The sequence below is a fragment of the Platalea leucorodia genome (assembly GCF_965183815.1).
Source record: "Platalea leucorodia genome assembly, chromosome: W".
NCBI classification, from domain to species: domain Eukaryota; kingdom Metazoa; phylum Chordata; class Aves; order Pelecaniformes; family Threskiornithidae; genus Platalea; species Platalea leucorodia.
In genome coordinates this window covers 12,410,817-12,482,905 of record NC_138859.1, presented here as the reverse complement: position 1 = coordinate 12,482,905, position 72,089 = coordinate 12,410,817, and the positions used below count along the sequence as shown (strand labels likewise).

General features: G+C 42.1%; 1 protein-coding gene and 2 pseudogenes across 3 annotated transcripts in view; 2 read left to right on the top strand and 1 right to left on the bottom strand.

Moving 5' to 3' along the window:
* Window positions 1–1,545, top strand: part of LOC309601743 (betaine--homocysteine S-methyltransferase 1-like) — a 17,954-nt pseudogene extending 16,409 nt beyond the window's left edge. The window contains exons 7-8 of the transcript in view: window positions 837–1,065; window positions 1,346–1,545. The product of the transcript in view is annotated as a betaine--homocysteine S-methyltransferase 1-like (transcript). The remainder of the gene's footprint in view (window positions 1–836; window positions 1,066–1,345) is intronic.
* Window positions 1,546–12,230: 10,685 nt separating this feature from the next.
* On the bottom strand, window positions 12,231–30,165 carry LOC309601742 (betaine--homocysteine S-methyltransferase 1-like; annotated as a pseudogene). The gene is made up of 8 exons: window positions 30,127–30,165; window positions 25,954–26,086; window positions 21,044–21,162; window positions 18,858–19,049; window positions 18,113–18,259; window positions 16,471–16,653; window positions 12,714–12,942; window positions 12,231–12,433 (listed from the first exon to the last, which is right to left on the bottom strand). The product of its transcript is annotated as a betaine--homocysteine S-methyltransferase 1-like (transcript).
* Window positions 30,166–47,024: 16,859 nt separating this feature from the next.
* Window positions 47,025–72,089, top strand: part of LOC309601589 (junction-mediating and -regulatory protein-like) — a gene marked incomplete at its 5' end in the record, with an annotated part of 90,855 nt that continues 65,790 nt past the window's right edge. The window contains one exon of the mRNA XM_082334692.1: window positions 47,025–47,921. Within this exon, the coding sequence (XP_082190818.1) occupies window positions 47,025–47,921 (897 nt within the window). The remainder of the gene's footprint in view (window positions 47,922–72,089) is intronic.

Here is a 72,089-nt window from a genome sequence, read left to right as displayed (position 1 = left end):
CCAGTCCCTGGTCTTTTCTTTCCAGTTCTGCAACTCCTGTGCCTCCTTCCCTTTCAGGTGTGCTTTTCCTTGTTCTTCTCACTTTCTGTTCCTTTCCTTCCACACGTCTTTCCTCTCAGCTCTGGCGTCCCTCCGCTCTGCTTACCACAACCTGCAACACGAAGAGGGGTTCAAAAGAAAGGTTGCATCTTAGCCATCCTAAGTCATCTACACACAGAACTTTCCACAAGGAAGTGGCTTGAGGCAGCAAACTGCTTATGGATGGGCTTATAACTAAGTAAGGGATGGGCTAAGAAATAGCTACAGATCCCAGCTGTCAGCGAAACAACTGCCTGCCATTAGCTGGTCATGGAAAAAAGTGTAGTAAGCATTCCTGAGGAATAACAAGCAGGCTTATTCCTGTTGCAGGTAGGCTGATGATACCTTCTCCTTTCACAGATTAGAGTACTGTAATCAGATTTCCCAGATATTGATTGTTCATTAAGAACTCTTTGGACTTGTGGGCATAACATTGAAAGTGCTCCAGTACTTCAGCTAAGAACTCTGGCAGAATGGCAAGCATGTGACTTAGGGCTTGATCAGTCTCAGAAGATATTAGGTGCTGTTTTTCAAAGCCAAAGCAGCTTACAACAAGCATAGCTCAGCAAAGCATAACAGAATCTAAAAGCTAGACTCCTGAAAGTTTGCATTATTAATTCTAGCTCAGACAGCTCAAACATCTACATCTACAACCAGTTTTGCAAATAGTGTGCAAGTGTCTCAATAATGTGATTTCTTACAAAAAAATGCGGTGAACTGGAGCATGGTGAAAATTTAAGATATGAATGTCTTTGCAGGTCTGGAGCCAAGAATTGTAACTAGATGGGATGTTCAAAAATATGCAAGAAAGGCCTATGATTTAGGAATTCATTTCATTGGAGGCTGCTGTGGATTTGAGCCATATCACATCCGAGCAATAGCTGAGGAGCTGGCTCCTGAAAGAGGATTTTTGCGAGAAGCTTCTGAGAAACATGGCAGCTGGGGCAATAACCTGAGCATGCATACCAAACCCTGGGTCAGAGCAAGGTATGTATATCTGAACTGGAAAGCACACCAGCACCCTCCTTATAAAGGCTTACATTGGTCCATGCAGCAGACTAGCTTAACCAATATGGAGGTCTAAATATAACCGTAAACATTCTGTGTTAATAATTTTGAAGAATTAAATTTGATCTGGGAGCAGTAAAAGGGGCAAAGGGGCAGTAGGAGAGCTACAAAAATTCTCATCCCTCTTCAAAATGAACATTTGGTCTGAATTAATGTGAAAGTAATGAAAGTTTTGTAATATTTCCTTTTCTTTCTTTAGGGCAAGAAGAGAATACTGGGAGAATCTGAGGCCTGCTTCAGGCAGGCCATATTGTCCTTCAGTCTCAAAGCCAGATGGCTGGGGGGGGGGGGGTAACCAAAGGAACCAGAGAGCTGATGCAACAGAAAGAAGCAACAAGTGAACAACAGCTGAAAGAGCTCTTTCGGAAACAGTTGTTCCAATCCACTGCAGTTGTCTAAATGTTAGAATGATTTATCTACAGACCATCTCATGCTTCACAAGAAAAATCTGTGAAGATGAGTGCCCCGTTGATTTATCAGTTAACATCTAATGAAAGAGACAAAATGCAAAAATAATGTGATTACAGATTAATATGTCAAACTGATAATAAAATCTTTCTCTGGACGAATAGTTTAGAGAAGACACAGTCAGAAGGAGTTTTGGATTCTCATAACAACTGAGCTTCTTGTTAGCTAGGTGCCATCAACTGGGTAGACACAGAAATACGTGGAAAGTAATAATTGACTCAACTCACCTGTGAAAAGAGAAAAAGCCATCTATAAATACAGTATCCATGGACTTCCACTCCTGAGTCTGTTTTCAGTTTGGGATTATGTAGGAATTTCCTCAGGATTTGTTGAAGGCTACTTCAGGGACACACAAGCTGCCAATGCTTCAGACACACAGTTATCTGTAGCCACTTTCTTGACTTCAAGAGAATAAAAGTAAACTAGAAAAATGCATCTTATAAATGGAATCAAAAGATAAGGAAAATGAGAATGAGCTCTTGCAGGAATTTCTTACATGCAGGAGAAAGGTTCAGAGAACTTTTAGGAAAGAAAAATGACAGGTAAATAACTCACTGTTTTTGTCTCAGGGTACCACGTACACAAGATTTACTTCTCTGGAGACTAAAACGGTTAAGAGATTATTCTGAAATTTTGAAAAGTCAAATAAATTAAAAGTAATATGATGGAATAGTATTGTATTATCTTCACACCTTAAATCATGAAGCTCAAACAGAATAACGTATCTCCAGTAAACCACTGTAATTTTCAAATGATCCAGCTGATTTCTGGATATCTCACTTGAAACACTTGGTTATCTCAAAATAGCATTTAAAACTGAAGCTTCCTAAAATATAACTCCCGTATATAAGCGTAGTAAAACATTCCATGATTCTGTTTAAGCTGATTGATTCAGTCTAGAGAAAATTAGCTATAAGAAGAGATGAAAAACCCTGTTAGGAAATAGATTAATCCACCTAAGTTAAGAAAACCCAAGGACATCTGTACGCTGAATTTGTTGAGAAGCGTTTTCTTACAAAGGATATCACTACACTTGGAAACCATAAAGGACACGTTTCCATAGTTAATTTTTGTGAATTACCACACAACTTTCAGATTTCTCTCTAGAATCCCATTCCCACCCATTCTACATTAAAGCCACTACTTTTATGAAAAATATGATTCTTGAAGTTAGAGTGTTGAAAGCTTTTGTTGGGCTACTTTTTATGTATAAGCTTATTTCATTATTTCTATCCGTGTTGATATGCTGCAGTTCAGGAAACTTATAAACATGCAACACTTTAGTGGGAAACTTCAAATATCCTTTTCAGACTGTTATTGGCAGACAGATTTTTAGAGAAAGCCATCTGCCTTCATCATGCTTATAACAAATTGAAATAGTTACTAGCTGGAATTTTTGCCTGAAAGCCAAAAGTAGACAAATCAAGAAAGTGGATATTTTAAAATGTAGATTATTTGGAAAGCATCCATGTAAGTATATATGCACTACATTAAACTTCTTCCTAAACCCTTCCGGAAGTTCTCCCTGCGTAAAGCAGAATAACGCAAAATCTGCAAAACAAAAGGGGCAGATCTTTGATCGCCACCAAAATGCATGCATGCAAAAGACATATGCATAATAAAGAGGCTTAAAATACAAGCTACAATTGCTACATAAGTGTTTTGAACGATCATTACCAGTTTAGAGACTTCCTGTGGCAAAGGATGCAGCTTGACCATCATACTATATGTAAGCAGCTGGACTGATTTTTTTTTTTAAAACAGTCCAAGCATATAAAAATTCCTATTGAAGTGAATGAGTTCACAACAGACTATTTAAGAACTATGGTATTTAAGAAGATGATAAAATATGATTTTAAGCACTTAATTTTAGATACTCAGTTTAAAAAGGGCCAAATTTTAACAGACACTAATCATGATGAGAAACACTGAAAAGGAGTTTTGAAGTCATTCAAACTAAGAGCTGACACAAGGGGGGAGCTATACAAGCCCTATTTGATTCATATCACAGGCTGGGCTTAGAAAGAAATTGACAATGGGATGAAAATAAGTTGACAGGGTGCTTTATTGATCACTACAGAAGCCCCAAACTCTCTGGGGGAAAAAAAAAAACAAAAAACCACAAAGCAACCAAAAAAAGGCAAAGCACGCAAGACTGAGAAGCAAAGTCAACAAAGCTTTATTTCCCATTTCTTTCTGTGTAACATTTTGGAGAAGGGTAAAGGAACTGTTAGATTTGTTAAAGCTTTCTAATGGCTTATTACATGACTTGTGAAGGAAATAAGACACAGGCTGGCAGCGCAATCCTAGGAAATTTGTTTCCTTAACAAAGCTTGCCTGAAAACTTAGATAAGTGGAAGTGAAAGGGTTTTTAGAAGTTCACCTCCTATATTTAGTACCCTAAGGCAGGATCAGCTACTCATAGGAGATATTTGTTTAACCTGTGTGGCTATGCACTAATGATGGAGCTTCTGTGCCAACCTCAGGCACTGTGGTAACGTCACTCTTCTTAACAAAGTTTTCCTAATTTGACTATTCCTTGATGGGATTTAAATCCATTATTTCTTTTCAGCTCATTACAGACACGAAGAATTTATTCCCTTTGTCTTTGCTGAAGTCTTTTATGTATTTGAAGATTTGCATACATTCCTTGTTTCTCTCTCTCAATTGAACAGACCCTGTTCATTCATTCTTTCCCTGTGGCCTCCGAGTCTGTGAATCATCATAAACCCAGAGATCACCTCCATCAGATCTTTTCTCGGGGCTTCCTAGCTCTATGTTTGTGGGGTTTTTTTGTTGGTGGTGTTGGTTTTTTTTGTTTTTTTTTTTTTTTTTTTTTTTTACCTGGAAGCAAAAGTGAAGTGATCTGAACCTTGGAAGTTCAGATCCAGAAGAGAAAATCCGAAGTCTTTGATATCTAAAGAATAAACCTTTACTCACAAGGCTGAATGTAAGGACAAGAGAGTGAGGAGGAAGGAGCGGCAGAGACAATGTGTAATGAACTGACCACAACCTCCATTCCCAGTCCACCTGTGCTGCTTGGGGGTAGGAGGTAGAGAAATCGGGAGTAAAGTTAAGCCCGGGAAGAAGGGAGGGGTTGGGGGAAGGTGGTTTAAGATTTGGTTTTATTTCTCATTATCCTACTCTGAGTTGATTGGCAATAAATTAAATTAATTTCCCCAAGTCGAGTCTGGTTTGCCTGTGATGGTAATTAGTGAGTGTCCTTATCTCGACCCATGAGCCTTTCATCATATTTTTTTTTTTTTTCTCCCCCATCCAGTTGAGGAGGGGGAGTGATAGAGCAGCTTGGTGGGCACCTGGTGTCCAGCCAAGGTCAACCCGTCACACTGTTCTTTTGAGAAGAGAGTTTTCTAGGAGTCCTGCCGAATCTGAAATCTCCATGTACCACAAATTTCTTCCTAAAGCAGTTGGTAGCGCAAGGCTTCTTTTTCAACTCTATACACGAATGCAGTGGTAGGTTCAGCGACAATTTTTAACCTAAACATTACAAGAAGTGGATTCATATAGCTGTCTTGTTCTACGCCATTGACTTTATAAAATATCTAACAAACTAATCTCATTTCATCCTGCAATGTGTTAAATTATTTTAAGTATAGATACCATTGAAATAGGATGGGCAGAATATTATCATAAAGTATATTATTTCAGCATCTTGCTTTACTACAAAAATTCTTCTGTATTACTTTTTCTTTATGTTCCACTTTATTGACAGAGATGTTATCTGACAAGTTTTATATGAGCTATCAACCTCCACTACATACAATTACATGGAATTATGATACTAAATTTGGTCAACAGTGTATACATCTGTATACACACAGCTCCTGAGACACACAGTAATCAATTAAATCCCAAATTTAGGAATCTGAAGATGGAATTTCCATATATTTTAGTCAACTTCACCTCAGAGCTTCTGTGTCCGGTAAAGGTGTAAATCTGAAAAGAAAAGCAAATTTGGGTAACAGGACTTGATGCAATCAGAGTGAAGGACAGTTGCAAAGAAATGGATTTCAAAGCAGATTCAAGAAATGTATGTTTGGAATAGGGAGACGAAGCACGATTCTATCATCTCATGACTAACAAAGCAACAGCAAACGCATCGATCAAAGGATGCTTTACAAGCATTACCAGTTATCGATGGGTGGTTCAAGAGCATGGGCGTTTTGTAGCATTCATTTGCAAACATTTGCATGTCATTATTTCAGTGCCGTTGAAGAAAGAGACCAACTGGCAACTAAAACACGGGAGGGAAATGGTCAAAAGCAAATAAGCCCTGCTATGCGATTTACCTGCTTGCAAATCAAGAGAGTGCTATAAAGAGACTGAACCTGTTCAGCCCAGTAGGCTGGTCTTTGCCTTTTGGCAGAGAGAGTAGCAAGCTTTGTAGCAGGTGCTATGCAAAATCCCTTGATTTTTATTTCTAATCAAACAAAAAAGTAGGGCCGTTCCACCCAAGAAAAAAAAAGAATAAAAAGACCCTACTATTCTTTGGGTCAAGCAGCAGTGTTCTTCTGCCACATTGGGAAGGAAGGGAAGTCTTTTCCTGTAAAGGGAAAGGCTTGTATGCAAGTAAGCTTGCACGTTCTTTTCAATTATGTCAGTTGGCCTGCTGGAAGATCCTCCTGGCTCTTCCTACAAACCTTTCTGTAAAAAGGCATTTCTTAGTAGTATCACAGTACTACAGCGTTAAGAAAAAGCAAAGATGTGTCCTCTTAAGGCAAAAGCTCTACAAAATCTTTAATTTTTTAAAAAAAATCTTGTTTCTCACCATATAATTTCTGCTCAGACTTTCTATAGGAAGAAATGTCATCAAATTGTACTTTAAATACAGAGGCTTGTAGCAATCTGTGCAAATACTGCCTCCTGGCGACTCTTTGTATGGCTACACGATGGAGGAAGGTGGACTCTCAAATGGCTTCTCAAATTTGTATACACAGACAGAAATCAGAAGAGCAATTAATTTCTATTTAATTTCAGAACAGACTTAATTACACCTGTATTTGTTACTTAACAAGGAAGTTTTTTTCTTTATAAGCACTGTCAAAGCTAATTACGTCTCCAGTTGTGCAACATTTCATTCTTATTTTACTGCCGGAATAAAAGGGCTGGACTGAAGTTTTTCTTTGAATATGGCTAGATCAGCTCTTTATTTTAAAAATACCTCTCTCCATGGTGGTCCACTTGCCTGGGTGACATAGAACATCTGCCTTGAAGGGATACCTTTCCTTCATCCTGACAGGAGTCGCCTCCAGAGGCTGAGGGCTTGTGCCCCTTTTCCAATCGCTTTGTCAATGCCCCCTTCCCTAGAAAGGGATCCCAGCTGCTTGGCTTCCCTAGCCTCTAATTCCTAGAGAGGGGGGAGAGAATTGAAAAAAAAGGGAAAAAAAAAAGGAAAATTCGTGGGTTGAGATAAAGACAGTTTAATAGGACAGAAATGGAAGGGAAAATAATAACATTAATGATAAAAGAATATACAAAACAAGTGATGCACAATGCAATTGCTCACCATCTGCTGACTGATGCCCAGCCAGTCCCCGAGCAGCGATCCCTGCCCCCCCGGCCAACTCCCCCCAGCTTATATACTGAGCATCACGTCATATGGTACGGAATAGCCCTTTGGCCAGTCTGGGTCAGCTGTCCTGGCTGTGCCCCTTCCCAGCTTCTTGTGCACCTGGCAGAGCATGGGAAGCTGAAAAGTCCTTGACAAGTATAAACACTACTTAGCAACAACTAAAACATCAGTGTGTTATCATCAACATTATTCTCATCCTAAATCCAAAACACAGCACTATGCCAGCTCATAGGAAAAAAAAAAAATTAACTCTATCCTAGCCGAAACCAGGACACAGAGAAAAAGGTAAACCCAGCTGTGAGGATTGTTCTGTGCCAGGGAAGGAAAACGTCCTATATACATGTCAAGTGTGTGTCACAAATAAAGGCTGGCAAATGTGGGATCCAGCAGAAAAGAACCTACAAGATGTCCCTTCTAAATTTAAAACTGCAGCAGAGAACAAAATAGAAAAAAATTAACAAAGGTATTTTGGACTCTTGAAACTTTAAGCAAAGGGAAGAGTCTGCCAAAGCAGGACTCCCTGTAGCAAACCTCAAGATAATGCACTTCAGTCTCAACACACCATAACCATCCATATATGTCTGGAAACTAATAACACACTGGCAGTCTGGGCCCTAAATTCTATCTTTAGGCACTATCTGCCTGCCCTTCAACAAAAAACTTGAGACTTAAATAATGAAAATATTGATCAAATTCACTAGACACTCAATGGGAAAAGAAAAACTAGAAAAGTCGAGCTGAAATTTTGAAATTAATGACATTTTTTTAGGAAAAATTTCAGCTCGACTTTTCTAGTGCATTAAAATATGTGGCGTTCAGACAATCCAGTGCTCACTGAAGAGCAGTACCAGAAGTAGAACTAAAGCCTTGTGGTTTACTCAGTTTCCTACAATAAAGCCATAAAAATATCATGTAGTTCTCCATCAGCTAAGTTCCCAGTGAATGAGTCTATGATCTGTGGGCAATTGCAGCACTTTGCTGAAGTTGCTGGCATGCTAATTATCTTCCACTCAGCCTATTTGAGGAAACAATTTAGAGGGACCCCTTTGTTTAGCGATGGCGAAAATTGCAGCAAATCAGTCCCACAGAGACTAAGCCACGCTGAGGGTGGGGCAACAGCTGAGCTGTAGGGTCCCATGGGTTCTCCTCGAGTATGGGAAGTAGCACAGATGTATGGGATTGATTTGAATGCAGAACATTATGTGTATGTATAGGCATGCATAAGTATACATGTTTTTAACAAACAGTGCAGTGAAGAGAAACTGTGCAGATGCAGACAAACAAGTCAGCAAAAAAAAAAGCAAGACGTGACCAGAGAAACAGCAGCAGGACCACTACCATGAACAAAACGAAAGCAGCTTTTGAGCTGTCTGTGCTGAAAAAGGCTTGGAACTGAGAACAGAGAAACTTGCTCTTGTTACTTGAGTTCAAATATACTAAAAGAAATACACAGCCTCTCTAAAAGCACTGGATTGCATTAAAAAATACCTAGCTACATCTTCCGTTTCTTCTTTTACTGGAAATAGCCCCTGAGATTCCTCCCAAACGGATTCATTATTCATGCTGAAACGGAGAAACAATATTAAGGTAGAAAATTTGGGAAGCCGTACAGGAATTGGAACTAAAATCTGAAATCAGAAGACTATCTGGAACGTCTCTGCAACCAGTTTAATTTCTGTGTTTTGGGTGTATGCTTTTGAAACTGAAAAAAGGAACGCCTTCAACTATCATTAATTTATCATTAAAAGTAGTAATATCTGACTCCACCTAAGCCAGATAAGCCTACCCTGAGTTCTGTTCAAGTGGCCCCTTAAACACTGTGGTCAAATTACACTGAAGCCAGTCTCTTGGTAATTGTTTAACAAAAGAAATATGTTGCCACCACCTATTGTCCCATTGCAGGTTGCCCTTTTTATACCTGCCTTTTCCCATACTTTTATTACACAATCAGGACCTATGTCTGGGAAGGACCTCAACAGATCAGGCAGGACATCCCATTCTCCCAGAACGTAATCCACTGCAGGTAACCTGTTCCTGCCAGATGTCCCTGCCATCTCTTTTCTGAAATGGCCAATAGGGATTTAATCATCACATTCACTTTTGCTTCCAGGTTAAAAAAAAAAAACAACCAAAAAACCCAAAAAACCAACACCACCAACAAAAAAACCCCACAAACATAGAGCTAGGAAGCGCCGAGAAAAGATCTGATGGAGGTGATCTCTGGGTTTATGATGATTCACAGACTCGGAGGCCACAGGGAAAGAACGAATGAACAGGGTCTGTTCAATTGAGAGAGAGAAACAAGGAATGTATGCAAATCTTCAAATACATAAAAGACTTCAGCAAAGACAAAGGGAATAAATTCTTCGTGTCTGTAATGAGCTGAAAAGAAATAATGGATTTAAATCCCATCAAGGAATAGTCAAATTAGGAAAACTTTGTTAAGAAGAGTGACGTTACCACAGTGCCTGAGGTTGGCACAGAAGCTCCATCATTAGGTGCATAGCCACACAGGTTAAACAAATATCTCCTATGAGTAGCTGATCCTGCCTTAGGGTACTAAATATAGGAGGTGAACTTCTAAAAACCCTTTCACTTCCACTTATCTAAGTTTTCAGGCAAGCTTTGTTAAGGAAACAAATTTCCTAGGATTGCGCTGCCAGCCTGTGTCTTATTTCCTTCACAAGTCATGTAATAAGCCATTAGAAAGCTTTAACAAATCTAACAGTTCCTTTACCCTTCTCCAAAATGTTACACAGAAAGAAATGGGAAATAAAGCTTTGTTGACTTTGCTTCTCAGTCTTGCGTGCTTTGCCTTTTTTTGGTTGCTTTGTGGTTTTTTTGTTTTTTTTTTTTCCCCAGAGAGTTTGGGGCTTCTGTAGTGATCAATAAAGCACCCTGTCAACTTATTTTCATCCCATTGTCAATTTCTTTCTAAGCCCAGCCTGTGATATGAATCAAATAGGGCTTGTATAGCTCCCCCCTTGTGTCAGCTCTTAGTTTGAATGACTTCAAAACTCCTTTTCAGTGTTTCTCATCATGATTAGTGTCTGTTAAAATTTGGCCCTTTTTAAACTGAGTATCTAAAATTAAGTGCTTAAAATCATATTTTATCATCTTCTTAAATACCATAGTTCTTAAATAGTCTGTTGTGAACTCATTCACTTCAATAGGAATTTTTATATGCTTGGACTGTTTTAAAAAAAATCAGTCCAGCTGCTTATATATAGTATGATGGTCAAGCTGCATCCTTTGCCACAGGAAGTCTCTAAACTGGTAATGATCGTTCAAAACACTTATGTAGCAATTGTAGCTTGTATTTTAAGCCTCTTTATCATGCATATGTCTTTTGCATGCATGCATTTTGGTGGCGATCAAAGATCTGCCCCTTTTGTTTTGCAGATTTTGCGTTATTCTGCTTTACGCAGGGAGAACTTCCGGAAGGGTTTAGGAAGAAGTTTAATGTAGTGCATATATACTTACATGGATGCTTTCCAAATAATCTACATTTTAAAATATCCACTTTCTTGATTTGTCTACTTTTGGCTTTCAGGCAAAAATTCCAGCTAGTAACTATTTCAATTTGTTATAAGCATGATGAAGGCAGATGGCTTTCTCTAAAAGTCTGTCTGCCAATAACAGTCTGAAAAGGATATTTGAAGTTTCCCACTAAAGTGTTGCATGTTTATAAGTTTCCTGAACTGCAGCATATCAACACAGATAGAAATAATGAAATAAGCTTATACATAAAAAGTAGCCCAACAAAAGCTTTCAACACTCTAACTTCAAGAATCATATTTTTCATAAAAGTAGTGGCTTTAATGTAGAATGGGTGGGAATGGGATTCTAGAGAGAAATCTGAAAGTTGTGTGGTAATTCACAAAAATTAACTATGGAAACGTGTCCTTTATGGTTTCCAAGTGTAGTGATATCCTTTGTAAGAAAACGCTTCTCAACAAATTCAGCGTACAGATGTCCTTGGGTTTTCTTAACTTAGGTGGATTAATCTATTTCCTAACAGGGTTTTTCATCTCTTCTTATAGCTAATTTTCTCTAGACTGAATCAATCAGCTTAAACAGAATCATGGAATGTTTTACTACGCTTATATACGGGAGTTATATTTTAGGAAGCTTCAGTTTTAAATGCTATTTTGAGATAACCAAGTGTTTCAAGTGAGATATCCAGAAATCAGCTGGATCATTTGAAAATTACAGTGGTTTACTGGAGATACGTTATTCTGTTTGAGCTCTCATGATTTAAGGTGTGAAGATAATACAATACTATTCCATCATATTACTTTTAATTTATTTGACTTTTCAAAATTTCAGAATAATCTCTTAACCGTTTTAGTCTCCAGAGAAGTAAATCTTGTGTACATGGTACCCTGAGACAAAAACAGTGAGTTATTTACCTGTCATTTCTCTTTCCTAAAAGTTCTCTGAACCTTTCTCCTGCATGTAAGAAATTCCTGCAAGAGCTCATTCTCATTTTCCTTATCTTTTGATTCCATTTATAAGATGCATTTTTCTAGTTTACTTTTATTCTCTTGAAGTCAAGAAAGTGGCTACAGATAACTGTGTGTCTGAAGCATTGGCAGCTTGTGTGTCCCTGAAGTAGCCTTCAACAAATCCTGAGGAAATTCCTACATAATCCCAAACTGAAAACAGACTCAGGAGTGGAAGTCCATGGATACTGTATTTATAGATGGCTTTTTCTCTTTTCACAGGTGAGTTGAGTCAATTATTACTTTCCACGTATTTCTGTGTCTACCCAGTTGATGGCACCTAGCTAACAAGAAGCTCAGTTGTTATGAGAATCCAAAACTCCTTCTGACTGTGTCTTCTCTAAACTATTCGTCCAGAGAAAGATTTTATTATCAGTTTGACATATTAATCTGTAATCACATTATTTTTGCATTTTGTCTCTTTCATTAGATGTTAACTGATAAATCAACGGGGCACTCATCTTCACAGATTTTTCTTGTGAAGCATGAGATGGTCTGTAGATAAATCATTCTAACATTTAGACAACTGCAGTGGATTGGAACAACTGTTTCTGAAAGAGCTCTTTCAGCTGTTGTTCACTTGTTGCTTCTTTCTGTTGCATCAGCTCTCTGGTTCCTTTGGTTACCCACCCCCCCCCCCCAGCCATCTGGCTTTGAGACTGAAGGACAATATGGCCTGCCTGAAGCAGGCCTCAGATTCTCCCAGTATTCTCTTCTTGCCCTAAAGAAAGAAAAGGAAATATTACAAAACTTTCATTACTTTCACATTAATTCAGACCAAATGTTCATTTTGAAGAGGGATGAGAATTTTTGTAGCTCTCCTACTGCCCCTTTGCCCCTTTTACTGCTCCCAGATCAAATTTAATTCTTCAAAATTATTAACACAGAATGTTTACGGTTATATTTAGACCTCCATATTGGTTAAGCTAGTCTGCTGCATGGACCAATGTAAGCCTTTATAAGGAGGGTGCTGGTGTGCTTTCCAGTTCAGATATACATACCTTGCTCTGACCCAGGGTTTGGTATGCATGCTCAGGTTATTGCCCCAGCTGCCATGTTTCTCAGAAGCTTCTCGCAAAAATCCTCTTTCAGGAGCCAGCTCCTCAGCTATTGCTCGGATGTGATATGGCTCAAATCCACAGCAGCCTCCAATGAAATGAATTCCTAAATCATAGGCCTTTCTTGCATATTTTTGAACATCCCATCTAGTTACAATTCTTGGCTCCAGACCTGCAAAGACATTCATATCTTAAATTTTCACCATGCTCCAGTTCACCGCATTTTTTTGTAAGAAATCACATTATTGAGACACTTGCACACTATTTGCAAAACTGGTTGTAGATGTAGATGTTTGAGCTGTCTGAGCTAGAATTAATAATGCAAACTTTCAGGAGTCTAGCTTTTAGATTCTGTTATGCTTTGCTGAGCTATGCTTGTTGTAAGCTGCTTTGGCTTTGAAAAACAGCACCTAATATCTTCTGAGACTGATCAAGCCCTAAGTCACATGCTTGCCATTCTGCCAGAGTTCTTAGCTGAAGTACTGGAGCACTTTCAATGTTATGCCCACAAGTCCAAAGAGTTCTTAATGAACAATCAATATCTGGGAAATCTGATTACAGTACTCTAATCTGTGAAAGGAGAAGGTATCATCAGCCTACCTGCAACAGGAATAAGCCTGCTTGTTATTCCTCAGGAATGCTTACTACACTTTTTTCCATGACCAGCTAATGGCAGGCAGTTGTTTCGCTGACAGCTGGGATCTGTAGCTATTTCTTAGCCCATCCCTTACTTAGTTATAAGCCCATCCATAAGCAGTTTGCTGCCTCAAGCCACTTCCTTGTGGAAAGTTCTGTGTGTAGATGACTTAGGATGGCTAAGATGCAACCTTTCTTTTGAACCCCTCTTCGTGTTGCAGGTTGTGGTAAGCAGAGCGGAGGGACGCCAGAGCTGAGAGGAAAGACGTGTGGAAGGAAAGGAACAGAAAGTGAGAAGAACAAGGAAAAGCACACCTGAAAGGGAAGGAGGCACAGGAGTTGCAGAACTGGAAAGAAAAGACCAGGGACTGGAGAAGAAACTTGAAGGAATAAAAATACAGGAATAAAGGAATAAAAATCCTCCCACTTCTTTATGCACATCTGCAGGAGATGAATCAGCTTGGTTATGAGGAGAGTGCAGCATGATGTCTGGGCACTGAACATTCCTCTAGGCAAAGAAGCCGTGGTGAGGTAGTAAGGTTCCAGCACCACAGCAGAAGTAGGATTCTTCTTCCTACATCCTGTCCCAGAAATGCCTAATATGCAAGAAGGTGATGCAAAGCAGATCTGCTCAAAGTCCAGTGAGTAGTTAAAGAGACAGATTCAGAAAATAAAAAACAGAAGGGAAAAAAATGAAATGGTCTTAAACAGAAAATTATTGGTCTCAGAGGGAAAGACTGGACAACGGAAAAATAGATGGTCTAATATCAGAAGGAAAACCAGATTAAGCTATCTTAGAAAGCTGTTTAAATAAAAGTTTGTGTACAGTCCTGCAGATGTGAGAGAAAGCATCAGAAGCATCAATTCATGATTTCCTTGTCTCTCATATATCATTAAAAAGCTAATGCAAAATTGATACAAAACGATCAACAGTAAGAATGCAGCATCTTGCACTCAATTTATACCCGTATAAGCAACTAAACTCCAGGAGAACAGTATAGGGTGTTTCCCTGTCTTCTCCGTCACCCACCCTGTCACAATCAGTCCTTGTGTTTCAGGAGCATAAGGACAGCACCAACCTAACAGCTCTGAAGAAACATGGATAGACTCCGCCATAAGAACTGGCCACACATGGTGAAACATGGTGATTGAAAACAAGCAGTATGCTACGAAAAGAAGTTGCCACATAGATCACGTTTTGTGGGGTTTTCTTCCCCCCTCCCAAAAATGACTAACATTCTATTTTCCGTGCCTGTCAATGTACAGTATTTTTCTTGGCTTTATTCAGAATTAAATATCTCTAGCTTAACAGTTTATGTTATCATTTACAGTAAAAAGATATTGAAATTTTCATCAACTTCTGATGAGAAGATTGTAATGTGCGCCTAGATTTAGCCCCTCTGTACGTCTACTCTTGAGATAACTGGGTATGCTTTGACTGACCAGGACTTTTCTGTCTAAAACATTGTCCTTGCTTAACTGGTGACATTTGAGAGCAATTGCAGTAACACAGAAGGGAAAACACAGAAAACTGGAAAAAGTTCTAAAGATAAATAAATACTGCTGGTATCTAGATGCTGGAGTTTGCCAATACAACATAGCCAATGCTTTTCTAGAAACTGAGATCTTGTTGGCCTGTACAGAGGTTATGTACACTTCAAATACCTAAATGCCTCTTTGTGCATATTGCCTTCCACAAAAAGCAGAGTCAACTGGGTCAGTTTAACAATGATTTACCAAACTACTTCTCTGCCATCAAGTGATCAGTTGCTCCTTCTGGGTAGTGCAAACATTCACAGAACCAGGCTTCTCCAATTGACTCATGAAATTTCTGAAAACTGACATCTCATACAGTTTGCTTATAACATACAAACCAAGAACCATAACAAACCAAAGAGTGAATCCTTCAATTAACTTGATTACTTACTGCATCTGTTCTATCATTTTTGCTTGCAATCAGAGGAGTTATACGAAGGAATGAATAGGATAAATGAGTTCCTGACACTTTTAAACATCCCAGAGTATTTTCAGAACCCAGACATGTTGTTATTATCTAATGAATGCCTCAGGCTCATGCTTTATTCTTTTTCCTTCATTTACGTAGAGAGGACTTTTAAAATAAAATATCTTCCTGAAAATCACATCCATATCTTTTTTTTTTTTCCTAAAAATTCAAGTTTCAGTTGTTTTAATACCTTATTTTATAGGCTGATCTTGAAAAGAAGAATGTATGATATCTGAAAATGAAGGCATTTTTCTAATCAATTTTAAAATGTTTAGGCTGCTTTTTTCCTCTTATCTTAAGAGGATGTGACCTTCTACATCCCAGGTGGGAATAAGCCCTAAATACACAAGCCTTATATACACATAAAGTGGCTGAATCTTTCGGTCTTTTGGGTAGAATTTCTGCTGAGCATAAGAGTGATGAATCCATCTCCAAACTGCTAATCCATTTGTAAGCAACATCAAAGAACATATTCCCTCTTCTGCTTTCTCTCTAATCTCACTTATCTTAGACAGTTACACTTGCAAGACTGAACCATTATGAGTGCAAGAATCATGCACCTATACTAATGATCCAGCTCTGCATATGCATTATACATTAAATCCCTATGCAGGTAAACATTATAGGGCTCATGGGCTAGACGTCACAACCGAGAATGCTGGGGAGCTCCAGTCCAAAGGCATTTAAAGTCTGGGTTGTTTTTAGTGTATTTGCTCTTGTTAATTTCTTTGGACTATTTTACAGCTGTCCTGAACAAGGTTCTATAGCACAAGAAAAAAAAAACAACATTTTTTTTTAATTGATTTAGGTTGTGGCACTTTAACTGTTTTCATCATAATTTCACTTTCAGTCACATGCTGTGATACTGCTGAAATACTCTCATTATCTGGATGATCTTTAACCCAATCCATCTATGCAGAATGCCAGACAGGATAATTGAGACTGATCCTATTGTACAGGAGGATGCCTTGCAGTTTCAGCTTTGCTAAAAGCTAGGGGAAAAAAAGGAACAGACAGTAAATAAATTTAAAAAAAAAAAAAAAGATACCCTTGTCTTACCAAAGGGAAATTCTGGAAGGTCAATAAATCCTTGCTTCCCACAATCAGGTGTATGGAAAGCAAGTGGTTGGGACATCAGGTGAGCTTTCAGTTTAGCAGCGTGCAAGCCCTCTTTCATCAGTCTCACAGTTTCCAGGGAGGTATCTGGGTCAAAATGGCAGTTGACTCCAACAATAGAAGCACCTAGGAGGAGGAAAATAAATAAGTTCAAGTCACATCTCCCTAGGAAGTGGGAGGTGAAAGTTCTTAGCCACAGCACTCCATAAGCAGAGCAGTCCATCTGTACACCAGCACTATGAACACAAGCGTCCTGGTTTCAGCTGGGATAGAGCTAATTTCCTTCCTAGTAGCTGGCATAGTGCTGTGTTTTGGATTTAGGATGAGAATAATGTTGATAACACACTGATGTTTTAGTTGCTGCTAAGTAGGGCTTACACTAGTCAAGGACTTTTCAGCTTCCCATGCTCTGCCAGGTGCACAAGAAGCTGGGAGGGAGCAGAGCCAGGACAGCTGACCCACACTGGCCAAAGGGCTATTCCGTACCATATGACATCATGCTCAGTATATAAGCTGGGGGAGTTGGCCGGGGGGCAGGGATCTCTGCTCGGGGACAGGCTGGGCATTGGTCAGCAGATGGTGAGCAATTGCATTGTGCATCACTTGTTTTGTATATTCTTTTATGATGATGATGATGATTATTTTCTCTTCCTGCTGTCCTATTAAACTGTCTTTATCTCAACCCACAGGTTTTACTTTTTTTTTCAGTTCTCTCCCCCATCCCACCAGGAAGGGGAGGAGGGTGAGCGAGTGACTGTGTGGTGCTTAGTTGCCGACTGAGGTTAAACCACGACAACAAGGTAGTTGGATTAGAGCCAGCCTCAACTCTCCTGAGGCTGATCATTCCATTTACATCTCAGTTGCACTCTTTACCTTCCTGATGAGGAATCACATCTCCCACCCTCATGCAGTTGCTTTTCTCATCAGTGCTCAATCAGTGAAGACTGATTATGTACAGCCACATATACAAATAGCTAACAGGTTCCTAACACAGGTTCTGCCTTTGGATTTCAACTCTTAACTCCAAAGGAAAAGAGTAGTTCAGAACAGATATAATAAAACCCCTGTATGGTCGGTCCATCATGCCCCTGATTAATTCCTTCTGCCCTTCCCTTTGTCCTGCAGAAAACACAGCATTTGATAGGCAATAAGATTAATTTTTTCATTCTCTTATTCTCTCATCCTGGATTTGAACTGTGCTCCACACATTTCTAAAAACATGAGCAGAGAATCAAAGGCGGCTTTGGATTCTGCTTATGTTTCATAATCCTGAGCCCAGAATTTGGGGCTGGGTCTGTAATCAACTTTGAATAGTTTTAGGATTTTGTTCTACTCAGTATCAGCTGCCTGTGGCTATTGCTCCCAATACCATCCTGGTTAATAAGGATTTTATAGCTGCATTTTCATACTTTTTTTTACAGGACTGCTCTAGTAAAGTACACATAGAAACTCTTCCACAGGCTCAAAACTTTCATCAAGTATAATTGGGAAGCTATCTACTTGAGATACACATCCATTTATCTCAATGATTAAGGACTTAACTTTGTTCCATACTTTTAAAGTGCAGATTAAAACAGATTCTTACCAGCCTTTACCAGTCGGACAGCACATTGTCCGGGGGGCACGCCATGCATGTCTCCTTCTGGACAATGCACATTGTAGCTGCAACTGGCTTCCTAGATTCTTTTAGGACTTCAACAGCCCAGACAGCTTCTTCAACATGTTCAAAATACTGAAAGAAATTAAAAGTGGACTACTTTCGTTTCTTGGAGATGAAACATAAACACATTAATCCAGACCCCAAATTCACCAGCAATACAATGACTTGATTCTTTTCTGATTTACACTAACAGAATTCAGTTGAGTTCACTGACCACACAGTTAAAAAAGGATTTTAAAAAGTCAGAAGGAAAACTAAATCCAAAATAAAAAGATACTCATGTTTCAGAATAAGAATGCCCATACAGGGGGTTAATCAGGGATTTATCCCTGAAGAACTATTTTCATCTAGAAAAGTCACCATGGGTTGGTTACTTACGGAGTACAGGAGGAAACAGGAACTAATCAAGATCACATTAATCTATCCTCTTTGTACTGGTACAGAATTTGACTTGACTGAGATGATAGAAATTTAGGGTTCAAGGTCCTATTCTAGGACGCTTGCAGATACTGCTGTGCATTTAGAAAACATCTGATTCTACTGGAATAAAAGTATAACAGAAAATTTTAAAGAAGGAAGCAATATATACTTGTATTCCCTAAAGTAGACTAGACATCTTAAAGTTAACACACTGTGCCAGCTGAAGGCATGTACTTTTTTACAGATTTACCTCTGCAATTAGGAAGTCAACATTCTTCTTCATAAAGCCATCTAGTTGCGTTCGAAAGGCTGCTTTAACCTCTGCTTTATCCTTGCAGCTTAAGTATGATGGTGTTTGACTGAGTCCTCCAGCCACTAAAGCATCACCTTCATTAGCCACTTCTCTTGCAATGTCACAAGCAGCTTCATTCACTTTCTGGCACTATATGAATATAGATTACATCATTTTTACCTGGTCAGAGATATGCATGTAATTTCAGAGCACAAAAAGGACAAAAGAGTTCTTCATATTCATTTATAATTTAAATGTATTTTTCTATAATATTGATTAGGAAGATCAGCATTTTTCAAAAAAATAACAAACATTAAGAAACAGATTTCTTGCAACTTATAAGTTATCATATTATCAAACACTAATACAAAAACATATTACCTTTAATACATCTTACACAAATAGTCTATAAAAAAGCAAATATTTGGTGTGAAGCAGAATTTTTTTTTCCTCTTAGAAAATAAGTTAGTTAGTTACACTTAAGTGTCTGCTTCTATTCTGAGATTTTGTGGATGGAAAAAAAAAGTAGTAATTTCAATTGATTTTTCATTCTATTTCTTAATGTATTATTTTAGTATTTTGATAATTTTCAAAATTTAAGCTATGATATGATATAGAGTCATTTAAGGCACTTTTAAAAGGATGTCATTAATTACCTGATGTTAAAGTTACCAATTTAAGAATAGCAAAGGGAAACTTATCACTATATATGATTAATTAATCACCTAGACTGAAAGACACATTCCCTGTATACCCAAACCAGGATGACTAGAACAGCTTGTGAAAGAGGTTAAGCTGGGAAAAAAAGATTTTTGGAAAAGAATCATTATTTGGGATAGATAACAAGGACTGATTAGAGCAGGTTTCTTTGTGGCCCATGGGCTACTTAGAATCTACATAGGTTTCTCTCAGCTGAAGTTTTCCATGGCTGCCTCAAAACATCCAGATGATTTTTAAGGCTATTGCTGACAGAGTGTCTTCCATTTGCACTTCTGCTCAGGTACGTGTTTGGGAACACCAGGAGCTGGAGCCATAAACCAGTTAGAGCCTGGAGGAAACTGCTTCTAGAACTGGCAGCAAATCAAGCTTGAAAGTTTTGCTGCAATGCATTCCAGTTTCCAGTTGCTTTCCCAACCCCTCTTATCATTTTTCGTTGCAGCATGGCTAGTTCCAGAGGCACTATGTTTCTGGGATATCACTTCAGACATTTCGATGTTGCATCTATTGAATGTAAAGGTACAGCATTTCAGATAAATTTGGTCATATGACATTTTAATGTCTTAACCTCTTAATTAAGCCTCAAGTGTTTCCCTAGTGTCCAGATTGTTCTAGTTTCTGACTTGGGATATCTTCACATAAATATATTCCTTCCTCTCTGCGCCCTGGAGAATCTTCTCTATTTTCCAGAGGCTGAAATAATAGACAATAGGACCAAAGGGGAAAAGATCAGAGAAAACACCCAACGACAAATCTTCTAGTCTCAAAGGAACTATCTAGAAATGTTTGTGCCAGAAGTCCCAGTGGAGATGGGGCCTGCATCTAGTGAAGGCACCCAACATCCTACAACTCCTCTGTGTAGGGGGTAAGAAAACACCAACACAGTACTTCTGTTACTGTACCAGATTACCCTTACACATGAGAAGGGGAATACTGACCACAGTGTATACCTTGGATTTTTTAGTTGATATTTTATTGAAGACATGGTCCTAAAAAAACATTCAGTTCTTATTAGCAAGTCATTATTCTCCAGGATTCTTCACCATTTTTGCAGTTGATTTGTTTCTCTGGATGCTAAAGCATTTCTTTTTTTACAATTGATTTTGCTCTCTGTGCATTTAGTCCTCCCTATACTTTGTATGAAAACTCCAGTAAACTATCTCCTCAGATGGGAAAAATAAGATGTGGGCATCCTTTTTTCTCTCTTCATCTTTGCCCCATTTTGTTATTTTTTTTTTTTCTTTCCCCTTTAACCTTGTCTTTCTTACTATTCCAAATTCTGAAATTGCACCATCTCATTCTTTGGTCCTCAAATATAACCAAAACTGTTATGACAAACTGTGAAAATACTTGATAATTCTTTCTATTAAACCTTTTGAAATGAATACACTTATTTCATATCTCCATCAAAATAGTATTTTACTCACACTTATTTTCTCAGCTACATAATTGCCCCTGTTCTCTAGTTTGTCCTCACTGGCATAAAATGTGAATGCCTGCAGAACATTGGATCCAGCTCTGAGGAATTCCCGGTGAAGCTGACAAACTGCAAAGAATTAAAAGAGACAAAGAAGAGATGTTTGGTACAGTTATTACTATTATTATCCCAAAACTAAATGTTTATTGAATTAATGTTACTGTAAAAGAAGTGATACTGTGTTTACTAGAAGAGCCATTATGAGGGAGTAGAAGCAGTACCCCAGTCTGTGTAGAATTCCTTTCTTCCCACTCTTAGAACTTTCTTCTTAGTTATTCTCTGCTAAGAATGACTGAAGATTTCTATATTTAGTTCATCAGTAGATTCAGATGCTCACGTACCCAAGAGTCGGGCCACTGAAGAACATCAAAACAACCAGCAGGTGGATCGGGCTGCTAAGACTGAAGTGGCTCAGGTGGATCTGGACTGGCAACATGAGGGTGGATTGTTTATAGCTCGGTGGGCCCATGACACCTCAGGCCATCAAGGAAGAGATGCAACAGACAAATGGGCTCGCGATCGAGGGCTGGACCTGACCATGGACGCTATTGCACAGGTTATCCATGAATGCGAAACATGCACTGCAATGTGTACCTCAAGGGGATTTGATTTTGGGCGAAAATAGCCAATGAACTGAATGGTATGATGTTAATTGCTATATAATACTGTATGTCATCACTTCTATGGTGGCTATATGCTATATCAACAGAATCACAGTAAGAATCACCCAGATTAATGAAGAATGAACTTTGATGGAACCGAGCAAAGTGCAGCGGTGATAGAACCATAACTGGCTTCAGCATGCAACAACCCAACACCACACACCATCTCTCCTGCCCTATAGGACTGTTATGAGAGATGAAGCCCAAAGTCATGGACCGAATGAACTCAACGGACATTTTAGAGGGATGGCCCATGGACTAAGGGAATGATATCTGTGTGTACATATCAAAAGACTGGAAAAGTGGTGGTGATTAATTGGAATGTATTGGAAAGGATAGGACCTGGGCATGACATAGATGGTATAGAATAAGGGGTGGATACTGTCCTGGTTTCAGCTGGGATAGAGCTAATTTTCTTCCTAGTAGCTGGCATAGTGCTGTGTTTTGGATTTAGGATGAGAATAATGTTGATAACACACTGATGTTTTAGTTGCTGCTAAGTAGGGCTTACACTAGTCAAGGACTTTTCAGCTTCCCATGCTCTGCCAGGTGCACAAGAAGCTGGGAGGGGGCACAGCCAGGACAGCTGACCCACACTGGCCAAAGGGCTATTCCGTACCATATGACGTCATGCTCAGTATATAAACTGGGGAGAGTTGGCCGGGGGGCAGGGATCGCTGCTCGGGGACTGGCTGGGCATCGGTCAGTGGGTGGTGAGCAGTTGCATCATGCATTACTTGCTTTAATAATAATATTATTATTACTACTATTTTATTTCAGTTATTAAACTGTTCTTATCTCAACCCATGAGTTTTCTCACTTCCACTCTTCCGATTCTCTCCCCCACCCCATCAGGGAGAAGGGAGGGAGCGAGCAGCTGTGTGGTTCTTAGTTGGTGGCTGGGGCTAAACCACAACAACCCACAAAACAATAATTATAATAATTTCTAGAACACTACTTATCATGTAAAACAGAGTTAAAACGCTCAACAGCTTATAGCAAATACAGGAATAATTTATTCCCTAGATATTGTATAGAGACATGAGAACACTGCAGTTTCTATGGCAGATGTTTGGAAAAGCTTTCCTGAAGTCTTGGTTCATCATACCTCATTGTCTACAGACAATCTGTGTCATTAGGGAAACATGTTAATGTGTCACGAGAATAAAATTACTGCCTTCAGCTACAACAAACACAGCATTCTATGCCAGAGAAGCTCAAACGGTAGTCTGAGTTGCTAGAGTCAATCTGCACACACAGAAGCACATCTGCTTTCAGTGAAGGAACAGTGTGGTGTCCCTTGCTTTTCTCTACTAGTACAGTATTTCATTTCTAATTACAGCCTTGGGTAACCACACTGTGATTTAACACAGCAGTCACAAAGAACTATCCAGGAACATAGATTCTAGCAGAGCTACAATTCAAAGAGTCCCTGGAATTTGCCTGAACTATCGGGATCAAATTTCAGTTTTACAGCCTTTACACAGTCAAAACATTCCTAGTGCAGAGAGTATTCTTTTTCCTACATCATTAAAACAGGCTACTGAGCCCAACTAAAAGGACTGTCTCTGTATGTTTCTAGTGTTCTGTAGTTTGTTTTTCTATTCGCCCCCATGAAAAATCATTGATGAACACTAGTCAGGAAATGTGAAAAGGAAAAAATAATCTACAAATATTTTCACAAATGCTTTATGACATTTCCATAATAAACTAGATTTATTTACCCCCATGGTTAGTGCTCTTTAAATATGGTTCCTGCATTCCTAGAAGAATGTTTGGGATTTGTGTGAATAAGGATGGAGACATTGGTAGGCAAATGAAACATAATCTAACACGTATGAATAAGGAACTTTATATCCCAAACTATCAGGTATGTGAACAGCAGACTCTTGAATGGGTCTGCATTTGGAGGGAAAGAATAGCATTATAAGTAAAGTATCAGCCTGAATCTCATTCAATCCCAGGCAAATCATTTTTACCACTAGAATACACTTAGTATTATCAAGCCCACAGTAGTCTGCATGATGCTATCAAAAACCCAAACCACTCTAATTTACTTCTTGTGTGACTTCTAGCATGTTACTGAAGCTATGTTTTCTTCCACTATTTGAGAAATGAGGTAACAGCCACATATGAGGCTAAACAATTATTAAATTTGATGCATTTTAGGAGTCAGACATACAACACTGAGTTTTCATTTCAATCTACCATGAGTTGGACATTTCACAAAAGACACAGACTTAAGCTAACAGCAGATGGGGGCAGTAAGTGCATATGCATATTGCTCAGTACAGAGCAGTAGCTCAGATACCTGATCTGGCTCAGAAGAAATATTTAGATCTCATTTCTAAACTTGTCAGTCTGGCAAAACTTCTCCTCTCTTGTAACGGAGATAATGGCCTTCAACTCACTTTTTTTTTTTTTTTCTTTCTTTTTTTTTTTTTTTCCTCCATCATTCCTTGCTGCAATCTCAGAACCTCCCTCATTCCTTACAAAGACAAGAAGGGCCGGTAGTTGTATGGTTTTTTACACCAGCTGGCTCAGACAGTTGGTCCTTCTGTTCTTTACACCTGCTTTCAAAATAACATGACCCTTGAGCATGCAGGAGCAAAGAGCAATAACAGAGGGGAGGCAGCACACTGCACTGAAAGAAATGAACACATTTCCAGTTAAGGGTGTATTTATAAATAGCCTACAAAGGGCTTATAAAAGTGTTATGTTACAGACATGAGCAATATGTTCTAGCAAATCAGTAGTAATTCTTAGAAGGCTGGGCTAACCTATGACTACTGATCACTTGTTTAAAACAAATCTGTGTGCCAATTTAGCCTATTTAAGCCATCTGCAACTGCCTCTATGTAAGGTAATGTCTTGCATTCCCCATGGACTGAGACCTACACTTCCTGAGAAGGCATGTGGAGAGGGTCAAAGACTTTTGTGGTACAAAAGAAATAAGCAAAGGGGAAACAAAGAGCATGGTATAAGCGCTACGATTTGTAAGATGGAATGCGCAGGGGCAGAAAAAGGTACAGGTGGAGAGAAAGAGAGAGGTGATAGGATGTATTTTTGGGAGATGAGGTTCAACAAATTAGGTCATCACCCTTTAAACCTTTGCTGGAGCACTGCATTATCTAAGGCTGTCCATGACCCTAAGTTAGGCATGCTACACAAAGTAACACTTGAAGGCTGAGAAGGATTAGGGGAAAAAATAGGTAAGGTGTACAAAGCAATGTAATAGAGAGGGCTAAGATCTCTATTTCTCCTTCTCCTCTTCTTCCTTCTTCCCCCTTTATAGAGGAAAAAGACTAATTTGGAAGGACATACACTTAAGACAGAACAAAGAAAATTTTTTTCCCAGGACATTCTGAATTAGCTTGTGGGATTAACTGCACATGATATTACTAGGGCAAATGCTTTATTGTAATGAAGCATACATAAATAGATAATAGCACCTGCTTTTGCACTATTTATGCTAAACACTATAATCTTTATGCTGTAAGGCATAGAATGATTGCTCATTTTGCCCCCCTCCACTGTAGACAGTCACTCCATTAAATGGGATAGGCAGAAGTTGAGTTAACACCCTTGGCACAGCAACTGATGCAATTTTATTGCAATTCTTAGGTTCTTATGAGGTTTATCAATCCTCATTTCACAGTGGAGCCAGATACATTAAATACTCCTCTTCCATTCCATTGTTTATTAAAAGCTGCCGTTTTCCTGAAGGAATTAATAAACAAACTGTATTCATTTATAATGGTCAGAACACAACAAAACAGATAGTTAACTGCAGAATTTTTTGTCACAAGATGTTGTGAAGGATAAACTTGATATCAGCTCAAGGACAGACTGGACATGTCCATGAGAGAGAAATCACTGAATGTTATTAAATACAAAGATACCATATCTGTGTCAAAAAGTCCCTGGGTTACAAATTACTGAAGACTGGGAAAGCATTCTGGAGAGGTATCACTATATGTTTGCACTACTCATATTCTTTCCCAACCAACTGCTTTTGACCAGTGTTAGAGCAAGAATAAGGGGTACGATGATTAGGGGGTCTATAGATTCTTAGACTATTCTTAACAGTGTGTAATTCTACATTGTCAAGCAACCCACTACAGGTTCCTATATATTTATTATTTATCCAACCATGTTTACCTTCACTATAGAATCACCATTTCCCAGTAAAACTGACCTGCTTCTGGGTGTTCTACCGTTGCTTCGGGAGTCCAAGGCCTAGCTTTTACATACCCCCTCTTTTCAAGAGCAAAGACGAATCCTCCATCTCCAATCACAAATTCTCCAGCATCTAAACGCTCTAGAATACCCTGCAGAAAGCAGGAAGAAAGGTTAATAATTACAGTTCTTCAGTTTTTGTGGGCTTCCTTTGTTGACATTTCCTGTATTTGCAAAGCAGATATAATTATTTGTGGGCTACCAGAAACATCTTTGCCATAATAATAAGAAGTAATCCATTTCCTTCTTGAAATTCTCTTTAAAGAATAGTAGGTGATCTGTTTTACAACATAAGGCGTTAATATATGCATATATATTACATAAGACTTTTAATTATTCAGTTTATTGTATTCCAGAGATATAGTCCCCAGAACTAGAAGTCAATGGTCTAATTCCATTCCTATGAAAGTAAAACACAGTCTCAAATTCTCCTGTAAAATATATGTGAAACTTTTTAAAATGAAACACTAGTATCACTGACCTCTTCATTAGCTCATTTGCTCTTTAGCTACAAATGCCATCATGACAGAGCCTCAGCACAAGTAGCTTGTGACACAAGATGGCACAACAAGCATCAAAAAAAGTAAGCATGTAACATTTTCCTAGCAAATAAGACACATCTCAGAATGCTGGCCTCCATTTTCTGACAGACTTTTCACTGGCCTGGGTTTCCTTACCTAGACTTACAAAATGAAAGAAAATCCTGCTTCTTTTGCACAGCCCAGAAATGTTTTAAGATGCCAAATTACAAACCTTACAGCACCCTGTGATTAACCTTGCTTCTGCCTTGAACTCTACACTAACACAAGGAAAGTGGTAATTATTTTTTTTTGTAAAATGAAAAACATGAATACAAAATATATTGATTGCACCTAATACATATTATTTTTTGTATTCCTTTCATTGCTTCATTGGATTGTTCAAATTTTCAAAAAAGTACCTTGCTGTTATACTAAATAGTACTAAATTCTGCCAGTAGATTACAAACATAATTCTATTTGACTTTAAAAAGTGGATTAATGCAGACCCATTACATTAACAAAGGTAGTGGGTACAGAAAAAGATTTTAAAAAATCAAAGGTAAGACTGAAATTGCTGTCCATAGTTATCTTTTCCTGATGGCCTACTAGCGTTTCAGTAGATGAAATTTGAGGGAGTAGGGGAAAAAAAAAGCACCTTGCGGACATAGAGTTGAGTGTGTTTTTTGTGTTGAGAGGAAGGGTTTTTTAACAATTAGCCTCCAACCTTTAGTAGATTATCTTTCTTGATAATTTCTCCTTCATTCATTCAATTATCTCACACCATACATCCAGGAAAGAAAAACACTTATAACATCTCAGCACTGCCCTTTAGGCAGCATGAGAGTATGCCTTTCCAACAAGAAGGTGCACTGTGCCAACTATGCCAGTTCCAGTACCAAGCATAGCAGTGTAAGGCTACTTGGAGGCCACAAAGCCTGGCTGAGAGGGTCGGCGTTTTTGGCCCAGGCACTGACATAGCAGCAAGGTGATGGGGCTTCTCTGCACAGTGTTGCTGTGCAGATATATGAGCTAGGCCAAGTGTTGGCTTGCAGATGTCTGCATCACATTCCATTGCACATTCTGGACTTTCCAAAATATTGACGTAATTAACTTTACAACGTTAAGAAAAAGTGCAAGCTTTTATCTTTATTTCAGCAGGACCAGGGCAAAACTCAATCTACAATACTCAGTCTCCAAAACTCAGTAATTTTCAATAAGTCTACAAGTCGTGCCTGTCTATTAGGGCAATTCTGTTGTAAGTGTAAATGTCAGGAGGCTTTGTAAAGATTGTGTTTGCAATTAACTAATTTGCAGTTGTAACAGAATGCCTCAAATGGGGCCAGAGAAAGGCACCCAAGGGATCACTGGTTGAGTCCCTGCTTCCTCTGCCTGCCAAGGAATCTTTTACAGACAGAGCCTGCTTCAGAAGTTTAATATGCAGAGAACAGGAGTGCAGAGGGGAAAACAAAAAAAAAAAAATCTTAAATGTATAAGCAACCTCAGTTGTTGCTTGTTAACTGAAGATTACATTACAATAGATACATGTTGACACAATATATAGATATATTTAAATGCACTACAATCAACAGGTTTTTTTTTTCAAGTCCCTTCTAGGATTTAACAGCAGTTTCCCTTCACAGTTCTAGCTTTTTTAAACTGCACTTTAAAGTAATCTTCACTTTTGACACACAGAAGCAACATAAGCCATGACTGAATAGATTGTGGTATCTTAATATATAATATATTGTGATATATTAAACCTAGCATCAGGGCATCTAATAGCAGGTGACATAACTATAAAGCACAAAGTGCTTAAACTTACTTTGTCAGTTCAGATTGGCTCAAAATGGAAATAACTTTTTTGCAGACTTTATTATAGGTCTGATATCATCTCTTCACACCATTTTTACTTTATCTATACTGGATAAAATACCATTGGTTCAAACAGCATATAGCTAGCATGAGTTCAGCATCAACATTGTTTTGTTCTGCCCCAGAGAACTACAACTGTGTGCTCATGCCCAATCCAGATCAAAATTGTACTGTCAAGTGATCCAGTAGTACACAGATCTGGTATTAAATAACAAGAAATAGTATCTGTAAAAAGCTAACCAGGGCTTTTTTGAGCCATCTTTTCACTGCTTCACTTTTGCTACCATGAACAAAGTTGCACCACAGTCCATACATCTATCCACGGAAGGAGTGCAAATGACTGTATGAAGATATTCCCCCAACCAACTTTAAGAATGTAACCGAACCATATAAGTGAAAAGCCTGCTTGGTCTACCTATATCCTATCTTTCCATCGGTGGAGAGAAAAAAAGCATCTCAAAATAACTATTCAGATCTTAAGTGAGCCCTCAAGAAAGGCTTATCTCTGTCCATTGCCTGTAGGAGAACCTAGGGCAATTGCCTTCTGCTAGGTGTCTGAAGTTAGGTGGCATGTGCCAAAAAATAAGCAGCAGAACAAATACCTCCTCACCTCCTTCCTTTATAACTGAGCTACCTGAAAGGCATAGAGTTCATAGACTTCTTCCCATATCCTTCTGTTCTCTTACTCTAGACTTATATGCTACATATAAAACCAAATAAAAACAGTTCTGAGTAAGAAGTGTCCAGTGTCCTACTAATAATACTGTCCTTCCAAACAGAAGGTAGAATACATGATTCCACTGACCCTCCCAAGCAGCACTGCAGGGTAGCAGTACTGGTATATGTCAGAGAGTCTGATTTAGATATTGCTCAAATGTTTATCTTGATGGCCAGAATGGCTGATGCCTGAATAACCTTTTATACTGGCTTATTTCTTTAGCTAAATGAGAGTGCGAAGGGCATGCATATATTGGAGACTGCGCTCCTATTACAAACACTGTTGGTATTCAGTCATATAAATAAAGGGAAGAGCAATTTGGGGCTTTTAGAGTTGTCAGGACGCTGGAGACAGGAATCCCATCCAATGAAGGTTTATGCTTACAATATTTACAATTTTAATGTGTTGTGAGCACTGCTTAGTTTGCATATCAAATAATATTAAGCAAAATGGTTTTGAACTTTGGTGGCTTCAATCTATGTGTTGAGAGAAATCAAGATTCTGTGAGCTGTTACAGCATTAAGTTGAATCTAATCTACCTATCTCATAACAGTGTCCAAATGTCTTTAATGGTTTGATGCTGAATAGGTATAGTTATTATTACGTCTTTACTTTAGCTTTTCACAATATGCCCTTACCCGCAGAAATACCGAGTACCTTACTTGGAGGTTAAGTGCGGTTTGCGGGTTGTGCCAGTTTTGCAGCGGCTCCCCAGGAAAGCCTCCGGGCAGGACCCCGAGGGGGCGGGAGAGGCGGCCGGGTACAGCGGAGCCCCAGCCCGACCCAGAGTCGAGCTCTGCCCTGTGCCGCTGGGAAGCTCCCGCCGCTCCCCGCCTGCGCGCCTCGCAGCACCGGCGCGAGGCTGCCTCTGCCCTACCGCGTGGTCCCGCTAGGGCAGCGCCCGCACCGCGGCAGGGGCACCCCTCCCAGCGCCCGCCGCTGCCCCCACGCCGGACAGGGGAACGGGCCCGCCGAGAGCAGGGGACCGGGGCCGAGCAGGGGAGGGAGGTGGGGGAATTATCCTTTTGCCCTGTTTCGTGGTCTTCCTGATCGGCAGCATTTTCCTCGCCAAAGGACGCTGGCTACCTGAGACTACCCAGACGACTCGGCACGAAGCAGAAGATAACCCGAGCGCTCAGCCCGCACTTTTATAACGCGGGGAGGAGGCGGGCCGCGGTGAGCAGCGCTGCGAGCGACACCCCCGGCCGGCCCGGCCCCTGCCTCCGCGGGGCGCCCTGGCACGGCCCGGGACTGACCCGCCCCCTCCCGCCACCGCCCCCGCCTGGCTCGGGGACGAGCACTGGGGGTGGGGATCGGGAGGCGCCCGGTAGCTCCTCCGGGCTGCCCCCTCGGCCAAGGGGCTGGCCAGCGCTCTCCATCCCTGCTGCGGGCGGGCTGCGCGCGGGATGAGCGCGGTGCTGCGGAGAGCCCTGCGACGGCTGCGACCTCCCGCCGCGGCGGCCGGCCCGACCCCCCCCCGCCGCCGCCGCGGCTGCCCTGCGGCCCCTCGGCGGCGGCGCGGGCACGCGCGGGCCGGGCCGGGCTGGGCGCGGGGGCGGTGAGGAGCTCCGGGCGGGATGCGGTGGGGAGGCGCTGGCAGAGGAGCTGTTAACGGTCACGGCTCTCAGCGCGTGGCCTCCGCGCGGGCGGTGCTGCCCCAGGGCGCGGCCCCAGAAGTGTAAAGCTATCTGGCGGGGGGCGGGGGGGGGAAGGTAAGGGGAATACAGCTCCTTCTGCCGGCCTGCAGTGCTCCACCAGGTGCCGGTCAGGGTCACCGGGCCGCGAAGGCCTCTCCTTGTGGGCAGGAGGTGCATTTCCCACCCCCCCCTCCCCCCGTGCCTCGCATTTCTCTGTCAAAGACCAGACTCAGCCCGGGGTAAGTAGCTGACCTGGTATAGAGAGATCCCTCCTGTTGTGTTCTGGGCCATAGCGATGAGCACAAAATGACCTATTTTACCTGGCACGAGCAAACATCTGGGTGAACCGCGTAGTTCACAGGAAAGGTGCTCCCCGGATTCTTACCAGGCTCCTGCGTTTGAAAGAAAACGTTTGAAAAGAGCTGAAAGTCATGTGATCTGATCTGATCTGAATTCTCTCAGTGCCAGGAGGCACACAAGGCGCGAACATCGTTCTTCCACTTCGATCGGTCTGCGGCTGCGTGCTCTGGAGTCCCAAGGGCCACGGCGCAGCCTTCTGTTGGTTTTTTCCTCAAGACACGACCGATCCAGTTCCATCTCCTCCTCCTCACTTCATTACTGATTTTCTCCATCTCCGAGTTGATGCTCGTCGTTTCTGCAGCTTTTTTTTTTTTTTTTTTTTTCTTTCTTCTTCTTCCGGGAGGAGGTAGTTGGCCTCCTGCCCAACCCCCATGACTTGGAGGGCCAGTGGTTTTTCTGTCAGGGTGGCCTTCCCTTAGGCTGCGCTGGTTCGCGGCACCTTCTTCAATTTTATCCGGTGCACCCTCCAGAGAGGGATCCCCTATCCACCACCCAGGGGACGCGCCTTCTAGCCGTGCAGCCCCAGCCGAAGGGAAAGTCATGTGAGGAAGTCTCAAATTCAAAGCATAAAAGAAGCATGAGAAAACCACGCTTGACCTTGATTAACTATCCTCATAAAATTTGATAGAGGAGCTGGGGTAAGTGTCTCGCATCTGGCTAGTAAACAGGTTACTGTTAACTTGCAAAAATGAATATGTAATCTCAAAAAAGAACACGTAGAAGTGTGTATGGGTCAAATACAGAAAACCTGTGGTGTCCAGTGCTCCCATTTATTTTCCTTTTCATTCGTTGCCGCATGGTGCATATTCCTCCTGCATTTGCATTTAACATGTCATATTATTTTAAAAGATCTTCATTCATAATACATGCAACTAATAGCTTTGATTTCTGAATGGAGGATGGGTGGAAGACTAGTTACACGTTAGACAGCCTTTTGCCAGAGGCGTTGCAAAAGCAAATGTACAAGGAGGGGGAGATAAAAATTGAGTATCGATTAAGTGTCCTGAAGGGAAAGATGATACTGTGGTTTCACAGTAGTTTGTACTGCTGCTGTACTAAGAGGTCCTACCTTGTCTTACATCCAAAAACATGGCTTTTTAAAATTTGGATAAATTTCCTGATCTGGCTTGCTGTCTGTGGGAGGGGCAGTAGAGAGGAGGATCAGACAAGACAGTGAGAATGGGGCTGCCTATGGCAGCAGTCCTGGTTTATGCTGGCTTAAAGGGGTTGTGAAACTGTAGCGTAGTGTAGTAGCAGGTGTGAGCCATTGACAAAACCCTGTTTCTATAGTGTTTTGACTCGAGCAAAGTAGAACATGTCAAAATAGACGGGATGTGAAAATATATATTCAGTTTTATTGTTCGTGAACACGTAGACTGATGTAGTCTGCTGACATTTGGCTTTAGAAATATTTTAAGGAGCTTTACTAAGCAGACATTTTTTTAAAGACTTTCTCTTTGTGTCGCATATACTATAGCACTTTTGAAATGCCAGGTTTTGACACTGTCATTTCAGGGGTACAGTTTCTCATTGAGAACTAGGTTCTACGCATAAGGGTATATTGGACAAATAACAAAGATTTAAAGTTGTGAGTGGAAGCAACCTTGCGTTGCTTTTTGTATTACTACTGTTTATGTATATGACCCTTTAAGAACATTTACTTTAAAAGAAGATAAGAATGACCAGGTTAGGTCTTAAGTGAGGTGTGTCACTTAGACTGCCAAGCAGGGACCAAGTTATATTATGATTGGAGCTATAAACAAAAGTGCAACTGTCTTTTTGTAACTGTCTGTAATTTTTTTTCCCGGGAGCGAAACCCCATCTCCTTTCTTGGGGAAAGACAGAGCAGACAGTGATCACTGGAAATGGTTGTGTTGGTGTGAGTCTAGCCTATCACTTGGCTAAGGCTGGCTTGAAGGATGTCATTCTGCTGGAAAAATTGGAGCTCACTGCAGGATCTATTTGGCATGCAGTAAGAAATGTTTTGTTAATCTCTCAGATTAACAGCAGTTTGTATATCTAACCGTGGTAGAAGTTTCATTACCCTTTATATTCCCTGGCTTTCCGGAGATTAACTATCATCATCTTGGTTATTTTATAGATCCAAACTTTAGCACCGAGTTCTGTATAGCTTTGCTGTATGAGTTTTGAAAAGTTGGTTCAGCTATCCATACTACACTTTTCTCATTTGTAAAAACTGGGACAAATACTGTATTTTGAAATTACTGTAAGGTAACTGTTAATATTATACATTTTTGGCAGTTAACTGGATTTAGACTTTAAACTTTAGTTTAACTTGAACTTTTTAAACTTAAGGTTTCATTTCTAAAGTAATATCTAGTTTATACGGTAGACTTTATCATTGGAAGTGGTTGCACTGGCATGCATAAACCAGAAATGTGAATTTTTGCATTATTGTATATGCAATTGTTTCTTTATATATGTGCCATCTTGAAAGAGAGGTGATCAAGAAGCAACGGTGGATGAATTGGCTGGCCAACTCCGACAATACGAAGAAAGTCTCTCTTCCTCCCTACGGGCCTGCATCTCGGCTGTGGAGAAACTGCCCGACGTGCTAGCTGAGCAATTGTCCCGGGAGTTCCAGCGATTCAAAGAGGACATGTCCTACTCCTCACCTGTACAGACCAGTATCTCAGCCAGTAGGAGTAAGCGTCCCTCTCTTCAAGGGAGACGATATAGTGGATATACACCACGGGCCACCCTGTGGTTTTAGCTGCGTGACCACGGCGAGGACATGAGGAAGTGGGATGGAAAAATCTACCTCGACCCGAGAGGCACGAGTATGTGAGTTGCAAGGAAAAACAACAACACAAGAGGGTTCTTCCAGGAAAATTGCTGCTCCAGTTTCCAGTGAGCAGCTCCCCAGACAGAGCAGAAGGGCTGATTTTGCTTCCGATCTTAATAAAGGGACTTTTGATTCGCATTGACAAGAAGTGAGTAACGAGTGCTGTGACCAGGACTAGAGGGGCCCTGCCTCCAGCCAGGTGGAGGAAAGGGACAACCGGGTGTACTGGACCGTGTGGATTCGATGGCCTGGCACATCAGACCCACAGGAGTAGAAGGCTCTAGTGGACACGGGTGCACAGTGTACCCTCATGCCATCAAGCTATGAAGGGGCAGAACCCATCTGTATTTCTGGAGTGACAGGGGGATCCTAACAGCTGACTGTATTGGAGGCTGAAGCGAGCCTAGGCGGGAACGAGTGGCAGAAGCACCCCATTGTGACTGCCCCAGAGGCTCCGTGCATCCTTGGCATAGACTACCTCAGCAGAGGGTATTTCAAAGACCCAAAAGGGTACCGGTGGGCTTTTGGCATAGCTGCCTTGGAGACGGAGGAAATTAAACAGCTGTCTACCCTGCCCGGTCTCTCGAAGGACCCTTCTATTGTGGGGTTGCTGAGGGTCAAAGAACAACAGGTGCCAATCGCTACCACAATGGTGCACCGGCAGCAATATCGCACCAACAGAGACTCCCTGATTCCCATCCATAAGCTGATTCGTCAACTGGAGAGCCAAGGAGTGAGCAGCAAGACTCGCTCACCTTTTCACAGTCCCATATGGCCAGTGCGAAAGTCTAATGGAGAGTGGAGACTAGCAGTAGACTATCGGGGCCTGAAGGAAGTCTCGCTGCCGCTGAGCGCTGCCGTGCCGGACATGCTAGAACTTCAATACGAACTGCAGTCAAAGGCAGCCAAGTGGTATGCCACCATTGACATCGCGAATGCGTTTTTCCCAATCCCTTCGGTGGCAGAGTGCAGGCCACAGTTTGCTTTCACTTGGAGGGGCGTCCAGTACACCTGGAATCGACTGCCCCAGGGGTGGAAACACAGCCCCACCATTTGCCATGGACTGATCCAGACTGCTTTGGAACAGGGTGGGGCTCCGGAACACCTGCAGTACATTGATGACATCATTGTGTGGGGCAACACAGCAGCAGAAGAGGTTTTTGAGAAAGGGAAGCAAATAGTCCAAATCCTTCTGGAGGCCGGCTTTGCCATAAAACCAAGTAAGGTCAAGGGACCTGCACAGGAGATCCAGTTTTTAGGCATAAAATGGCAAGATGGGTGTCATCAGAGCCCAATGGATGCGATCAACAAAATAACAGCCATGTCCCCACCAACCAGCAAAAAGGAAACGCAAGCTTCCTTGGGCGTCGTGGGTTTTTGGAGAATGCGTATTCCAAATTACAGTTTGATCGTAAGCCCTCTCTATCAAGTGACCCGGAAGAACGATTTCAAATGGGGCCCTGAGCAACGAGAAGCCTTTGAACAAATTAAACGGGAGATAGTCCACGCAGTAGCCCTTGGGCCAGTCCGGGCAGGACAAGATGTAAAAAAAATGTGCTCTACACCGCAGCCGGGGAGAACGGCCCTACCTGGAGCCTCTGGCAGAAAGCACCGGGGGAGACTCGAGGTCGACCCCTAGGAGTCGGGGATACAGAGGATCCGAGGCTGGCTATACTCCAACTGAAAAAAACGATATGAGCAGCATATGAAGGGGTTCGAGCCGCTTCGGAAGTGGTCGGCACTGAAGCACAGCTCCTCCTGGTTCCCTCTACACATCATGCAACTGATGCTACGTGGAGTAAGTGGGTCGCACTGATCACACAACGGGCCCGAATAGGAATCCCCAGTCGCCCAGGAATCTTGGAAGTGATCATGGACTGGCCAGAAGGCAAGGATTTCGGAATATCGCCAGAGGTGACGCGTGCTGAGGAGGCCCCACCGTATAATAAACTGCCAGAAAATGAGAAGCACTATGCCCTGTTCACTGATGGGTCCTGTCGTCTTGCGGAGAAGCATCGGAGGTGGAAAGCTGCTGTATGGAGTCCTGTACGACAAGTTGCAGAAACTGCTGAAGGAGAAGGTGAATCGAGTCACTTTGCTGGTCAATGTCCGACTTAAGCCAAATTTGGAAGAAACTAACATATGCAATCGGTATGTAAATTTGACTATGAGTCAATCATCTTATCCCCATAAATAGTGAGCAGCCCAAGAGCCCTTTAAGCTCTCCTGCACGGCAGCGAGCTGCACGCCAGGATCTCCCCTTGAGTAGGGACACCTCTCAAGGTTCCTCCTTGAGGTTGAGAGATTCCTTGCCACGACAGATCCTCGGTAAGTGACTAATAGCATGCTAAACTTTTGAAGTCTTAGCTAAGTGATATAAAGGATTTATTGCGCATATATAATCCTTTAGACATAAACCGTTGACCAAGTCTGGGACTAGGATTGGATCCAGCCGCACCTAGACTTCTCTCTGAGAAGGAGTTTAGAAAGCAAGGGAGTCCTCTCTGAACCTCATGACTCAATGGGAGGGTCTCCCTGACAGTCTTGTCTGACCCTGTCCCCATGCAGTAAATAATCAAGTATATCTTGCCATCAAATCTTGTTAAACCACTGTCGCATAGGAAAATACTCCATGCCTAGTAAACATCATACAAGTCTAAGATTTTTTTTATGTTCCAAAGTCTGTTAATACTGGTGTTATTCTGCCTTGTGTTTTAGCTTCTGCCCCAACTCTGCCTCTATATTAGCGTACTCTGTTGCGATAACCAAAAATGAATGTATATATTTTCTAAGATGTTGCTCTTCAAAGGTTTTAAGTATGTCTACACTGCAGCCAGAGCTGTGACTGAATCCTGCATGAATGTATACAAGGCAGCTTTAACATAAGCAGGTTGGGTATTTAGAATAGTTGTGGTGGTGCAGTCCCCACCCTCCCTTCTTCTTGTGCACCTGGCAGAGCATGGGAAGCAAAGCTGCTTTACAATCTCAGTAACTCCCATCAAAACTTGGCCTTTGTGTAACGAGTTTGGCGGTTAAGCATCCCTTGACCGTATCAGAAACTCTTACATGGCTAAGGTGGGAGCAGCACTGTCTGTCCCAGGGAGACAGCCCTGACAACCTTGGAACATATTTTTCATCTGTACTAGTCGCCACCTGGCAGCCTTGGGGCCTATCTCATCTAGGCTGTAACTCGGGAGGATCTGTACCAGCATCACTGGAATTTTTGAGAACTTTAGTAATTTTCAACACGGGCTGTGAAAGTAGACGGGAAATTTACTGATGCCTAAAGTCAATCACCTCACGATCCTATAAACAGCGGTACCAAGTGAGACCCTTTGAGCTCTCCTGGACCGCAGCGGGCTGCACCAGACTCTCCCTCTGAGTGGGACGTCTCTCAGAGCTGCGAACTCTTAAGTTTGCATGAGCTGATCTCCGGCACTCCTTGCTCCTCGAGGTTCAACTTTCGCCCATTGAGACAGTCATTTAAAGTGAGTATTTCACTAAACCCAGCGGGGAATTTTTATTGGTGCCTTTAACTGCGCATATTTCAATAGGCACCTTTAACTGCGCATATAATGAGTATTTAGGCCTATTGTGTGTGTGTGTGAATCGATTCAAATTATTATAGTAAACCTCATTTAATCACTTTGTAGATGCTAGATTAATTAATGATTAGTTATTGCTAAATTTTTGTGATTCTCTCCTTGCTGCAAACAAACCTTAAACTGCTGCTAAACATATAATCCCTAGACATAAACCGTTGACCAAGTCTGAGACTAGGATTGGATCCAGCCGCACCTAGGCTCCTCTCTGAGAAGGACTTTAGAAAGCAAGGGCGCCCATTCTGAACCTCGTGACTCAATGGGAGGGCTCCCCTTTTCCTCCTCCGTGTATTTTCTTCGGGCTCGATTTCCTCTTTCTTTCTCTTTATATATATATATTCCATTCATTTAATAAGTAATAGAGCGAACCTTGCCATCGAACGCTGTTAAATCACACTTTTATAAATTTCTATTAAAATCACTATTTGCAAATATCTTTGATGGTGATTTTTAAGCGGCCTAACCACTCATCCGTGACAATAGTATAGCTGAAATAGCAGGGAAATTACATACAGGCTGGATATACACTAGTTTCTGTGGCGAGGCTAGCAAGTGACTCAAAATGCACTGGGTATCCTTGAGACTGAGCAAATAATAAAGATAATCAATAAGTATCCATGGGCTTCCGTGATCTGTATGAAAGAAGGGCAGAATGACAAACATCAGAATATTTTGGTGAAAAAAAAAAAAATTTATGACAGTGTTCTTGTGCTTTTTAAAATCACTGTCGTGGATGGAGTGAGAGTGCACTTGTAAGAGCAATATGTTTATTGATAACAAAGTTTGATAGTAAATGCGACAGTGGTTTAACAAGATTTGATGGCAAGATATACTTGATTATTTACTGCATGGGGACAGGGTCAGACAAGACTGTCAGGGAGACCCTCCCATTGAGTCATGAGGTTCAGAGAGGACTCCCTTGCTTTCTAAACTCCTTCTCAGAGAGAAGTCTAGGTGCGGCTGGATCCAATCCTAGTCCCAGACTTGGTCAACGGTTTATGTCTAAAGGATTATATATGCGCAATAAATCCTTTATATCACTTAGCTAAGACTTCAAAAGTTTAGCATGCTATTAGTCACTTACCGAGGATCTGTCGTGGCAAGGAATCTCTCAACCTCAAGGAGGAACCTTGAGAGGTGTCCCTACTCAAGGGGAGATCCTGGCGTGCAGCTCGCTGCCGTGCAGGAGAGCTTAAAGGGCTCTTGGGCTGCTCACTATTTATGGGGATAAGATGATTGACTCATAGTCAAATTTACATACCGATTGCATATGTTAGTTTCTTCCAAATTTGGCTTAAGTCGGACATTGACCAGCACTGTGGTTAGGTGGACACATTGCCATAAATTAGCCCTTGGCTATTGCATTGTTATCTGTCTCCCCCGAATCCACTTTGAGCTGGATGCATCCATCATGACTGCCACTGGTGATTATCGCTTGAGCAGGGTTACGGGAAAAGGTCAAGTGGTGGTGGTGGGGGGGTGTCAGGGGAAGCACACCGCCACAATCACAGATACTTAATTTGATAATTGATCATGCTTAGAATCTTCAGCAATACAGAAAAAGCAATGAGGATTAATTGGACAGCAAAAGACAAATTTCCTGACACTCTCCTAAGGTGTTGTCTTGATTGGAAATCAAATTCCTTGACTGGTAAGACAGCTTTGGAAGTCACAAACAATGCAAACAAATCCTGACGTTTTCTTGGCTCAGTGCAGATTTTTGTCACCTTAATAGATGAAATTTATCAGACTCAAGCTAAGACCTCTTGAGCATTGGCTAGACATGGTATGTTTACCCCTTAATCACATATAACTGAGTAATTTAGGTCCGTTACTCAATCTATTCTTAGCCTTTCAGAGAATGTATTTAGAAATTTTACCATCCAAAGTGTGACCCGAGGACAGCGTTGGCTCTGCTTACAATAGTCTGTTATGCTCATCTCAGCCAGCATATAATACAATGACACAAGCCCTGCAGAATCTTGCAGGTGTCAGATGGCCTGGAAACATACTGGAAATATGAGTGATTCATCCAGCGTTCAAAGTTTTTCTCCCTCAGGCCAAAGGAACAACAGCTTACATGTTTATGGGAAATGCCAGGATTGCACACCAAAAAGCTAAGTGGTCTTCAATCCATTCTTTTCACCCAAAATATATTTCACCCAGATATCCTCAGATAAATCTTTTTCCATACATTCAAATTATTTTAGTATAGGCCTGGTGTGATCTTGCAGACAGACCAGGACTGTCAGCCTATCGATCTCTCCATTGGTATATCAGGGATAGAGAGGATGGAACCTCTAAGGCTACTTAAAAACATCTGAATTGTTTTCTTGTCATACGTTCCACTGATTAATCAGAAGGCAGACTGTATTCACTACCACAGGAACTATAATTTCCATTTTTTAGATTCATGTAGGTATTTTGTCTGTTATAACTGAATGTGTTTGTGGCTTCCCCTGTCTAGTTACAAATGTTCTTGATTGACTGAGCTGAAGTGTGGATGTGGCTAAACATATTGCTTCCTCTTTCCTTGAATAACATCTTCCAATGCTCCACTATAGTCTTGATATTGCTGCACAGCTCAGTACACTGTATTCAGAGCCAAGTAGGCATTTCCTTTATAAATCTATTTTGAGGAATCTCAAAATATTATGACTTGATGTTTTCACTCTTGTCCTCAAAGAAAATATGATTTTTGGGGAACTGCTTAATAAAATTATCTTTGTTTAATTATGAGATATTAAGCATGACAAAAAAAAATATTAAAGTTAGAAATATTGCTTGCATTTTTGCACTTAACGCAAAAATCAAATACTTTTAAAAACCTCTTAATTTCTCACAGCTACAAATTGTTCTTTCTGTCACCAGGATAATTTTCCCTATCCCCATGTACTTGGGTGGAGCACCTTAGAATATGGTTTCTGTAAACAAACAAATTGAAGAATTGCTTTGTAAACAACTAGAGAGCTGCAAGCACCATCATTCCTAACTCATCCAGCCTGCAAGACAGGACTGCTCCAATTGTCTCTCATGTTGCAAACTGTTTTTTATCTCCCACAGAGACTACTGATTACTTTCATAAAATTTTGTAAAATTATTATTACTTAAACTTAGAATTTTCTCACTACAATGTCACATTTAAATTGGAAACTTAGGTTTTGTATCATCTGAGCTTTCAAAGAGGGATTCTTGAGTATTACCAACATAATTTTTCTCCATTAAGTTCATTCTGCCTTTCACGTAATCAGACAAACTAACTTTGTCGGTGTATTTGTTTGCCCAAAAGGGAGAAGATTAACTTTTATGAATGATTCCTTTCAAAGAAAGATTGATTTATATTTAAAATACTGGGTCCCCTCAGCAGTAAGTGAGAGATTACATTACATGTACAGTTTATCACACATTTGTAAAGCTTACCACATAGTAATAACTCCTGGTTTCAGCTGGGATGGAGCTAATTTTCTTCCTAGTAGCTGGCATAGTGCTGTGTTTTGGATTTAGGATGAGAATAATGTTGATAACACACTGATGTTTTAGTTGTTGCTAAGTAGGGCTTACACCGGTCAAGGACTTTTCAGCTTCCCATGCTCTGCCAGGTGCACAAGAAGCTGGGAGGGGGCCCAGCCAGGACAGCTGACCCACACTGGCCAAAGGGCTATTCCGTACCGTATGACGTCATGCTCAGTATATAAACTGGAGGGAGTTGGCTGGGGGACAGTGATCGCTGCTCAGGGATGGGCTGGGCATCAGCCAGCAGGTGGTGAGCAATTGCATTGTGCATCACTTGTTCTGTATATTCTTTTGTCGTCATCATCATCATCATTATTATTTTCCTTCCTCTTCTGCCCCATTAAACTCTCTTTATCTCAACCCGCGGGTTTCACTTTTTTTTTTTCTGATTCTCTCCCCCATCCCACCGATCCTGCTATGTCATTGATGAAGATATTGAACAGCACTGGTCCCAGTACGGAGCCCTGAGGGACACCACTCGTCACTGTTCTCCAGCTGGACATCGAGCCATCGACCGCTACCCTCTGGATGTGACCATCCAGCCAATTCCTTATCCACCGAACAGACCACCCATCAAATCCCTATCCTTCCAATTTAGCGAGAAGGATGTTGTGGGGGACCGTGTCAAAGGCCTTATAGAAGTCCAGATAGATGACATCCATAGCTCTTCCCTCGTCCACTGATGCAGTCACTCCATCATAGAAGGCCACTGGGTTGGTCAGGCAGGACTTGCCCTTGGTGAAGCCATGTTCCCTGTCCTCCATGTGCCTCAGCATAGCTTCTAGGAGGATCTGTGCCATGATCTTCCCAGGCACAGAGGCGAGGCTGACAGGTCGGTAGTTCCCAGGGTCCTCCTTTCTACCCTTTGTAAAAAATGGGTGCAATGTTTCCCTTTTTCCAGTCCCCAGGGACTTCACCTGACTGCCATGGCTTTTCAAATATCATGGAGAGTGGCTTGGCAACTACATCAGTCAGTTCCCTCAGGACTCTGGGATGCATCTCATCAGGACCCATAGACTTATGTGTGTTCAGGTTCCTCAGGTGGCCGTGAACCTGACCTTCTCTTTCAGTGGGAGGACCTCTGCTCCCCGATCCCCGCCAAATGGCCCATTGACTCGGGAGGTGTGAGGAGAGAGAGGTTGCAGTGGAGACTGAGGCAAAGAAGTTGTTGAGTACCTCAGCCTTCTCCTCGTCTGTTGTTACCAGCTCGCCACTTCTGCTCATCAGAGGGGGTACGCTTTCTTTAACCTTCCTTTTCTGGTTAACGTTATCTGTAGAAGCCCTTCTTATTAGTCTTTGCATCCCTCGCCAGGTTCAGCTCCAGCCGAGCCTTGGCCTTCCTGATCCCATCCTTACACAACCGGGCAGTGTCCCTCTGTGCAGTCTCTTCTTGCCCTTTAGTTTGACCAGCAGGTCATGGCTCAGCCATGCCGGCCTCTTCCCTTCCTTGCCCGATTTCCTGCACCTGGGAATCGAGAGCTCTTGTGCCCTATGGAAAGCATCCTTGAAGACCTGCCAGCTCTGTTCCGCTCCCTTGTCCCTGAGGGCCATTTCCCAGGGGGTCCTGTTGATTAACTCCTTGAAGAGCTGGAAGTTTGCTTTCCTAAAATTCAGGGTCCTGACTATACTCTTCACCTGACATGCTCTAAAAAACCCTCTTAAAACTTTTGCCAGAAAAAAGACTCCCACTAACAACAGACAGATGTTGCTATTTGGCTTGCCCACATTAAAAATTGAATCATACTATCAACAGAAACCTATTAAAAATGCTTGTCCAGCATAGCTGTGTTAAGGACAATACTTAGTAGCAATTTCAGGACACCTAAAAATACACCCAATGCTACGGTACTTTGAAGCACCCTATTGAATATCCTCCCCCTTTCATCTTGATTACTGTCAGGAATTGCACAGCTGGTTAACTGAGAATACAATAGCCTTGTATTTGGACAGAAATCATAGCAACAGCAGTTGTTTGGAATTGATCAAACTTTAAATCAGACTTCCCAGATGAGACCCGGTTTTCTGAAAAATGCTTTGTACTAAAGCTAGTTTATCCAAGGCGTTCAAAAATTCAGGTTCAGAAGGGTATAATTCCAGTTCAGCCTGCAGCATGCTCTAGGAGTCACACGCCAGGTGCTGGAATGTTTGTACACTTACAGGAGCATTTCTGTTCTTGTTCAGAACATCAGCATGCAGAAGACAATTTAGGCAGCATTGGGTAAGATCACTTTGCAGTGGTTCAGGTTATTCAATCCACAGAAGACCCAACCTTTTACACCCGGCAATTACAAATCCACCCCACACATGTGCAGTTCCATAGGGTTTTATCGTATCACCAGCCCGGTTCTGCATTGATTATGTATGGATCTGCCTAGGCAGGCTACAATCAATGCACCTGGGAATCTTTCACTATATCTCCTTTTGTGCTGAATTTGGATTCCATAGTTTCCTTGTTTTCCCAACACCAACCTGAACTGAGATCATGTCTGAGAACCAGCAGATACAGGCTCAGGGAAATGATACTGCAAAGCAGAAAAAACACAGAGCAACTCCTGGAAGTTTGCAAACCTATTCTTCACTGGCTTACTAACTCAAGATCTTATTAAATATCACTGCTTGGAGACCACCCAGGGATAGCAATGACTCAGAGTACTCCCTTCCTTAAAAGCTCTGGTGCTTGACCCAATTCTTACAAAAAAAATATGACATCAATTGAATTCCTAACCTTACGTTTCAGCTCACTAGCAACAGAATGCTTGTGGCTCTCAAAAAGCTTTGGCTCTTTAAAATGTAATAATCCAGCTTGCTGGCTGAGTAACTGCTACTTCTAACAGCCCTGGTCATAAGGTTAACTAGGCCTCTCACGTATGCAGTTTCCAGGTTAGCGATGGGATGCACATGCGCTTAAGTGCCACATCCTCGGCAGCAGCGTGGCAGCAGCTCACTTCTCTCCAGGCAGCTTGGGTTCTCTTTGGAGATGCTCCCCAGTAGTTGTTTCAGTTGCCACAAACTTGTCACCTTTTTAAAATGTGGGAATCAACCACAGGTCAGGCTGATTGGGTGCTACCTAACCCACTTCTGCTTAGTGATGAAGAGTACACTCCACCACAAGTCCTGTTCAGAAGGCAATTACTAGCCTTTAAGAATGTAATTTTAATTTTTTGCTGTTTTATTTGGTAGAGATCAGTGACATATTTCCTTTAACCACCTTTAAGAACAAATCACCAACATCTGAAAAGCCTGCCCTTTATATTTTTATGAATGAAAAGTTATGCATGTCCCACAATACAGAAGTTACTATGAAGGCTACTCAGTGCTTCTTGATAATGTGATTTTGAAAAATTGCTATTTCCTTGCAAGTTTTTGTTCCTATAAGTTTTTTGGCAAAATATAATAGCTCTTGAGAGATGACGGCACAGCTTTTCTGCTGCATGAAAAGAGGCCTATCAGAAATTTGATTGTAGCTGAGTGATTTTCAGACTAGTTTTCAGCCAGCTCACAAATGTTACATTTACCTAATATCTGCTTTAAATCATACCAGCTTATCCCTCCGCTATCTGAGAACAGCCAGGCTAATACTGCTTCAAAGACCTTGGCCTCTACAGTAATGTACCTGAAATACTAGGAATCTGATCCTTTGGCTGATGGGAAATTTTGAATCCATGTTTAATTCTCTTAAGCCTGGAGATAGATATATATATACACACACACTGTTGCATCTTCATTGTTTAAATTTTTCTTTCATTCATTACTGAAGACAAAATTGGATTGCTGCTTACATTCATCCACTGAAAATTTGTTTTTGAATACCTAACAGAAAGAGACTATATTTCCTCCACCAACATATTCTTTGCTTGGCTGCTTCTACATGGGGTATATTCCAGATCATTTCACAGGTGCTTTGATCTGATGCCTAAATTTACAGTAGTAGAAAAGAATGTTGTTCTCCGAGATGTACAGCATACATCACCTTTAGAATGCAGATATGGTCATTCCTCTGGCTGCTGAGCCATAATTTCCTTCTTTTTTCTAACAGCTGTGACTTTGGGTATTAATAATAATAGATATAACCGTGATTCTCCTGAATATACAAGGTTGCTTTGTTAATGACCAGAGAATGTTTGGATTGCCAGAGGCTCTCCTCAAATACTTTAGCTTCCAAGGACAGGATGCTAGTCAATATAGTAACTTTAGAAAAAAAGCTATGACTCACTCTGCTTCTCTGATAAACTCAATTGAGAATATTTTATTTCTCCGGTGCTTCCTCTAATTTGGAGCGGGACAACAATATCACAGATAGGCCAATGCATATTGTCTACTGATCTTATTTTTGATGCAAGTATTTCAGGATCATTATAGTAAGAAATATTTTTTTCATTTATACAAGAAGAGAAATGGAATATCCCAAAGAGCACCAAGAAACCGACCATTGGCCTTAGAATCTCAGGTGATTAATCATTCCTTTCAGACATGCTTAGAGTTGTCTATGCTGGCTTACTGTAACCTATGTGCTCTGCAATACACTTGGAAACCTCCAAGAGCACTGCAGGCATTGCAATTCTTAAGTAGAACAGGCCAACATGAGCATAAAATACCACGTTTCAGCACAATCAGTTAACTTCAGTTATAAAATTACAGAATTGCCCCAAACAGCTATTTTAGACCATGCCCTCATCTCCAGGTCTCATCACAGATGCTGCACTCTTTTGCAGCCTAACCACAAGTGCAAACTTCTGCTGTATGGCATGCTGTTATATCTTTGCAATACTTTGATTCCATCTCTAGTCAGAATGAAGTCATACCACTAAAACAAGCTTCTGAAGCACCACATCCTTTTCTGCAACCACGCAGAAAACTGCTTCAGGGAACAGGAAAAGCAGAAACAAATCCCCTGCACATATCATTTCCCTGTGAGAGGATTTGTTGCCTTCACGGACCTCCATACTTAAAAACCCTCTGGCAGCTTGGGGGCAGAGGCCCTGGAAAGAAGCACTAGCTGCAGGATAGTGGAGAGTGGTCAGGTGAGCTGCTGTGCAAGACTGCAGAGGCCAATGGGCCCCACCGGGGTGACGGGCTGACAGGGAGTTAACAACAAGGCCAGAGCCGCGGCAGGCAAAGCCAGCGCTGCCTCAGAAACTGCCCGAAGCAGAGACTGCTACCCCCCAGCCTGCCCCCAGGAGCCACGGTGCAAGTACGACAGGGATGATAGATTTCACCCTGAACGGCCTGCTTCCACCAGGCGGCAGCCGCCGCTCAGCTGACCCCAGGGGAAAGCAGATAGACAGCAACCCCACTTCCTTCCACTCCTGCGGAGCTGCCCGGCCCCACCCCTTAACGGCCGCGGCCCGGCACGTGCCCTTCCCAGCATGCAGCGCGCGGCGGCCGAACAGCCGCGTTGTACGTCCGAGGAAAGGGGCGGGGCATCGCCCTTCCCCCCGCCTACCACGGGAGAGCGAGAAGGGAGGGCGGGAGATCGCGAGCGTGGCCGGCGGAGAAGGGGCGGGGCGGGGCTCAAGGCTCCCTCCGCCGGGGGAAACCAGGACGACAGCCAATGGGGAAGGCGCCCAACGGGGTGGGAAGGCGGGGCTTCGGGAGGCCGCGGGGCGGGGCCGGCGCTGAGTTGCCGCAGCGCCACCGCTGCTTGTAAACAGATCCTATCCCGCGTGACGCGCGTGAAGTACCTGTGTGGGGGCACCGGGCATTATCCGCCGCGGCGGCAGGTTGATGATCAGAGGCGGCAGCGGCGGGCACTGAGCAGAGAGGAAGTGATTCCTCTCTGTCCTTCCTCCCCACCCCCGCCGCTTCGGTCGGGATCCAGCGCATCCTCCCCCCTCAGCGCCTTCTCCGTTCCCCCGTCGCTAAGATGGCTGATGGTGGGCAGTGAGGCGGGGCTGCGGGGAGCTGTTGCCGGCCGGCGCGCGGCGAGGCAGGCGGGGGTGGCTGACGGGACAGGAGCGGGGGGGGGGGGTGTGTGTGTGCGCGTGGGAAGCCGCGCAGCGCCATGTCTGCCTTCGCCCTGGAGGAAACGCTGGAGGCCGACTGGGTGGCCGTGAGGCCTCACGCCTTCCAGGAGCGGGAGAAGCACAAATTCGTCTTCATCGTGGCCTGGAACGAGATCGAGGGCAAGTTTGCCATCACCTGCCACAACCGCACGGCGCAGCGCCAGCGCACCGGCTACCGCGAGCTCTACCGCGGCGGCCCTGCCGGCCCCGAGGCCAGAGCCGCTCCCAAGGCCGGCATCCCCACGGTGAGCAGGGGCCCGGCCTGGGGCACGGATTCCGGCCTGGCGCGCGGCTCCTCGCAACTCCGCTCCGAGGCGGGGCTGCGGGGCTCCGAGCGGGGCGCGGCGGCCGAGGCGCTGCCGAAGAGCCTGCTGCGCGCCAAGAGCAGCCCGGCCCGGAGGCCGCTGCGGGGCCTGGAGGCGGCAGGTGCCGCCGAAGAGATAGAAGAACTGTTGCTGGGGAAGGAGGAGGCCGCCTCGCTGCCACCCTCGCCGCTGCAGGCAGCCGAGTCGGCCGCTTCCGACGCGGAGTCCGTGGGGGAGGAGTGCAGCTGGGCCGGCCTCTTCTCCTTCCAAGACTTGCGGGCTGTGCACCAGCAGCTGTGCTCGGTGAACTCGGAGCTGGAACCCTACCTGCCTGCCTTCCCCGAGGAGCCCTCGGGCGTGTGGACGGTGCTGTTCGGAGCCCCGGAGCTATCCGAGCAGGAGATGGACGCGCTCTGCTACAAACTGCAAGTTTACTTGCTCCATAGCTTGGATACCTGCGGCTGGAAGATTCTTTCGCAGGTACTCTTCACTGAGACTGACGACCCCGAAGAGTATTACGAGAGCCTGAGTGAGCTGCGACGAAAGGGGTACGAGGAGGTGCTGCAGCGGGCCCGCAGGCGAATCCAGGAGGTGAGGCTACCGCATGGTCCAGATATCTCCACCTTAGTGTTACCTTTTCCTTATTCTGTGACATCTTCTTTATTTGTTCTCTCCAGCTGCTCCCCTCTACCTTTGCAGAATTGATTGATCCACGGGACAAAAAAAGTACAGGAAAACTGTCTAGTTTAAAAAAAAAAAAAGCAAGCTTTGAGAATCAAAGTAAGAAAATGAGGCTTAACCTTTCCAAGGTCTCTAGGGCCAGGATTTAAGAAGGTGCAGATTTCCTTATTCATATTCCGTGGAATTCAACGTAGATGTTTGTGAACAAGAATCTGATGGATTTGGCAAGGTCTTGCTCCCAGATTTTTGTTGTTGCGTTGTTTTGCACCAGAATGCGTTGGAGTCTGAATTTTTATGTTTAATGGGAGCAGCAACATGTGGTGTTTATTTTGACAGTACAATTTAGGTACTTGAGGCCAAAAAGTTCTAGGTTCCTACAGACTGGGTGCTGAATCTGCTATTTCAAGTGAGATGATGTTTTCCAGTGGAATTGGAGTAACTACAAATTTTGTTCAGCTGGTAAATTCTTAGAGTTGGGATTTTAAAAAGCAAGCTATCTGGTCCTAGCGAGTATTTACTGCGTTGCCATTGCTAGTGTCTGACAAGCATGTTTCAGAACATGCCATCTCTTTTTCTCATACCATATACTGTTTAGACAGAAGTAGTTGAGGAGGTTCTGCTAGCTTCTAGCATCAGTGTATGAGAATATTTTCACATATTTGTGGACTAAGGTATATGAGGACCCAGATTTTCCCAGTGAAAAAGGAGAATTTTACACTTTTTTTTATGTTTCAGTGCCCTTGGTCCAGAATGTACCTGGATCTATCTAGGTGCGACTGTGTATGAATCATGTTATGGAATTTTTTATTTTTGCAAGCACCATCTAAATTCTATTGTATGGATATAGATCAAGTTTGGCTGCTTCAGTTGCCCACATATATCGTACCAATATTGTGTGTTCAAAAATGTGTGGTGGTGAACGTTTTGGTTTTTTTTCCTCGATGGAGTATGAGCATATGTGCTTGCTGTTTTTGATGGCATAGTTTTGAGCCTTTGTAGGATTTGGGCTCAGCTTTTCCTTAGTGACTGGAGTTACAGAGTATGAGAAAACTGTTGTTTTATCAGTGATGAAATTATGATAAGGGCATCTCAATGTAGCGTTGTCAGGTACAAGTTTATTTCCACACTGTTGTGTTTGGATATATCATTGTGATTTTTCTTTTTTTTCATGGCTGTTTAAAGGGCTGAATTCATCCTCATTAATTTTGGTATACAGCCGTAATTAGTCTAATAGTCTTCTGCAGTAGTTTTAGTCCAGAGAATATGAAAGCATATTGTCATCCACTTTTTTCTTTGACTTCATGAATGCTCGGGAGTGTGTGCTTAGATTCACTTGGCCTTCAGCTCAGCAGTTTTTATAAGGAGCTGAGCAGGACAAGAGAAGTTCCTGTGAAACGTGTGGAGTTTGGGAACCGGGTACCTAACTCAAAGCGTGTGGTGTTTCTGAGGAAATGCTAAATCGGAATTACTGTGTAAGAACTATTTGTTTCTTGCAGAATCTCAACTTCTATTTTGCTAGCACCAGTACTATCAGCAAAAAATAAATCAGTTATCAAGAGGCAATGCAAGCTTTATCCATCAGGATCTCTAAACTACAGCATCTTATTCTCTGTTAATGTTCAGAACTTGGTGCAGACAAAATAGCAGAGCATATTTGTGTATTTGACTACAGTACAACCTTCCTTTCCCATGATAACCAATCCAGTAGTGTATCTAAAGTCAGTACAGCTGTACTACTGTCAGTTGTGTAAATCCATCCTTCTTTAATTAAAGGTAGTTCATGTTTAAGAAAAGAAACCAATAGAATGACCTGCTCTTTCCCTTTTGGCTCTCAGGTTTCTCTTTTCCTTATCTGTTAGTGGTTTACTTAGTCCACAGGAAACATCTGTCTTTTAAGCAAATACTGATATTTTTTGTCATTTGCAATTCTAAGCAAATGAAGCAAAGGATGATGAGTATTGCTAGGTATTTCTGAAGTAAAGTTTTTTCATACTTTCAAGAAAACCTACTGAATCAATGTTTCACCTCTCACTTTAATTTATTTTTCCGCCTGTACTTGAGGTCTGCCTGTTAGATGTTGGGAATGTTGGATTCCTGCAATTTTAAATTATTTTACCTCTTATTAGAACTTTTTGGGAAAAGGGGAAGGGATTGAGCAGCATTGGCAACCAAAATAGTATGAAGGAGCATAATGAATATGGAGGGTTTTCATTAATATAAAATTGTGCAAAAAACAAGTTTAGAACTCCAAGACTTTGGCTTAACATTTCAAAATATGCTTCTGTGGTTTATAATTATTTCATATATCTATTTTTCCAGGACAAATTCCTCTGTGCAGTTAGAATATTACTTGAGAAACGCTTGCAGTTTCTGTTGATTATGTTCTTTGGGGTGGAGAAGCAAAGCGAGCGTTAAAGCAGCAGCAGCTGCCTGAGCATTCACACACCATTCAGGGAGTCACACACACACCACCCGAGACTTTAACTGCTAGGACCGGAGTCCCTTCACAGTGGGCAGCTCCACTGAGCTGAAGGGTGCCCCTTTTCGACTCCTCGCTCACACACACACTCACCCTCGGGCGCTTTCTGTCCCCTCAGGCTCGACCCTAGGTTTTCCCCGAAGCAGAGTCTCCGACATGACTTACACCAGGCGAATTTATTTTGAGTGGTACAGTGGTGAAGAGCAGCTCGAGCTGGGTGCCTCTGGAGAGGGACCCTGAACAAAGAAATCCTTGGGCAATTATACCCTTACAGTCTAAGTTCCCCTCCCCTCATGTGATGGTTCGGTCCAATAGTAATATTTGGGTCTGGGGTCTTCTTGTTCCTCATTGGATCCTTTCCCTGTCTCCAGGCAGGACATTCCTTTTCTTGTCTCGTAGAGTTGCAACTTCTGCCGATGGTTTCAGCTACCTTATCTTTCTGGTTTGCACCGGTTTCAGGGCCTTCCTTCATGTAGCTAGGTAAGAGTTCAGCATATGGTCAGCGTATCTAGGTGAAAGTTCACAGCTTGCAGTCTAAGGCTTCAATAGGCCTTGCTCCTAACACTATGAATTGGATTCCATTTGAGCTAGAAAGTGACTTCTACAACAGTGAGAAACAAAACCTCTTGTGTTCATTGTTTCAGCATCCCCTACTTGGCCATCTGTTGCTTTCCATAAGTTACACACAAACCAGTTTATATTCACAGCAGTTAATAATTTCTGCTCTTTGTAATAGGCATTTTTATCTCTGTCTCAATTATAAACCTTTAATAAGCCAGAAGAATGTTGCAAGTAGAAACAGATCCAAGATGAGGAAGAAAAATAGTTGTAGAGGAACTGTATGACCTGGAATTAATTTCTACTGCATAATTTTCAGTTTTGAAATAGCACATATTTTTATTTTTTTTAAATAAAACTATTAATTCTGCAATAACTTAAGAACAGTTAAGTTATGTTAAAGTAAAAACTTGTATCTAAAGGAGTAAATATCATTCTACCTCATTTTTGAAAACTAATAAACACTTGTTTGGAGCACTTGTTCATTAAGTTTATGCCTGTTTAAAAAAAATTACTCGGGTGCTCAGCTAGAGGGCTGAGCTCCCAAATGGAGACATGATACGGAATCAGTTAATGACCAGATAAAAAGATGTTATTATTTCAATAGAGAGGATGCCACGGAATCCTTATTTGGGATTCCAGCTTCTTGGCCAGTACTTCTAAAATCTTAAACTTTGCATCTAGAAGGCAGAAAAAGTTATTTTCTGTACTCTTGTTGAAAGGGTTAAAGCCAAGATAGACAAAGCCACTGCATCAAAATGCCTCCCCGAAAGAATTAAAGCCTAGGGGCAAGGAGGATATTTTAAATATCTTAGCCACTTAACTAAACAAAAGAAAGGCCTTTCAATTATATATTAATATTCAATTAAAGAGAAAGAAAATAATGCTGGAAAAAATGAGAAAAAATATGCAAGAAGACAAAGTTAAACACGAAGAAAAGATAACCCAACATCATCTCTAAAAGCTAAGAAATGAAGTGGGCTGTGAATCCCAAGGAGCACAATGGATTAAAGAGTGTTTATTACATATTACATATACATTATTTTCTTTCTCTTTAATTGAATATCCTGCCTTCAAGTAAGTGCCTTTTAATACTGCTTTCTAAATCCAGTAACTATATACAAAAATTCACGGATGCTTCTCCTCACAGTCCAAATCTCCCCAAGGGAGAAACGGAGTATTCAGAGAGTCCCTGAAATGAAACTCAATAGCAACGAAGTTACTATTAAGCAGGTATCCTTTACTGCAGCGCTGGGCAGCACTGGGGATTCTCCACCATAAGTGCTCTACCGATTTGGTAGACTTTCAGAGATTATATACTATAAAACCCTACATATTCACAGGATTTCCGTGAAATCATTTACATAAACATGAGATTTCCTGGAACTTATTAACATATGCAGATGTCCGATCCGCATGGGCAGTCGTCTCCCGTGGTGGTCTTCAAGTGGTCTTTGGGGGTCTTCAGATGAAGGCTCGTAGTCTTCTTCACTGTGTTCGCCGATTGACCTTTGCTTCTGCGCAAACTCAGTCCTAGGATCACGTAAACGGTGTCCCTCAAGGCTGCTGTTGTCATTCTTTTGTGACTTCCTATCTTCCATGCATTTGTTCTCCCAAGGCCCAGTTGTCTGAGATGGGATTATCCCGGAGCCCCCTTATCTTACAACCATTCTAACTACTCTCTAAATCACAAAGGCCTTTCTTTTGTTTAGTTAAGTGACTAAGATATTTAAAATATCCTCCTTGCCCCTAGGCTTTAATTCTTTCGGGGAGGCATTTTGATGCAGTGGCTTTGTCTATCTTGGCTTTAACCCTTTCACCTTCCATTTCTGGCTGAGATAGTATTACACAGGCAGGTTTAGAATTTGAAAGCAGATTCTTTCTAATCATTGCTTCTTTTTACATTTCTTTCTATAATATGACAAGATGCTGCTTACAGATGATCAGTGAGGTTTATGTTGTTCTGTATATATGTAAATATTGCTACCACAGAGCTGAAGAAGCTATTGAAAAGCAGAGGTTTTCAGAAATGGCTGCACCTACCATTTTTCCTATTTGGGGAGATGCTTTTAGAATCCCTTTTTAATATTAGTAGAAACATACCATTGCAGTGCACCAGGAAATTGCTGTTATTGGTGAGAACTTGAGTCAAAATGGGGACTTGGTCCAACTAAAGATACATCTGTCAAACTTGTTTATTTTTTCAGGAGATGAAAATTTAGCTATAAGGAATATGGTAGACAAAGAAGAAATATAGGATAGGAGGAGAAGGAGGGAGAATGATGATATTCTTAAGATACATATTGACTAACTCAGTGATGTTATGTATATATATATGAGCTGTTGCTTAGAATATGTGGTGGGTTGACCCTGGCTGGATGCCAGGTGCCCAACAAAGCCGCTCTATCACTCCTCCTCCTCAGCTGGACAGGGGAGAGAAAATACAATGAAAGGCTCACGGGTCAAGATAAGGACAGGGAGATCACTCACCAATTACCATCACGGGCAAAAAAGACTTGGGGAAATTAATTTAATTTATTGCCAATCAAATCAGAGCAGGATAATGAGAAATAAAACAAAATCTTAAAACACCTTCCCCCCACCCCTCCCTTGTTCCTGGGCTCAACCTCACTCCCGATTTTCTCTACCTCCTCCCTCCGAGCCGCACAGGGGGATGGGGAATGGGGGTTGTGGTCAGTTCATCATACATTGTCTCTGCCGCTCCTTCCTCCTCAGGGGGAGGACTCCTCACACTCTTCTCCTGCTCTAGCGTGGGGTCCCTCCCATGGGAGACAGTCCTCCACAAACTTCTCCAGCATGAGTCCTTCCCACAGGCCACAGTTCTTCACGAACTGCTCCAGCATGGGTCCTTTCCACGGGGTGCAGTCCTTCAAGAATGGACTGCTCCAGTGTGGGTCCCCCACAGGGTCACAAGTCCTGCCAGAAAACCTGCTCCAGCGTGGGTTCCTCTCTCTCCACAGGTTCACAGGTCCTTCCAGGAGCCTGCTCCAGCATGGGCTCTCCACGGGGTCACAGCCTCCTTTGGGTGCATCCACCTGCTCTGGCATGGGGTCCTCCATGGGCTGCAGGTGGATATCTGCTCCACCGTGGACCTCCATGGGCTGCAGGGGAACGGCCTGCCTCACCATGGTCTTCTCCAGGGGCTGCAGGGGAACCTCTGCTCTGGTGCCTGGAGCACCTCCTCCCCCTCCTTCTTCACTGACCTTGGTGTCTGCAGGGTTGTTTCTCTCACATATTCTCACTCCTCTCTACCGGCTACTGTTCTGCCACAGGGGTTTTTTGGGGGTTTGGTTTTTTTTTTCCTCTTCCTAAATCTGTTATCACAGATGCGCTACCACTGTTGCTGATTGGCTCGGGCTTGGCCAGCGGCGGGTCCGTCTTAGAGCTGGCTGGAACTGGCTCTATCAGACATAGGGGAAGCTTCTAGCAGCTTCTCACAGAAGCCACCCCTGTAGCCCCCCCTTCTACCTTGCCATGCAAACCCAATACAGAATGCTATCTGCGAAATAGGAGTTGGCAGAAGAATAAGGTTTCACTGTGGGATGTTGAGCCTGTTGCTTTAGCAGTTGAGAGTATCTTCTAAATAGAATCATAGAATATCTCAAGTTGGTATGGACCCATAAGGATCATCAAGTCTAACTCCCTCCTCTTCCTCCTTTATTTTCTCCAGAGAAGAATCAACTATTAAGATTTGGTGACAGAATAATTCTACTATGGGCGATTCTTTAATGCCACAATGTATTTTTTTAGTACCGTAGAAAAGCAAGAGAAGCAAATGAACATGTTTTGAACTCTGTAGGGGAACCTGCACCTAGAACATATTTTGCTTTTTTTGGGCAACTGGAGTACTCAGGAGTTGCCAGTAATATCATGGTTACATTGTTTCTTCTCTCTATCCCGGAAAAAAACCCCAAAACCAAACCCTAGCTAACATCAAGTAAGTTTATTTTTAAAAATTTGTCACAAGTTGTTGTTAATTTACTATGTAGTAAAAGCTTATAAATAAAATATTCTGCTGTTGTAAACATTTTACTGTGTTAAAAATTGAGTGTCCAGAAGTTTTGTCCTGCTACTGGGGCATATGAGGCTAATAGCAACTGTAGGTTTAACCATGTAATATATACTGATCTAGATTAGAAGACTGAGAGTTTTTGAGGAAGGGAGCCAAAGTTAATATACATTGGAACAATTTATTTGAATTGCTCATACATCTTGCATAGTACTAACATCACTGTAACCATTCAGAACAAAGATCTTGGATAGTTCACTGAAAATCCTTGCTTTAAGTGCAGTGCTGTTTAACAACAAACATGCAAGAATGTTTTAAGAATGGTGAAGAAAGAATTGTTGTGCCCTTACAGGAAGTAATAGTATGATCTCATCAGAAATCTGGTGGTGATATCTGCTAGAATACGGGTTAGTCTTTAAGAATAATTATTAAAGCCCTTGCATAACTTGAAACAGGATTATAAAAATAAAGAAAATAGTCCAAATTTGTTGGACTGGAGATTAGATGATCTCATAGTATCTTCCAGTCATAAGCTGTATAAATTAATAAGGGAAATATGTTTTTGTTTTAATTAGTTTATTGTTGAAACTTGCCTAATTCCCATTTTCTGAAGAATTTGGGCCTGAAATATAAACCAAACCATTGCTAGTTTGTCTGAAGCCTTCATGAAGAATTTTAACACACAGTGCTAGATTTTAACTTGCAACATCTCCACAAATGTTTCCTTGTTTACTAGCTCTTGCTTGTCAACTGTGTCCTTTATTCCTAATAACTTCTTATTTGAGGCTCATTTCATAGAATCATAGAATATCGGGTTGGAAGGGACCTCAAGGATCATCTGGTCCAACCTTTCTTGGCAAAAGCATGGTCGAGAAAAGGTGGCCCAGCACCCTGTCCAGCTGAGTCTTAAACGTGTTCAGCGTAGCGGAATCAACCACTTCCCTGGGGAGATTATTCCAATGATTGACTGTTCTCATTGTGGAAAATTTCCCTCTCGTGTCCAATCAGAATCTCCCCAGGAGTAACTTGTACTCATTACCCCTCGTCTTTTCCATGTGACTCCTTGTAAAAAGGGAGTCTCCAACTTCTTGGTAGCCACCCTTTAAATACTGGAACATGGTGATAAGGTCTCCCCTAAGCCTTCTTTCCTCAAGGCTGAACAAACATTTGTGCAGTTTGGATTTTACTTTTGGATTAACTCTTCTGGTCATAGGCAGAAAGGCATTTTAATGTGAAGGCAAACTAGTTTCTGAAAATCATCATCTGGAGCCATTCAGAGTAGATGTAAATAGAATGCTAGTGGTGTATCTCCCTATGACTCAGCTGACTAGTTGCAAACATTTTGGCTGAGGTTGTTTTCAGTTAAAACCTCATACTGGTAAGACCCTATCTCTGGATTTCCTTTGTATATATTCTTTTCTGTTTGTGGTATTTGTATGTCAAAAGTTATCAAATGTATAGGCTTTTTTTTTTTTTTTGTTACATATGGGGCAGACAAACATTACCCATTCAGAAAAATTTGAATGCTTAGCGTACTATTTTTTGTAAATGAGTTGCTCCCGAAAAGGTGTTATGAAACACTTCCAGTCATTCAGCAACCTTTTTTATTGTTTCTGAAAGTAAATTGAGTACCTCTGCTTTCTGAAGTGATACTGAAAATTGTTGTTTTACGCTTCTGTTGCAGTACTTTTCAAAATGCATTTGTAGACAAATATTTATATGACCTTCTTTCAGAAAAAATGCTATGATATTGGTGTGAAGGAACTGGATGTTTCTTTTCCTTTGAAAAATGTTGTTTAAGTAATCAGTTAGCATTTGTTTGTGATGACTTGCAGACAATTTATATGGGTCGTCTAAAATAAGTAGTAGCACAACTTTTCACATAACAGCATTGCATCATGACTTGTTTTCAGCTACTTCAGGGGAAAGGGTGCTGACGTGGAAGTCACGGACACAGCACACGATCAATATGATCAAGCAAAAATGTCGGTTTATTACATACACAGCTTAGTTAATATAGTTTCTTGCCTTCCTGATCATGCATAAACTTATCGTTAATTGGTTAACTATGTTTGGCAATATGCTGTTCATGCGCTACTAGCGATATTCTGATTCGTTCATAACAATAGTTCATGCGCACCGCCCGCTCCTCCCATATCTTGTTTTCAACATTGCAAGCCAATAGTTTCTTCCTCTTAATCTGCTTGTTTCATGTCTTCCAAACCGCAGTCGACCTTCGCAGCATCCTTGAATTCCTCTTGCGTTAAATGCAGATTAAGTCCACATAGTCTGAGTCTGGGTTGCTCACTACATGTCCTTGGCTTTTCAAATATTCCACAAATCCCCCTTTTTTTTTTTGAGCAATCCAGACTCCATTCATCATATGCTCCACGGCTTTCATGAAATATTTAAAAACACATCTTAATATAAGTATAGTTAATAATAATCCCAATAATAATATAAACCCATGGATAATTAGATCTTGTCCCCAACCTGAAATGCCTAACACAGCTAACCATGAATTAAAACCTAAAGAGCTAGTCTTTAAAGCATCGGTAAGTTTTCTAACCTGATTTAATTGTTAATAAATTGAGTTGGAGTTATCTGTAAGGTTCATGCAGCACATACCTTCAAATTCCTCACACCCATGACCTTGGGCTAGTAACAAAAAATCTATAGCTGCACGATTTTGCAAAGTAGCATGCCGTATCTAATCTACTTCAGTTAAAAGCCCACTAAGTGCCAACGTAGTAGCATTATTTTGCTTTGCCAACCAACATCCTAGTTTATTAAGTGTGGTAAGAGCTTGAGCTGCAGCAACACCTGGTGCTAAAAATGAGGCTACAATTGTTTTATCTGCTGTCCAGAAATCTAAATCTGACTTACAATCCTTTGAATATTTTTCAATACTTCTTCAAGATCTGTGGGTTTGTTTTTTAATATTCAGAATCATTGACGTGTTCGGGGTTAGTAAGGTAAGACGACCCAGTGTACAAGGACCCCCAACCGCGTGTGACGGGATGGCAGGCCGTGCCTTGTGACCACAGATTAAGAACATTCCTGCGGGCAGTCGCAGTGGGGCATTACTAGATTTTGAGATGTTTGCTTTCGTATGGTTACACCATGAGGATCCATTCTTAAATACCTGTAACATGGGGTCCAGTCTCTGTATGTATTCAGTGCTATTTTTCCCGGTATAGTTGAAATATATACAAGCTTGTGCCGTAACACTCCCTAAGATATCTAATTCTTGAGGTTCTAATAACGCCTTTTCCAAATAGGGGGTCCAGCCATCCCAGTTATTAACTGCTTTTCTTGAATCGTTAGCTATATCTCTGCATGCATGCCTGATGGCGGAGGAGTTACAAACATACTCCCACTCTTTACCGCCAATCGGAGTCCCCACTGAACATGTCATAAATGGGTTGCCTGCATTTGCTGCCGCTAAACAGATTGAATCTTGCCCTGTTTTATTAGCTAGAGTTACCCAAACATTTGTACGTGGTTGTACTGAAATCCATGAGTGACCACTACCAATGATGGAGAGGAATGACGTGAGAAAACATATCATGGTAACTCCTGTTGTGGTCCCGACTCTTCTCTCCATGGTTTCACCCAGCGGCTAGGCACCCACCTCAGACCTTCGTCTGTCAAAACACAAACATATCCTCGACCTGTCATCTTAATTTCTGCAGGACCCTTCCATTCTCCAGTTTTTAAGTCACGATATCATACTTTTACTGATACTGAATCGATCTTCTGTATTCCCGATTGAAATGACATATGGTGTATAACAATTGGAGGAGATTCACGGTCCCCTGTTAACCGTAAATAATTTAAAACGTAAATCGCTTTTGCAAGACGTTCAGCAGGGGCTATTTCTCCCCCCTTTTGTTTTTGCAACAGCGATTTTAACGTAGCATGCGCGCGTTCTACGATCGCCTGTCCTGTAGGAGAGTGTGGTATGCCTGTGATTCTGTGAATGCCCCACAAGTGGCAGAAATGTTCGAATGTTTTAGAGATATATGCAGGGCCATTATCTGTTTTCATCTCTTGAGGAATCCCCAAAGCAGCGATGGCTGCACACATATGTTTTACAACATGTTTGGCTGTTTCCCCTGTTTGAGCAGTGGCCCAGATTGCATGTGAATAAGTATCAATGCTAACGTGTACATATTTTTGCCGTCCAAACTCTGTGATGTGGGTGACATCCATTTGCCATAATTGTAGGGCTCCCAGACCTCGAGGGTTGACCCCAAGACCTAAACCGAATCCTGATTTTTGGCAGGCAGGACAGGACTGGACGATGCCTCGGGCATCTGATAGTTTTAAATCAAATTGTTTCGCCAATACTTTTGCAGATTGATGTAAAAATTCATGAGATAAACGGGCCTGCTCAAACAGGTTAATATTTTGATTTTTCCAGATGGTAGCAACCAACTTGTCGGCTATGTTGTTTCCAGTCGACAAGCCTTGATCAAATTGATGGCTACGAATATGTGTCACAAAATAGTGTTTAGTGCGTTGATTCAATAAAAATAAAAGTTGCATTAATAACATATATAAGGTGTTATTCTTCAGTGATTTGATCATAGCGCGTTCCAGGCGCTGTACCGTTCCTACTACGTAGAGCGAATCTGAAATTACATTTAGAGGTTTGTCGGGCCAGCGTTGAAAGGCCCATAACACCGCTCTCAGCTCGAGGGTTTGTAAAGAGTCGGCGGTATGACCTGTAAGAAGTTGATGATTCCATTGATTATTGTCATACCAAGCAATAGCAGCTCGTTTCGATTTTCTTCCAGCATCAGTAAATACTGTAAGCCCTTCAACTGGTACTTCTGATCTATAAGGGATGACTTCAAAGTCCTGATTTTGTAAAAGCGGCAAAATTTTCGTGGAAGGATAGTTATTGGTTACAGTACCTGGATATTCAGCTAAAGCGATTTGAAACATTTCTGATGTTGCTAAAAGCCAATCTAAATAATTCTGTGCTATAGGTACAAACAGGGTTTCAGGTTCTTGTCCTGTCAGATCACAAATCCTTCTTCTACCTTTGATGATCATATTAGCTAATAGTTCAATCCGTGTACAGACGGTATTTTTTGGCTGATAGGATAAAAATACCCACTCTAAAATGTTGATGCGTGGGGTATCTATTTGGATTATCAGTCCTATTAAGTGTTTTCGGTTGGGTGATGAGTTAACAATTAAAAATTGCAAAGGCAAATCACTAATTTTTCTTTGTACAACTGTTGTCAAAACCTTTTTTATAATGTGATCCAATGCCTGCTCTTGTTCCTTCGTCAGGCTTCGTCGTTCATCGGCTCTGGTTGAGGTTCCCAACAGAGGCATCAAGGGAGCTAGATCATCATTAGTTATTCCACTAACTGACCTTACCCACTGTAAATCTCCCATTAGTTTTTGAACATCTGAGAGCGTCTTAATGTCTGTTTTGAGTATGATCTTCTGTGGTCTGACTGTGCTCCCAGTAATTGTCCATCCTAAATATTGCCATGGATTTTGTTGTTGTACCTTTTCTGGAGCAATTTTAAGACCTTTCGGTTCTAAGGTTTCTATTAACCTTTGTAAAGTTCCTTCCACATCCATTTTTTCTCCAGCAATTAAGATATCATCCATATAGTGAAAAACTAGTAAAAATGGATGTTTCATTCGGAATGGTTGTAAGGCCCACGCTACAAAATTTTGACACAGAGTAGGTGAGTTTTTCATTCCTTGAGGTAGTACCACCCAATGGTATCTTTTTGCCGGTTCCTGTTTATTGATTGATGGTACTGTAAATGCAAATTTTTCTGCATCTTCAGGATGCAAAGGAATAGTAAAAAAACAATCCTTCAAATCAATGATGAGTAAGTCCCAATTTTCTGGGATCATCACAGGGGAGGGTAATCCTGGCTGTAATGCCCCCATATTTTGCATTACAGCATTCACCGCTCGTAAATCATGCAACAATCGCCATTTTCCAGATTTTTTCGGGATGGTAAAAACGGGTGTGTTCCAAGGGCTTGTGGAAGGCATGATGTGACCTGCTTCTAACTGTTCTTTAACTAAATTTTGTAAAATATGCAGCCTCTCCTGTTTCAGCGGCCACTGGTCTACCCACACTGGCGTTGTCATAGTCCAGGTGAGTTTTAAGATGGGCTGCTCAACCATGGCCGCTCCTAAAAATGCTGGGTTACAAGTTTGGCTCCCATTTGGGATAATATATCCCGACCTATAAGAGCTACAGGCAAGTGCATTACATATGGCTTTGTGGTAACAGTGGCACCGTCTTCAAAATTGAATGCTATCAGTAATTTGCTAATCATCGTGCATTGTGCCCCCCCGACTCCCACAACACTGGTAGCTGCAGGTACCAGTGGCCAATTACGAGGCCATTTTGTGATAGGGACAATAGTTACATCTGCCCCCGTGTCAATTAACATTGACAGTACTAAAGATTGTCCATTAGGATGTCTTAATGTTACCCTTTCTTCAGGTTTTCCCTTGGCAATATCTATTGCTAATAACACATTTGGTACTCCTGTGGCTCCAAAACCTCCATGCCCACGTACAATTGAATGCGCTTTAGGGACACACGCATGAAATGGTATTAATTGAGCTATTTTAGACTGTGCTGGTATTGTAAGTGGTGGCGTTAAGGTATATACCATAATCTTTATGGTTCCGCAGAAATCCGCATCGATGAGCCCTGGTACTATAAATATACCTTTTCGTGATGTTGAAGAACGGCCTATGAGCAATGCACTCAACCCATGCCCTAGAGGTCCTTGTTGATCTGAATCAATTAATTTAACCTCAGACGTTGTTAAGGTTATGTCTACTGCTGTTGCCAGGTCCACTCCGGCGCTACCGGCTGTGGCGGCTGCGCAGCGGTCCAAGCACCCTGCACTTGTGTCTTCACGCGTGGGTGTGGCGCGCTCCGCGCCGTGTTTCCCAATTTTCGACACTCTTGGGTGTCATGATTATCTTTTTTACAATTCGTACACCATTTTTCTTTCCGACCCTCAGTATTAATTGGACTCCTACATTCTTTTTAAAAATGGCCTAGTTTTCCACAATTAAAGCACTTCTTGTCCTTTTTTCCCCCTTGCTTTTTTGATACCAATGGCTTCAGTGCTGCACCATAACCGTAGCCTTTTCTTGTTCTAACATTCGCTCAGCAGCCTCTAGCAACTGTCCTGTGCTGGATCCTCTTGGCAACACACTGAGTGCTCTTTTTGTTTTTTCATTAGCGTTATCAAAAGCAAGCATATCTAAGAACTTTACTTTCATTCCCTCATCCATATCTGGATGAGCCATAATTGCAGCGTGCAAACGATCAATAAACTTGCCGTACGATTCAGTGGGTCCCTGCCTTACAGCGGTAAAAGCAGGTCTAATTTTCTCATCATGCACGTTAATAAGAGCTTTATAAGCTAACTCCTGACTCAATTGCAATACCTCGATAGCAAACTGCGCTTGCCAATCAGGTCGCGTAAAAGGCCCTGCGCCCATTAACATTTGAGCCTGGATTCCGAATAACGGATTGCCTTGTTGTCGAGGTATTGAAGCTGCCCTATCACAGGCAGTTTGCCAATGTTGGAAAAATTGTAATTGTTGCAATGGTGGTAATAGCATCTGGACAATCATTCTAGAATCATAAGGAGTTAATAACTGTGCTGAAAAAATGTGCTGTAATATAGATTGAGTATATGGTGATTTTAAACCATATTGAGTAACAGCGCTTTTCGCTTCTTTCAATATTTTCCAGTCCGGTGCTTCCCATACACCTCTCCCGTTATTACCAACTACAACAGGAAAAGCCATGGGTAAAACCTGTCCCTCTATCATGGCATCTCGGATAACACCTTTCCATCGCATTGACGGATCCCCAACTCCTCCCACCAACATCCCTTGCCCGAATACACACCCATCCCCCCGATGGTTGTTGTGGTGGCAAAGACGGAAAAGCACCAGTTTCCACCGGTGTCCTAGTTGGAGCAAAAACGTTGGGTGCTGACCATCCTGGGTATAATGCGGACAGTGACGTTGGTGGGTTTTCTGGCGGGGCCGCCAATCGCGCTTCTAAAGTCTCTAGTCTTTTTATCAATTCCTGTAATTCAGCTTTCTCCTCTAGAACACCATTGTTTTCCTCCTCCTCTTCGCCACCTGGTGGCAAAGGAGGGTAAAGTGAGGTGGTCGCCACCGGTGAGGGAGGTCGATTTGGTGGATCGGCCTCATCATAACTCGGAGGGCGGTCTGACTGTGGTACATCGGGCGATGGCGGAGTAGCCTCTGCAGCGTTTTTTTCTGGTGACTGCACTTCGGTGGTGGTGGGAGCTGCCGTTGCAGTCCCTGCTAGGATCCGGACCCCTCCTGCAACGCGGGCTGGGGTCGCTGCAGGGATTGTCGGACCCGAAAACAACATACTGGTTGCAGAGGTGGGCCCGTCACCTGGAGTCAAAGCCGCGAATGCCGATGCAGCGACTTGCCGCTCCTCCCCCATGTTTTTTAAAGTTTCATTAATCAGTCTCCACACAGCGGGGAATTTGCTCGTCTCTTTGGATCCTTTACTTATTTCTTCCCACAGTTCTGCCCCTATTTTCTCCCATGTCATAGCATCAAAGGCGGCTCCAACCGTGGGGATCAAATCTTTTCCTTTTGCCCAGAGCAATAATGCTTTCAGAGTAGACGAGTCATAACTTATACCTCTCGTTGAGAGGATATGTTGGAGGAGCTTAACCACCGCTGACTCTTCTTTTGTCATGGTAGCCCCCATCTCCTCCCCGGCCGCTCACCTGATCAGGGTGAGATTCTACCTTTCGCGCTAGTGTTTCCCGAGTGCCGGGGCAGCACTCACCTTCGGCCGGCTTCCGCCCCCTCCGTTCTCGGTTTCGTTGGAAAATCCAACTCCGATCTGAGGGTCCCTGTTCGGGTGCCACCTGCTGACGCGGAAGTCACGGACACAGCACACGATCAATATGATCAAGCAAAATGTCGGTTTATTACATACACAGCTTAGTTAATATAGTTTCTTGCCTTCCTGATCATGCATAAACTTATCGTTAATTGGTTAACTATGTTTGGCAATATGCTGTTCATGCGCTACTAGCGATATTCTGATTCGTTCATAACAATAGTTCACGCGCACCGCCCGCTCCTCCCATATCTTGTTTTCAACATTGCAAGCCAATAGTTTCTTCCTCTTAATCTGCTTGTTTCATGTCTTCCAAACCGCAGTCGACCATCGCAGCATCCTTGAATTCCTCTTGCGTTAAATGCAGATTAAGTCCACATAGTCTGAGTCTGGGTTGCTCACTACATGTCCTTGGTTTTTCAGATATTCCACAAAAGTGTATTATAAAGGTTTTCCAATAACTTAGAATCATAGATTATTATGTTAGAAGGAGCCTCTGTGGGTTTTCTAGTGGAACTCCATGCTTAAAGTTGAACTAATTTGAATTAGGGCTTGTTTTAAAAAAAAAGCACAACCTTAAATAACACTGTGCTTTATATCTGTTTTAAGGAAATTTAAAAAAAGAAAAATAAACTTTTGAGGGAGAAAATCTGTAGATCAGTTTTAGAAGTTTCTGAAAGTTTATAATTTTTCTACATATAGCACTGTGGCTTCAGAGTCCAAATTCTTCAGCCTTCAGTAGTGTGATATTTGTTTATAATCATCAGATGTCAGAATTTTAAATTGTACTCTTTTGTCACTTCAGAGTAGTATAATTCAGCAAAAAATCCATATGTGGGAGGAGTTTAAAAAATCCCAAACTACTTGCAATATTGGGGCAGTTATGGAAGAGTTGAATTAATTGTATGTATTATTTCAGCTGTATTTTGTTATGCTGCTTTATCACACATGGATTTTATTTCTCCGTAATATTTAATCTGTGTATCCTTTCCCCCTCGTTTCTCCATGAAAACAGGAACAAAACCAACCCAAACAGGTAACACCACAGAATACAAATCTGTGTTTGCCTGATACTAATTTAAATTACTTTTAAATTTAATTTTAAATTTAAATTTTAAATTTAAATAACTTCTGAAATGTTTACTGTTATGAAAGTGATTTAATAGCTTGCCATTTACATGATATTTGCTGTTAGAGTAGGAGGAAAAATAGTGTGCATGATATGGGATTTCAGGAGTTTCTTGATGTTACTTTCCTACAGCATTCTCCTGGAGAAACTGGCTGCTCATGGCTTGGACAGGCTTACTCTTTGCTGGGTAAAAAACTGTCTGGATGTCTGGGCCCAAAGAGTTGTGGTGAATGGAGTTAAATCCAGTTGGTGGCCGGTCACAAGTGGTGTTCCTCAGGGCTCAGTATTGGGGCCGGTTCTGTTTAATATCTTTATCAATGATCTGGATGAGGGGATTGAGTGCACCCTCAGTAAGTTTGCAGATGACACCAGGTTGGGCGGGAGTGTGGATCTGCTGGAAGGTAGGAAGGCTCTACAGAGGGATCTGGACAGGCTGGATCGGTGGGCATCCAGCGCAGTGGAGGAAGAGTACACCTGAGAGTAGAAGGAACAAGGAACTGGGGTGGAGTTGGAAGAAGAAAAGGAAGAGGGATGGGAAGTGGGATCTCCTTTCAGTAGAAGAAAGCCATTAGCTCATCTCAGCTTAAAAAGTAAATTCACCCTTACCAGTGCTTTGAATCTGGTATTGTCACAATGCTTTACTCCCTTTGAATTAGATTTTTAAATGTCTTAATATTAGATTAATATCAGACATTTGAGAATATCTTCTACCATGCCAAATGCATTGTAAAACTGGTAAGAGTACTAACAGTGCTGATGTTGCGATTCCCATGAGTTGACTTCAGAGTGAAGTTAATTCTACCTTTTAATTTTTTTTTTCTTCCCATCAAATTTTCACCTTTTTTTTTGTAGAAGAATATTTGTTCTTTAGTGGAGTGGGTGTTTGGCTAGGCCTATGTCCTGACATTTCAAACCTTACACAAAGAAAGGGTTTTTAAGAGTAGTGTCATAATACCTGCTAAGTAAATGTTTTCATTGTATGCAAATATTAGTTTGTCTAGACAGTTGCCAGTTTTAAGGCTCTTGAATATGTTTTCCTGACTAATAGCATAGTTCAGAAGCACGGAAGAAGAGGGTCTGTGGACCAAAAGTTAATGTATTTTATGGCACAGCATGAACACTTATGTAATGTATGTTCTCAGTCTTCTGGCTTTGGATTTTTATTTTTTTTCCAATCTGACTCCTGCAGAAAAAAGTTACTTAGAACTCACTAGGGCATGAGTAAAATAAAGCTCTTTGCCAAGCCTTCAGGGTGAGGTGTTGCCTAGAAGTCTTTTTGTTCAGAGTTACCATTCCAACTGATCAGTGATTCATTAGTGACTTTATCTTTTAGTTATATTGCCCCTTTCCAAAGGGAAGGAGTCCCAGACTGCCCTATTAACTTTGAAATATGGCAAAGACATCTGTTTTATTCATCAAGTTACATTACAATGTAAATACTTATTTCTGTGTTACTAATAGCAGAAAAAAAGCCTAGCGCTCTATACAATGAGCACTCCTATACAATTAGCCCTTGTTTGCTATGATTTCTGTAGCTTATTTGTGGCTGTGCTATTCCAAGTAATATACTAAATTCAAACAAATACCTGTTTTTTTGGGCACTCATTTGGCATGATAGTGTAACTCAGAAGTGGCACAGCCACGTCACACAGTAAGGTAAGGTGATCAGACAGGTACCATCTTAAAAGCAGCTTTACCATGATGTTACATGTTTGTCTTGTTTACAGAAAAGGAGATGCATAGTTTTTAATTGTTGACATTGCCCTCTTGAGCTTTCAGAAGAGATCTGCATACATTGTTGTCAGAGTTGTTGGCAGCTTTAAGCCTGAGCCTTTTGATATTCCAGCAAGTTTTATATATATATATATATACACACACACATATATACAGTTCTGCTGAGATTTCTATTTAGAATTTTGTGTGGGAGGAGAGAAGATGCATTGTTCAGTAATGATGCGTGCATGGAAATAATGTTTTGGCTCACTTGGCTACATTAAAATGCTATTTCAATTTTTCTTACCCAGTAGTTCAGTTCTTTTCCTTTTCTGTGGACTTGTATTACAGGTAGTGCATTTGAGGTGCATTTTGGTAGGCAGTATAAATGAACTTGACAAAATTAATTGTTACTGTCCTAGGAGCTGTTAACCAAAGTGTAAATGAAGATAACTGATATGAGTGAAAGGAGGCCAAGACAGCCAATCTGCAGTGTGCTGGTCTTAGCCTTCTGGTGTACTTTCTGCACTCAGGTACTCAGGTATGCAGGCTCTCTGCACGCAGGTAAAAGACTGTCTTAAACAGGGTTTAAAGAGGAATAATGTGGCTCACTTGATATGAGCAGCTCTTCACAGGCCTAGAAGACAGCATGAAACATCTTATGAAAATGTTCCTTTTTATTTCTTGTGTGTTAAACACCCCGTGTTTTATTTCCCAATATCTTTTATTGGTTTTGTTTTGTGTGTGTACATTTACTGTCTGTTGCTTAGAGTAACTGTGGACTTTGATGAACTTGTTTGTGTGTTTTATGTGTACATTTGGTTTGATTATTTTAATTAGCTCAGTCCTTCTGTAAGCCATTCAGAAAATCCCCCCAAAATCCAGACAATAACCTTTGCTATGCATTGGCATACACTTCAATTCCCTATCTTCAAAAGCCTGGTTGAAAAAATTGAACATTTTTGTCCACTCAGTAGGTGGATGATTGCTTTATGTACCACTTATAAATGGTGTAGTTTCCCAATCAGTTTAATATGTAACTTAGTCATTTGTATTTTCTTTTAATCTTAAGAGGTTAGACAGATGTAGTACTGATTCCAGCACTTCTCATGCTGGGCAGTATTATCTTATTTGTTTATGCTATCTCAACTGTGTGTCCATCTTTTGTATTCTATTAGATGATTTCTGTCCCAACAGTAAAATATATCTTAGGTCTGTATAAGAGAGTCAGGCTTTGGTCCATTAATGGGGCATTCACCTGCTACAATAATGCAAATGGTCTTTTTATACTAGAAAGATAAGAATGTTGATGGCAATGCAATCATGCAAACAAAAAGCTAAATGTTCTGGCAAGGCTTGATCTTTTAACCACAACAGGTGAAATTTAAATACAGGACCAAGCATGTAAGAGAAAAGTAGAATCATAGAATATGTCAAGTTGGAAGGAACCCATAAGGATCATTGAGTCCAACTCCCTGCTCCACGCAGGACTACCTAAAACTAAACCATATGACTAAGAGCGTCGTCCAGACGCTCCTTGAACTCTGACAGGCTTGGTGCCATGACCACTTCCCTGGGGAGCCTGTTCCAGAGACCAACCACCCTCTCAGTGAAGAACCTTTTCCTAATGTCCAATCTGAACTCCCCCTGACACAGCTTCATTCCATTTCCTCGTGTCCTATCGCTGGTCACCAGAGAGAGGGGGTCAGCACCTCCCCCTCCGCTGCCCCTCTTGAGGAAGTTGTAGACTGCGACGAGGTCACCCCTCAGCCTTCTCTTCTCCAAGCTGAACAAACCAAGTGACCTCAGCCGCTCCTCATAAGTCTTGCCCTCGAGACCTTTCACCATCTTGGTTGCCCTCCTCTGGACACACTCGAATAGTTTGATGTCCTTCTTATACTGAGGCACCCACAACTGCACATAGTACTCGAGGTGGGGCCGCACCAGTGCATTGTAGAGGGGGACAATCACCTCCCTCGACCGGCTAGCTATGCTGTGCTTGATGCACCCCAGGACATGGTTGGCCCTTCTGGCTGCCAGGGCACACTGTTGACTCACATTAAACTTGCCATCAACCCAAACCCCCAGATCTCTTTCCGCGGGGCTGCTCTCCAGCCTCTCGTCCCCCAATTTGTATGTATAAACAGGATTACTCCATCCCAGGTGCAGAATCTGGCACTTGCTCTTGTTAAATTTCATACGGTTGGTGATTGCCCAGCTCTCTAGTCTATCCAGATCTCTCTGTAAGGCCTCTACCCTCGAGGGAGTCCACAGCTCCTCCTAGTTTAGTATCATTAGCAAACTTACTTAATGTACATGCGACTCCTGCATCCAGATCATTTATAAAAACATAAAAAGAGCACTGGGCCTAAAATTGAACCCTGGGGAACCCCACTGGTGAGTGGCCACCAGCCTGATGTAACCCCATTTCCCATAACCCTTTGAGTCCGACCTGTCAGCCAAGTGTCCACCCAAGGTATTGTGGACTTGCCTAGCTGTATGCTGGACATACAAGTAGTTTGCCTATAGTACAGTTTTCATGTACTTAAGACTTCTGTTATTACCAGGACATGTGAGAGTGCGTGTATTTGTTTTTAGCAAGATTTTTTTTATTGTTTAAAGATAGCTTAAAAAGAGGGAGAATAGAAACAATTTTAAGCACATTCTAAGATAAGAACTTGCAGTATAAGTTCAGTTGCTAAAATTTTGCATCCAAATTTTATGTATTCTGGAGTTTTACTTCTTTGGAAGACATTGTCTGGAGCTCATTGCAAGTGTATCAGCAGGAGGATTTAGTATTTTATACTTGGGACTGCTGTTTTACCTGTGATCTTAAATATGCTTCTCCAATTAAAAATCTTTAGAATTCTTCCTGGAAATGGCAAGTAATACTATCAGGCTTCCGAGAACCTAAATTCATAGGAGAATAGGGTATTCTGTAACTACTGTTATTCCAAAAACATGAAAAAGCTTGGGAAGAGACTGAAAAATATCTTTATGGCTTGTTTTAGCTAAAAATGGATGTGGAATGAAGGGAGAGCCACCCTGCAGGAAGACCTGGATAGGCTGGAAGAGTGGGCTAACAAGAACCTTATGGAGTTTAACAAGGACAAGTGTAAGGTCTTGCACCTGGGAAAACATAATCCAAGAGTGCAGCACAGACTGGGATCCACCTGGCTAGAGAGCAGCTCTGTGGAAAGGGACCTGGGGGTCCTGGTGGACAGGAAGCTCAATATGAGTGAACAGTGTGCTGCTGCGGCCAAGGCGGCCAATAGGATGCTGGGTTGCATCAAAAAGGGCATCACCAGCAGAGATAAAGAAGTCATTATCCCTCTCTACTTGGTGCTTGTCAGGCCACACCTGGAATACTGTGTACAGTTCTGGTCCCCGTTATACAAAAAAGATGTGGACAGGCTGGAGGGGGTCCAGAGAAGGGCCACCAAGATGATCAAGGGTCTGGGAAGCCTGCCATATGAGGATAGGCTGAGAGCGCTGGGCTTGTTCAGCCTTGAGAAAAGGAGGTTTAGAGGTGATCTCATCACCATGTTCCAGTACTTAAAGGGGAGCTACAAAGAAGATGGAGACTGCCTTTTTACAAGGAGTCACATGGTAAGGACAAGGGGTAATGGGTACAAGTTACTCCCAGGGAGATTCCGATTGGACACGAGAGGGAAATTTTTCACAATGAGAACAGTCAATCATTGGAATAATCTCCCAAGGAGTCAAGTGGTTGACTCCACTACGCTGAACACGTTTAAGACTCAGCTGGACATGGTGCTGGGCCATCTCGTCTAGACTGTGCTCTTGCCTAGAAAGGTTGGACCAGGTGATCCTTGAGGTCCCTTCCAACCTGGTATTCTATGATTCTATTCAGGGAGCTATTTAGCAGAGTACCCTGGGAATCTGCTTTTGAGGGCTTAGGAGTCCACGAGTGCTGGTCAGTTTTTAAGAACCACCTTTTAAAAGCGCAGGAGCAGGCAATCCCATTGTGTCGAAAGTCAAGCAAGCGGGGCAGAAGACCAGCTTGGCTGAACAGGGAACTCCTCGTGGACCTCAAGAGGAAAAAGAAATTTCACGATCTCTGGAAGCAAGGTCAGGCTTCGCAGGTAGATTACAGAGCTGTGGTTTGTATATGCAGGGAGAAGACACAAAAGCCCAAAGCTGAACTAGAGTTGAAACTGGCCAGTGTTGTGTCAGACAAGAAGAAGGGCTTTTTTAAGTACATTAGTAGCAAGAGGAGGTCTAAAGAAAACATTGGACTGATACTTGTTGAAGATGGTCACCTGACTAATAGGGATGAAGAAAAAGTGGAGGCATTCAATGTTTTTTTTTGCCTTGGTCTTTAATACTACTGATAGACCTTGGGCTGCCCGGTCCCCTGAGTCGGAGGACCATGAGTGTGGGAACAGTGAGTTTCCATTTGTGGACACTGAAATTATAAGGGACTAGCTGTATCACCGGAATGTTCACAAGTCCATGAGGCCTGATGGGATTCATCCCAGAGTATTGAAGGAGCTAGCGCATGTTATAGCAGGACCCCTCTTGATCATCTACCAAAGGTCTTGGGAGTCTGGGGAGGTCCTTGCTGACTGGAAGCTAGCCAACGTTACTCCAATTTGCAAGAAGGATGTGAGGGAAGACCCAGGGAACTACAGACCTGTTAGTCTAACCTCAGTACCTGGAAAAATTACAGAGAAGATTATACTGGGTGCTATTGAAAGGCATTTAAAGAACAATGCAATCATCAGGCACAGTCAACATGGGTTCACAAAGGGAAAGTCCTGTTTAACTAATTTGATATCCTTCTATGACAAGGTCACCCACCTAGTGGGTGAAGGGAAGGCGGTGGATGTAAGGTTTTTTTGAATTTTAGTAAGGCTTTTGATACTGTCCCTCACAGAATCCTTCTGGACAAGTTGTCCAACTGTGGGATGAGTGGGTTCATGGTGTGCTGGGTGAAGAACTGGCTGAAGGGCAGGGCTCAAAGGGTTGTAGTGAATGGGGCTGCATCTGGCTGGTGGCTGGTCACCAGCGGTGTTCCTCAGGGTTCAATTCTGGGGCCAGTTCTGTTCACTATATTTATCAACGGTCTGGATGCAGGAGTTGAATGCACCATTAGCAAGTTTGCTCATGATACCAAACTGGGAGGTGCTGTTGACTCTCTTAAGGGACAAGAGGCCTTGCTGAGGGATCGAGATCTGGGCAATCATCAGTGGCATGAAATCTGAGAAGAACAAATGCCGGATTCTGCA